Source organism: Apteryx mantelli, chromosome 3 (assembly GCF_036417845.1).
Source record: "Apteryx mantelli isolate bAptMan1 chromosome 3, bAptMan1.hap1, whole genome shotgun sequence".
Classification (NCBI taxonomy): domain Eukaryota; kingdom Metazoa; phylum Chordata; class Aves; order Apterygiformes; family Apterygidae; genus Apteryx; species Apteryx mantelli.
The window spans coordinates 99,100,746-99,172,834 of record NC_089980.1 but is presented as its reverse complement, the minus strand read 5'-3'; the positions used below and the strand labels follow the sequence as shown (position 1 = coordinate 99,172,834).

General features: G+C 43.4%; 1 protein-coding gene across 1 annotated transcript; it reads left to right on the top strand.

The window, feature by feature from the left end:
* The first annotated feature begins 27,171 nt into the window (after positions 1-27,171).
* On the top strand, positions 27,172-70,450 carry HTR1E (5-hydroxytryptamine receptor 1E). Its single transcript, XM_067294815.1, has 2 exons — positions 27,172-27,250; positions 68,596-70,450. The coding sequence occupies exon 2, from the start codon at positions 68,701-68,703 to the stop codon at positions 69,868-69,870; it is 1,170 nt and encodes a 389-aa protein (XP_067150916.1). The 5' UTR covers positions 27,172-27,250; positions 68,596-68,700; the 3' UTR covers positions 69,871-70,450.
* The last annotated feature ends 1,639 nt before the right edge of the window (positions 70,451-72,089 follow it).

The window sequence follows — 72,089 nt, the reverse complement described above, 5'->3', positions numbered from 1 at the left end:
TCATTCTTTTCAGGCCAGAATGTGGAGCATCCTCAAAGTCAGCTTCATGCATTGATATTTACATCAATCCCTCAAATTTAAGACATGCAAAGAAGAGGAACAAGTGAGGATACAACTGAATCTGCTTTGGAAGGGGGGAGCCAAGGAGTCTTTCAGTGAGAAAGGACACCCAGTGGAGGGTCTGCTACAGAGACCCGGCTTCCAGTGTGGGTTGAGCTCCCTCTCCAACCCAGCCTGAAGTCGCTGGGGGTACCTGTGGTGAGCAGAGGTGAAGGTATACGTGTGCAGACAACTTGCAAGGAACATGACTGTGAAAAAGTTGTGTGGACCGGGTGACCAACCAGCTCAAAATGAGCTCTCGGGACTAGGCAATGGGCAAAGACAAATGTGTGACCTTTGGATCTACAAATGGAAGACAAGGATGAAAAATCGGACTAGGTCCACAATGAAGTGTGTGTGTGATTAGTAGTTTGGAAAACGTCCTATAGTAAGACACTCCAGGAGTTCTCAGGTTATTAAATAGAGTTTAAGCAGTAACTTCTTTACAAGCTTATCTTACCTGCCCTGAGAAAGGACATTCAATAACAGACAGCTAATTTTAGCCTTATTAACAGATGAAAATATCACAGGCGCCAGTGTTTGGAAGGTAAACACATTTAGAAAAAAAAAATAAAAAAGCACAAATTTGCCACTAAGGGGAGTTAAACATTGTAACATTTTACCAACGGTGATGGCAGCTGCTCCATGACCAGAATTTTTAAAGAAAAAATTGTGTCTTTCTAAATGCTGCAAAATAATTCAAACAATGACTCATCTGGGATTGTCCTCCAGCCTGTGTTATGCAGCATGACAGACCAGATGATCAGCAATCCTTTTAGACCTTATACTCTATCACGTATGCATAATAAATGTATTATAAGACTTTCTGGTGGTGTATGGTGGATGCGTACTTACAGTGTGAACACAAAATGTGTGTGTGTTTTTAGTGGGTGGGATTTGAATCAGAAACAATCTGCCTCAAACTTCACAGAGCTCAGGAATCTTCTGAAAGCCCACACAGGAGCAAGCATGGAACATATGGGAAAAAAGCACGTGGCACCAGGGCCATGGCCTGACACAGATGCTGTTCAGCTGCTTCCTCAGGTGGAGCAGGGAGGACTGCTCTGGCGGGCAGGTCGTAGGGGCTGTTTTGCACAAACGTCATGTGATCAGCTTACTTAGCTGAATGGGTGCCAAGAAGCAATCAGGAATGACTGAGAAGTAAATCAGACTTTACTCTTTATCAGAGTATTCACATCCTTTGCTGTATTTCCCCTGATTTGTTAAATATTTCATATGCTATATGTTAAACAGGGATTTTAAGAACCTAGGATGCTACCATCGAGCTTCATAGAAATTGTACTTATCATGGGGAACACAAGCTATTGTAATCACCCTTCCTATTCTTGGAGGTTCATCCATTGTGAAAATGTTAAGAGTAGTCCGATTTTGTGCTGCATAATGTATTTGGGCTACCCCTTTCACTCAGATGCATTTGAAATCATTTCAGATCATCCTAAGTAAAACTTGCAATGAGCACTAAATACCGATCTTACTGATTTATGCTTTTATTGCTCTAAATAGTTATAACTTTAGAATACCAATCAATAGGTTAAGCACTCTCTTTGCTTAATTAATGTTTGCCACAGCCAGTAAGCTGAAGGTGTCTCAGTTAAAAAAAAAAAAAAAAAAGAAGAATATGCAGCCTGCAGTTCCAGGGAGCTAGTAAGGTATCTACACTTCCTTTACCTCCTGCCTTCATCTTCCATCAAATCCTCAGACAAATACAGTGAGTGTTTTACTCTCAGTCAGTCGGAGAAATACATAGTATTTGAATATTACTAAAAATCCTCTTCTGTATCACCTACAAGGAAGTGAATGCTTAGTCATAAACATGTACAGACCACACACAGTCATCCTCCAGTACAACACTTTGTCCTTCATCTTTCAGTAGCTCCATTTTGCCTGTCTGTGATGCTAGTCGGTGATGCCATGTCTAGTCACATACCTGCTTTAAAAATTGCGGCAACAGGCTTTAATTTGGGGGAGAAGGAGCTGAGAGATTTTGTCCCACAGCTAAAGTTAAACCCCAACTCCCCCTAACTTACTTGCCCCAAACACTGTGGCTTCAGCCCTGCAGACAACCAACAACAGTGTCTGAGCTTCACTGTTGGGAAACCCCAGGTCTCTCCATACCTGTGGTCCCAGTCCCAAAATCTGGCATCTCCAGCAGGTCTCTACAGGTTTTTATTTCTGTAATAATGCCAGTGAGGTGCCTAATGCATCATAAGATGCCTCAGAATTGCAGTAGCAATACCTGGACTTTTGGGCAGGTCTGAGTGAGTGAATTACTACATAGACACCAATTTTGGTATGTTGGAGGAGTTATTCACTTCCTGGCGTAGGCCAGCCCTGCCAACCAGGCTGCCCCAGCCCTGATAAAACAGCTCTGCGATCCTGCAGAGGGGGGTTTCTCATCAGGAAGAATTAACCTGTGCCAACCCATTTATGTAGACAAGGTGCATGCTGTCCACGTTGCAAGGGGCTAGGGCAGTGTCCCCTGTTCTAGCCCCTGAATGGGCAGGTTAATTGTGAGTTTACAGGTCTGTGATCTTCCAGGAGAATCTCAAACATGATTTTTAGAGTTATTGTTCTTTAAGGCTGCGAGGTTTTGGCATATGTTCAATTTCTCAATCAATGAAAGCTTTAATAGCGTCTCCATTAAAAGCGCAGCAGAATATACCTTGCCTACTCCTTTTGCTCCTCTGCTTCCCTTTATTTATTTTCATGGACAAATTCACAGCTTTTTCTATCTCTCGGGCACTATTCCTTGTGACCTTTAACTCTTCTTCCACCACATTTCCAGTCACCCAACAAATCCTGCTGCTTTCTTTTCTCATTTATTCTTGCTTAGTTCACAGAATCACAGAATCACAGAATCACTGAGGTTGGAAGGGACCTCTGGAGATCATCTAGTCCAACCCCCCTGCTCAAGCAGGGTCACCTAGAGCACATTGCACAGGATTGCATCCAGGCGCGTTTTGAATATCTCCAGAGAAGGAGACTCCACCACCTCTCGGGGCAACCTGTTCCAGTGCTCTGTCACCCTCACAGTGAAGAAGTTTTTCCTCACGTTCAGATGGAACTGTCTGTGTTTCAGTTTGTGCCCATTGCCTCGCGTCCTGTCGCTCGGCACCACTGAAAAGAGTCTGGTCCCATCCTCTCGACACCCTCCCTTCAGATACTTGTACACGTTGATAAGATCTCCTCTCAGCCTTCTCTTCTCCAAGTTGTCCCTTGAATGAATTCTTTGCAGTTGGCCCTTAAGGGAATATCTGATTTCTCACTTTCTTCCAGGAATGGAACAGGGAACTGAATAGTGTGGGAGGAAAGAGAAAGGCAGAGATGTTTCTTTTTGCAGTCAGGGAGGTCATTGTGACATTATGAGATTTGCCCATTGTTTTACACTCTTCTTGGACAGGCACTTCTTGCAAATAAATAAATCTTCACCAGCTGATGATTCTTCCTGCCCTCTACCTGGGTTTGTTTCAAGCAAGTACCATAGTGTCCTGATAAAAAAAAGAAAAGGTTATTGGTGGCTTTAACTACAGGGATCTTACACAGGATGGCAAATCCTATTTCAGTTTCCGCAGCTCTCTCTAACCTGGCCTCTGTGCCTGTCCCCTTTGCCTCCACGGTCTGTCCAAAGTCCTGTAGTTAGAGCTATATTTCTTTCCCACTACAACATTCCTCACCTCCATGGCTTTTTCCATTTTTTAATGCATCTTGATACCAAATTAATACCCAATACACCTCCTTACCCAGTTCCAGCATGTCCTATCTCTACTTAGCTCTCTGAGTGGAGAAATTATTACTCCCCAGAACAATGTCTGATCCTCCCAATTTACTGCTCTCACAAACTTTGAATTATTATTTTTACCCCGTGCCTGGGGCATTTCTTCACTCACCAGCACCACCTGTCTTGTTCCCAGCCCTTCTTCAGCTCAGTGCCCCTTGCCACAGTAGTAGACCCCATAGCGATCCTTTGCTTGACCAGTTATCCTATTTATTTATAATATTATTTATCATATTCAGATGACAATCTCTGCATTTGAAACCCATGGCACTCCACGGCTTGTTTTAAATAATAGACCTCATCTTTAGGTAGTCTACACTTTTCTGTAAATGCTCAGCACTACCTCTGGACCGGTCTCTTTACATCAGCTTCATTCTAACAGATTTCTTAAGGGGATTTCCTTTGAACAAATACTTAAAACATCGGGTTGTACCATGTGTGCTCCTGGAGCATTGCTCAGATAATTTACCTTCAGTAAAGTTGCTGGACTTCTGGAGACTGTATTTCTCAGCAGGTTACCAGGCTTTCTTTTCCCTTCATATTTCTGCTGAATTGTTATTATTGATTATGCTAACCCAAAAATGATGTAAAGAAATAACTCCTGGACTAATTCTTGTGCAACAAGATCTGTCTTGCTGTGAGAGCAGTTTATAACCCCTGCATCTCTCTCTGGTCTGCTGCAAAATGTGAGCGTTTCAAAGACCCTCTAATGAACACAATTTTTTTTTTAACTTCATACTAAACACTTTCCTTTTTTGCAGTTCTTGGTTTTTTTTCTGGCTCAGGCCTTTGTTCCTACGAGGGACTGTGAGTCTTCATCTACCACTAACTTCAATGGGTATGTTGTGAAAGTACACCAACACGTCCACAAACCTGGGAACAAGAGGTGGTATTTATCCCTGTACTTTTTATCAAGTCCAGACTCTATCTACAAAAACAACAACATCATGTCATGGGGAAAAAATTCAGCTTTCCTAGCGGCATTGCTGGTTAAAATCTTTGAGTAAAAGTTGCAGCTGTAAAGAGCTAGATAAGGACTTTTGAAAAAGTGATGGAAGCAAACTTCTGAAAGTCAAATTAAAAACTACATGAAATATTAATTTTTTAAGACTTTGGAGTCAGTACTGTTCACCAGGATATGTTTACTTTCAGAAAAAAATGGCCTATTAGTACCATAGTTAAAATAGAATTGTTTATTAGACTATATACAGCTCAGCAGAATAGCCAATAAGTTACAGAAATAAGTTCACCAGACTGAGGAAAATATTCAGACATAGCACAGTATTTCTCATATGACAGCACAGCATATACAGGAAGTAGGCAGGGCCTGACTGAAATGGATAGCTTGGTTTAAAAGTTTACTAAATGCAGGGGTAGAGCTAGTAAAAGATGATGTTTCTTGGGAAATAAATTATATTACGAGAAGGGAAAAAATAAAAAAACTCTTTATTACTTTAGTGCTTTAGACTGTCACATCGATTTACTCTGGTTTGGGGTTCTTCGGAGTGGTTTGAGCAACAGGGTTTGTGTGATATGAACAACAGCACGGGGTTGTTCTGCCAGTGCAAGCACCATGTTTCTGATGCGGTCAGTTGTGGAGAAGAATTAGAGATCAGGCTAAACTGTCAAGTCAGGCAAAGCAGAATGTAAGAGGGGCTATTCTGGGTCATTCCAAAGCGCTGTGCAGCCCAGTATCATCTCTGAGCATTGTCAAGAGTGGGTGCAAACACAGCAGGAGAGGGGTAAGCAACATAGTGATACCTGAGCCAAAATCTTCAACTTGGAGACTTTCTGAGATTGTGGCTTTGTGTCAGTGCATGGAATAAGGTAAAATTAAGAACACAAAGAATGAGAATGATTTTAATAAATAACCTCCCAATGAATGATCTGGATAAATGTAAAGGCACAATTAAATCTCTAATAAAATGTCAAAAAAAAATTAATGCTGTTCTGTACTAGTTAGTGATTCTTTTTCTATTCAAATCCATATAATCCCTATCTGTGCTGCACATACTACTAAGCTGGTATTGTGGTGATGGCTTGTGGCCCCATAAGGACTGAAGGTGCTGAACTTTGCACAAACACGACCAAAAGATAACCCTTTCTACCTATCAATCTCCACAATAGCTCTTTCACTGAAACAACAAACCATATAGCAGGAAATAAAGCATGTACCAGGATCGTTTGTGAAGGGAAACTGTCCAGTTTTCTGGGTGATGATTTGCTGGGAGGGCTTATCTGGCTCTATAGCAAGAATGACAAAGCTTCTTTGCTCAAGTCGCAGTCCAAAACTTTTTAATCCGGAGGGGCACCACTGACAGCCCACAACAACAACCTGCTGGCGGTGGCAGAGGCCGAACTTCAGCCGTTTCGTATTAAGCCTTGGTAAGTGTTGGGGCTGATTCCACTTCTCCTGAACACCATTATTAGCCAGACCTCTATCGCTGCTGAATAACTTGCTGAATCGCCATTTTGTACATTTAGAATACAAATTGCGAAGTGACTGGAGTATTTAATATGTGGTATATCCCCCTTCGCCCACCCCAGCGCAGTGCCTGGGTCGGGAGGGGAAGGCACCTTGCACTCAGTCGGGGCCGCAAGAGCCGGCCAGCGTGAAGGCAGGGAGGCTGGAGAGAGGCGAGCGTGGAGCGCGTTTCCCAGGAGTTGTGCAGTACATTGCTGTCAGTCACCGCTGTTTTGTCAGGAAGAGGTGCTCAATACTTCCCTGACATGCGTGGGCAGGGGAGGGGAAGATAAAGCTGAAAACTGGTATTGTGTAGGGAGCTTGTAGTGAGTTTAGAAAAGCATATTGCTGCCTTTGGTAAGAAACAGGGTTTTAGAAATTCTTTTGGGGTATACAATGCAGAGAAAGGATTGTGGGGTTTAATTGCAAGTTTTTCAGTCCACAGACAGACTTACCCGGGTTTAGTTCTGGGCCTGTGGAAACCAAATCTTCCCTTGAGCAAGATTAATCCAGATAATGCAGCTGCACCGAGGGCTCACCATCATTAACATCTACTTACTGCTGTGACTTTCTTCCAAGAAAGCATATGGCATCTTCTATATTCCACTGTTAAAATCTTAAGGGTTTATTTATTAATGATTTTAAGATGCTTTACTCCTTCCCAGCCTTTATGAAACAAAACTGTAATGCACAAAGGGGTTGGTTTTCTCCTGGAGTACCTAGAAATACCTGCTGCCACATGTCCCAGGTTGTAAGTGTTGCCCTACCTTCGCCTTGTATCAGTATTAGTGGCAGAGGAGGGATGGCATTTGCTGGCATGGGAATTCTACAAAAATATTACCAGAATATTAAACCTATAAGAAGAGCAAGGCAGCCTGTAAAGTCAGTGATGCTACAGAAAGTTATTTCTCCTCATTTATGTTGCTATGAAGACTGTCGTTTTCTGACTATTTTCTGAGGTTTATCCAGAAATATTGCACAAACCACTGAGTGAAGATGGGAATTTGTTTTCCCTGGAAAATCCCAATATTTCATATTCTGAGTTTTACACTAAGTCAGAACTGAACAGGGGAGAAGTCAAGATTTTTGCAAACAAAAGCACCAAAATGTGACCAGGGCTATTGCGGGGAGCCTTCTTGGCTACCATGGCACCTCCAGGGCCTTGGTCTCACTCTGCACCCATCACTCTGCACCCTGTCTTCAGCCAGCAAAGAAAAGGTGCCTCTGGAAGGTGATTTCTCTCATGCCAAGGTGGGTGTCCAAAACAGCAGGGAGAAATCACTGTTGTGGGGTTCGCACTTCACTCCACTGCCACTAGGGTGGTCTGGGAGTGACAAGGACAACCCTATATATTTAATATATATAATATAATACATAATATATATAATTACAAAATAACATACTCTGCTTAACCACAGTTCTAAAAGCACCTCATTGCTTTGCTGAATTACCTACACTCAGGATGTCTTGCCATTGTAGCTAGTGCCCTGCAAAGCACAAACATCTCAGTCCAGCTGGTTGATATTCATAACCACCTAACTTTATTCACTTTAACTCCCAAAGTGAAAGTAATTCACAGTTAGAGTAAATCTCCACCAATTTATTTATAGCAGAATAGCTCCTCTAAGTGCTTATAGAAGAAGTCCCTGATTACCAGTTTATATGAATATTTAAACTCCAGTTGAAGTAATTAATTCCCGGTCCACTATAGACAAAAATGAAATGGTAGCAGAGATTGGAAATGTACAGAATAATATTTTCATTAAAAACTGAATATGCCCATTTACAGATTTTAATTACAGAAACATCATTTACATTGCTATGGTTAAAGGCCTATTGGTATTTCTGGTATAAATAGACCGTAGTTTATCGTAACTTCTCAGTATGAATTTGCACTGAGACAGAACATGACAGGATGTATTAGCCTGTTTTTTAAATGTTTTTTAAAATGTTAATTTAATACATTTTCACTCTAAGTACAAAATTTAACTCAGCTCTGAGAGGAATTAAATGTCCCTACTGTAGAGTTGTATTGTATTAGAAAATCCTTTTAGCATTAACCAAATGAGTTTCCTTCCTTGAAAAAATTTTCTGAGATTTCAGTTTCTTCTTACTTTCTATATTAGGATGAGACCAAGACCCTGCTGAAGCTATTAACAACAATAATACCAACAGAAAAAAAAAGCCTTACCTTAAAGTAAGGTAAACTAATATCTGAGACTCAGCTTTTGACAGAGTCAGGCCAGAAACTTAACTAGGATCTTCTGTATCCTCAGTGAGTGGCTCACCAAGCAATTTGGGGCTCACTTCTCACAGCCACTCGTGCTGGAACTCTGAATAAGAGATAGGGGAAAGGAAGAGAGAACTAAAGGAAAAAATGATTGGGTAGCTTACAGGTTAAGATACTCACATGAGATACAGAAGAATTGATTTTGAGTTCCTGCATTACCCTTGAGGTCTCCTGAACGATCCTTCCAGGGTCTCACCTCTAGCTTTGTTGAGAAATTTCACCTGTAACTGAGAAATTGTCCAAACACCTCAGTATCCCCAACCAGCTCTAGTCACAGCTCCTCTCCGCTTCATGATATTTCTTTGTACGTATCATTAGGTGCTTACATACACTTTCTGGGGAAACATCTCTGTCCAGGTGACCTTCAAAAGAGGTAAAAAGCCCTATGGTGCTGTCACTTCTGTTCCTTTTCTTCCACCTGCACCAGTTATCTTGTCATCTATTTTAATTTGTACCAGCATTGATGACAGGCTATGACTATACATGAGTCCTTTTATGCCTGACCCTGTGGAAGAGTGACCCTGCCCTCAGAGTACTTATGAGCTCAGGCTAAATAGCTTCACTTACAAAAGAAAAATCTAGGTTTTGTACAAACACGTTGATGGGCGTCCCCTTCCTCACTGCACAAAAGTCACGGTTGCCAAGGTATAGGAAACTGGCCTTCTTGCAGGAAAGCTGCACGTGACCTGTCTCTGCATAGTTTTTTGCAGAAAGAAAGGAAGAGCTCACAGTATAGCTATCCCAGTGTAAAAACACTTCTGAGTTGAAGAAGGCAAAGTCCCAGCAGCAGCACAGAGAGGCTGAGGAAAGAAAGGCTGGTGAGGAAAATTATTTTTTCTTCCATTCACAGATATACTTGGCAAACAGGTTCTTTCAGATTTTCTTTTAAACAACACCTCGTTAGGCACTTTTCAAGCAGATTTATTAAAAAAAAAATTAGGAATTTTGACAAAAGCTCTCATTTCATCAGACAGCACAGAACAAATGAAAACATTTCATTCTGCTTTCCCTGTTTCCTCTCTTTACAGATAGCAATGAAGTGACTTCCCTGGGCTCACACGTGAAGCCTATTTCCAACCCAGGATCTGAAACAAGTTCCTGAGGTTTCATCTAGGGTTTTATCCAAATTCTTCCTTTTTCAGTCAAAGGGGATTTTAAAGCCAGGGTTCTGTTGGCACAAAACCCCAAAGACAAATAAAAATCCAACTGTTCTGCTGCATGCATCCTTACAGGCACAAGGAATATAGACCAAAGCTGATTCTGCATTTCTGAACTCTCAAGTTTACTATTATATTACACACTTATCTATTCAAAAAAGCCAATTAAGATTTTTTTTATTTCTATTCTTGCCCACTGCACGCAAAGATTAAGCACTGCCACTACAAGAGGAAACTTGAGTAGTGACTGGACAATATTCCAGCAGAAGAAAGCAGGCTATCACATGGCATGGCATCACTTCCAACAATATCAGTGCCTTCTAGAAACAGAAATAGCAAACACCTCTATTTACTAAGTGATAAACATATAAATTAAAGTTTGGGGTTTCCTCTCTAGCTGGCTGGAAGTTGTAAGTTATTTTTCTCAGTCCAGATATAACTGCAATACACAGCAAATGCAAAACAGCTTTTTCTTGTCTATATTGATTGGCAAATACACACCAATTCTTCATTATCCACACCCATGCTGTAATTTTTAATGGCCAATGGTAGGAACTTGTAGACGAGTGAGATATATCTTAGATTTCCCTAAGCCTACTGAGCGGGCTGCTCTAGGCATTGACTGATAGATCATTCTGGGACAACTTATCAATCATTAACAGCTTCAAGTATGCGAGGTTTTTTTGCCTGACAGTGCTCCCATCCTTGTCAGCCCAGGATGCTGCTCAGCTGCTGTGATCTTGTGGTGGCAATTGAATCAGCACAATTTTAGGGAGCTACCACCAGTTAGCTGAGGACCAACCATGCACATTCCCTACGTGCACCCCAAGAGGATGGTATCCAGAAAGATGTCTGGTTGGTTCTGCGTAACAGGATCATGAAACAGTGGCTGTGCTGAACCTCTAGCTTCCTTCCTACAGTTGCCTGAAGTATTAGATTTGATAACAGCACTTGTTGCCTTGCAGACAATCAACTGAGTGAATTGGAGCAAAATAGTACTGGAATTAGGATATTCATGCTACAGTAGGCAAAATCCTGTGGCTTGTCATACTTCTTGCAGGTATTAACCATGAAGGTCACCTTCTGGCCAAGTTCCTGATCACAAGGAGCTCATCTTGAACTTGGCAGAGCAGAGCTTGGTTGGCAGCACAGAGCTTAAAGGGCTGCACTGGCAACTGGTAGAGATTTGTAAGTAAAATGAAGGGTGAAATGTCAAAAAGCACGTTATTAAGTGGATCTGCCTTCTGGTCAGAGGAGGATGACAGAAGAAGAGATGGTCGTGAAGACACAGAAATAGGGAATCTTGTTCAAGTCCTATAAAAATGATGGCTATGGAGAAAGGAAATTGTAGTTGAGCCAGCAAGTAAAAGCAGCAAGCACCCAGAAGCTGAACAAAGTGCTGAAAACAAGTACAGGAAATTCAACTTGAACGTCATAGCATTATGAAGAAGAAAGCACAAATACTTTGCATGGGAGACAAATCCCTCCCATCCCCCCAGACGTGTGCCCCATCTATTTTGTTTGGGGAATGAAATCTAGCAGCATATTAATAGGAAAGATGTCTGCTTTGCTTATGACTGCGATTGTTGAATGATCTGAATACCAGGAGTACTCTTGTGGCATCACGTAAAGGCAAGCAGTGACTCTGCTTAAATATGAAGTAATAAATAAATAGGTAATAAATAAGTAATAGTAAATAAGTAAATAAAAAGTAATAAATAGGTAGATAGATAAATATCATACATACATTCTAACAAATCCTTTTTTTTCTGATTACCATGTAGGCATTTGTAAAATACTAGTTGGTATAGCTTTTAAAGCAGACTCTCCTTTTAGGCAGCTAACTGTGAATGCTATTAAGGATGTTTATACCTCTAGCTGCTTGTCTGTATAGGTACCCCAGTTAACACAGAAAGATTTGCAGCATTAACTGTAATGTGCAAATGAGCTAATTGTGGGTGAGTTTTTGAGGTCAATTAAAAAAATGAGCCAATTCCCAGAGACTCCCCTGTCGTCTGCACCTTTGCCTTTGCAATGCCACACGCCAGCCCCATGGGCATGAGGTTGAAGTGGGAGACAACCGCTCGCACCTCCAGATTGTCCTTCATCATCAGTGTTTTGAAAAGGCTCCTCACGTGTTGAATCTCTCCAGTGGCCATACTGCATGGCAGGGGGACATTTTCCACTCCCAGCTACACAGGGTGAGGGTAGCTGCTAACAGCGGCCAAGAGTGCCCTGGGGCTCTTCTGCTGGGTCTGTTTAATTTACTTGCCTTATGATATGTCCCTACGAGTTAACCATTTTAAGATCCTCTCCCAGGGTGCAGAGCCAGCCTCTGCAAATGTGTTTCTAATGATTCGTACTGCCCTCCTTCCTTTCTGCTTTCTGAGGACTGACTTGCTTCTGCAGGGAGACCAAGGTCCTCCCAGAAATGTATAAGTTTCTTTAGGATCTTAACCCACTGTTCATTATTCCTCAGAACTGTTTTACCTGTTGTTCATAAAGGCAATTATAACTAGACAAGAAACTCTTTTCTTTGTTAAAAAGATACCCTCTGTGTTGCCATGGATATGACGACCTGTTTCTACACTTCTTTTTCCCTGCTGCAGTATATAATCTATATTATGATCCTTACATTTATGATCTATATTAAATATCTTTTCCAAATGAATTACTGTTCCACTTGTATTTTGTGATCACAAAACTGTCCTACAGTACAATAACTCCATCCCATTCATCTTTAGACAGTCATTTCAACAGCATCATTGCTGAAATGGCAAGGAAAAGGAAAAAGCTGATGAGGCTGACTGGGTTTTTTTTGTCTATTTCTTGTTTCTTTGAGAGATGTTTTGTACTACAAGTGCAAAGCTGTAGCTGAAATGGATGCGGTGAAAATAATCAAACTTTAACCATGTTCCCACATCCAAGCTCAAAAGAACCAGAACAAGTGGTAATGCTAGAGAAAAATATCCACATTAATGCTACAACTTATTTATTCACTACTGTACTTCTTTACATGATGTGTGAAAGAAACATATTTTGGGAATAATGAAAAACATTCAGATAAGAAAATGTAGCCTTAAATACAAGAATTAATTGTGTATGAGAATTCATATCATAATCCATTGTATTTTCCCATCTTTTGCTAACTGTGATGGGCATGTACCTCCACACCTTCACAGATATCTCCTTCACCTGAAAATATCATCCTAAGAACACCTTTCTCACTCTGCTATTTGTTCTTGAGAGTCACCTTTTTCTAACTATAGCTCCTTTCAGGACCTGCAAAATGAAGCATATGTGGGTTGATCTGAAGGCCAAGTGTATTTGTGTTAGTGCTAGAATGGCCCAAGACAGTCAAAAAGTGACATTCACTTTCTTCTCTGTTCTGTGACAGTACTCCTTAAAATGTTCTGTTTTACTCATACTCAAGGATTTATTACATTTTAAGATGCACCTTTAAGATGCACCACAGCAACAAGCAACACAGCAAACACCTTTAAGAAACAATTTGCTTGCTGTTTTTCTCAAGGGTTAAGCTGAACTTCCTAGGCTGTTTCTATCCGGTGGAACAGGGAGAGAAGTTAAACATGTTTTTGTAAACTTCAAGTACCTATATCAGCAAAAAGGAAGATGAAGAAAGACGTATCTTATTTCAGAAATAATTTGCATTTTCATAGCCTGGCCACTACCATCTGTCCCTGTTATATTTGGATACCATGAGACACCCAACCAAGGAAACGTCATGTCTCCCAGGCGCCGGCGACAACATCCAGAGGAGACGCTTTGGGAAAGGGAGGGCTGGGCCTGGGGAGGTCATGCAGCTCTGCTCCAGTGCTCCCACTGCCCTCACTGGGGAGAGATGGGCACATCTCAGAGATAGTTCAGAGCTGAAGGAAGCCCTTTCCCTCCCCACTGTCAGCTCACAGAGCTGAGGTGTCCACCCCCAGCAATCCACGTACCAAGGCAAATGGCAGCAAACGGGCAGGTGGCTGGATGTGTCCTTCATCTGCTGACCTTCCCACCAGAAAAAGCCGTATCCAGGGCTTTTATGGGGCTTTCCATACAGGTATCATCAAAGAAAATTACACAAATAACACTGGGAATAGAGGGACTGAAGCTGCTCGGATCTGAGCTAACAAATTCTGAAAAAGAAGTGGATGAGATTAAATGAGGTAAAGACTGGGGATTTGGATTAGCCATCATGCAAAGCTAAGATATCTATAAGTGCCATTTCTATAACCAAAATCTGAACAAAGTGCAGAGAACTTTTTTTTTTTAGTTAAAAATGCTGCTGCAACTTGAAAGTAACTGGTTACTGTGCTTTATGCAGTGCTATTTGCAGCATCATTAAATCTCCCCTGAAACCTTACAATTGAAAACTGGATTTAGACAGGGCCCATTATGAGCCCAGGCTACTGTAAAAAATTGCCTGCTTTATTCATACAATGATGCCTAAAATGTTCAGACTTGGGTGCCTCAAATCAGGCATCCTTCTATTTACATTCCTAAATTAGAATGTGTTTGTTATTCATGGCTTGCTTACCTGCAACAGACAGACTGGGTTGTTCATATGACCTATCCCATCCCATCTCAGGGGAATTCGGTGTAATTAAATATTCCTCATTTCCTAGCACACCGAACCTTCTGTAATGTAATTTGTTCCAGAGGTTTTGGCACTGCTACTCAGCCATCTCAGCTGGCATCTAAGTATGAGAAAGGCGGTAGTGGGTGGGCAGTCAGTTTAAAAAGAAAAACTCCTAAATATTTATTCAGATTCAAATATTCAAATTGCTCTTTGTGTTTTTTATAAAAACTAAATATTGGAATCACTGTGCAGGGTTAGCAGAGGGTCAAGTTAAGAGTTTGCTGAGGAATTACCTCACTCTGCAAGCAAAGAGGCAAGTAAAGGAAAATGTAAAGTACTAAAAGCATTTAAAATATTTCAGAAATTAAGGAAGTTTACTTCTCTTGTGAATTTTGCCTTAGGATAGTGAGTCCACATAGCACACTTGGTGCATATGGCAAAATTTGACATGCTTAGACCCCCATTTGAAAGTAAAGAGTTTTTTTAGTGCACTGAAGAATTAGGAAGCTTTGAAATGCAATTACATATTTTGCTGAATGGGGGCCTACTCTAACTCCTGTGGTTTCTGGGGCTCTCCACTCCCCGATGGTCCCAGAGAGCACAGCTGAGCTATGGTGGTCACCAGGACATGTTTCTTGTATGCCAGCTCCTGCATCACACGTTGCTAAACCAATCTGTATAGCCAGCAGGAATGCACCTTGGGTGCCTTGGAGAAAGGGAGCGAAGGAGGCTTTGCAGCAATGGACAGTCCTACAACACCAGTTCTGGGATCTGCAAAAGTCCCACCTTCACCCTTTGTGCCCAGCTGAAATAAAACCCTTCCTGAGCTTTAATACATTCTCCCTGACCTGCAATGTTAGGCAGTGGGAGACATAAGCTGTTTGCAATGGCAATGCCTACTAGCAAGCCAGTATCACTCACAGGTTCATGGCCCTTCCCTGAGACACCTCTCTTCCTCACCTGGTCATGTCTCAGGACATGAGTCCTGTTTTCCAGAAGGAATCCCTCTGTGCTTCAGCTTACTTCTGATTACTTGCCCCTTCTGATTACTAGTGTTTGCCCCAGAGAAAGACTGTTCATCTTGCCCTCTCCCTTGCTGGACTAAGATGTCAATATCTTTGCTGCAACTGGTCTGTGGCCAAGGCTTTTCCTTCTTTTACCCCATCATAGGGCTTTCATGTTGATATTTTTTCCATTGCAAATTACCATATTAATCACTGTCACCAGTGAACTACCCCTATTTCTACACAGCACTTCCAAAATATTCTACTACTATCCACGTTTTAAGTATTGCAGCTCCAAAGAGAGAGATGCACTCTGAATTTATCCACTTACATTCAAATCACTCTCTCCTGACATTGTCCTTGTGGTATAGAAGGATAAGCTCTCAGGACCATTTTATCCCATTTATGATTGTACCTAGGATGGAGTTAGTTAGGAGCTTTTGATGCTGTGAGAGGGTGAGAGACTGACAGGCAATTTATGTGGTCTATAGATGCTGGACCCTAGCTGCCTAGGACGTGCAATCAGTGGGTCTGCGATGCTTGCCACAAACATGTAACATAGCACTTCCCGTGTGCCGTTCAGCCAGCTTCTCCTCAGGCCAGAGCTGAGCCAGCAACTGGCTGGATGGTTGTGTCCCCAGCGAGGGATGAGTTCTCCTGCCAGAGCAGGACAGGACAGCTTCATATGGAAAGGAAGAAATCACTCATTTGGGGAAAAATACATGTGCCCTTCGCTTCCAAAAGCTGGCAATAGCAACATACACATTAGAGCAACTTTGGGCTCTGACACAAAACTGAACACTCAGGGCAGTCCTCTCTCCTCCTGGTCAAGAAGGTGTTACTGGTAATGAGCTACTGGATGCCACCTATAGGCACTGGTAGGGGAAGAGTTTTACACGTCCTTCTTTGCAGCTGTACACCAGTGAAACAGAAGGTATGGTCCTATAAACACTGTGTAATTGAATCTTACTGTACATACTGTATCCTGCCAGCGGCATTACCTTTTCATTTGGCCACATGTCTTTCAGTACTTGCTGCCACGATTCCACATTAATGCCTCTGCCTGCTGCTGGAACGTGCACTCACATCAGCAGCTGCTTCCAGCAATAACACTGTTAAAAATAATGAAATGTCAGGTTGTGCTACTGTGCATCTAGGTCCATTATGGAAATGAGCTTCAAGACCATACCAACCTGATTCAGTCTTCCATTCAGTCTTCAGAGGGTTAAGAAGCAGATGAAGACATTTCTGTTTTTAACTAGCACCTCAGTTCACACCTGTGGCTCACCTTCGTTTGAACAGCACTTTTCCAGAAGAATGTACAGGGAAGCCTTTTAGTGAAAGTGGCACCGAACAAATCTATCTTGCGTTACTGACAGCCCTTCTGTCAGTTGACAGAACCTTTGTTATTTTTATCCACCAGAAGCATATGAATTAAAATGAAAAGAAAGGAACTTGGAGGCTCTAGAAGGAACTGACCAGCACAGAATTGCAGAACATTGGAATAAACAGGTCTAATAATATAGGGAAGGAAAAAGTAGCAGGCACTGTACAGTAAGCTTCAAATACTGCTAGCTACACTGACAGAGAGATTGATAATGTTCTCTCGTTACTAATTTCCACTAGACATAGAGGAAGGTCTTGGGGGAAAAGAAAGAAATGATGCAGAAGATACAGGAAATGTGGAGAGTCGGATAGCACATGCTAGTAGCTGGAATTTCTCATGCGACAAATGTGCTTGAATTCTCTCAATACAGTTTAGCCTGATTGCACATACAAGTTTATTTCTATTTATATTATTCCTCTCACTGGGAATTCTCCACCTGCTTCCTCTAAATAATCACAAGCCAAAGGAGATGAGCCTAAGGGAATATGTGCTAGACGAAGAAAATACTTGGTAATGATCAGGTGTGCAACGTCTTTAGAATTCCATGCAGAAATGTCCTACCTGTTTTGATTGACTTGAGCCTTCACTGGTGTTACAAAGGAAATAAACCTGCTTCTCCCCCTGTGAGCCCACAGCATCTGTCATCACATGGATGCCTGGGTCTCACATACATGTTGTACCAAACACCCACAACCATTCACAGAGCTGGACAATATGGTTTAGTAATGGCATATAAAAGTGTTTGGCATATAAATGGCATATATAATGGCACACAACATTTTTTACGAACTATCAGGGATTCCACAGGGAACCCTCTTCAGATGCTTCTGTAGCTCCAGGCATGGCCCTTTCCCTAGTGGGCATACCATCATACATTCGTTTCATCTTTCTGAGTGTATAAGGGCAATGTTAGAGTTAGCTTCACCCTGTATACATGCACTCTGTTTTCCCAAGCTAAAGCAGTAAGTGAAACAAAGTGGTCAAATAAGGGCCATGAGAAGGAAACAAAGCTGTCAACTTGTCAATGATTCAACTGAGCAACCATTGTCAACAGCTGGGATGCACCTGGTAGCTCATGCAGATAATTGTGTAACCATCAGAAGCAAATACCGTGTAAAGCAAATGTGTCATGTACACTTGAAAAACAAATGATCCATAAAAAACACCATTCCTAACTGTGGCATATCTGAGCTGTGCTCTGTCATGTCAGAAAATTCAAGCTTAGAGAGTGTCAGCTCTTCTGGCTGGGGCAGTGTGATCAGGAGCGATGACAGACCTGCAGCCCATCAGTGTCTTCTTGCCAGCAGCAATGAGATTACTTATCTGACTCACTGTATAACCACAGCTGTAAGTATTTCAAAGATGTAATTATTTAATTGCTTGCAGTCATTCTCCTAAAACATGTTTTCAAAAAGTCTTGATACCTACCTGGTCCACAAACTTCTCAGCATTCTTAGATCCTAACACATCTTCAATTGTTAGTGATAAACCTCTGCTATTTAGCAAACTTCTTATTGGGTATTTGCACCTTTATTATATTCTAGGTAATGAAAAATGCTACTAGGAAAGGACTGGAATAGAATGGGGATGTGTAACTGGAGATGCCCTCGACACAGCTTCCCCCGTGTGTGTGATCCAAAGCCCATTACACTGGGGACGTTTTCTTACTGACTTCAGTGGGCTTTGGGTACAGCTAAAAATCATGCTACAAAAGTGCCTGAAAAGACTTAAAATGAATCAAGGAGAGATGACTGAACAGAATTTAACACAGAAACAAAATTCTAGCCATTGAGTATCATCGTCATTTCATCTCCTTTTAAAGATGTATTGAGATATATTGCTATTAAGGTATGTTATCCCCATCTCTATTTTACACCCATTTCAGCATCACCACTTTACTTGACATTGGCGATGGGAGTATTTTCAAACAGCATCTCATGTCAGTGATGTATCCCTATTACAGTTAGACTAAAAAACTTACAACATACCCAAATAACATCTGAATTATATTTAATCCACAATAGCAGAGTGCACTGCATTGTAAACTTTACAGGCATCACAGGCGCACCCTGTGTAGGTGGGATAGATATAATTAAAGAACTGTTGCAAGATATAGCCAAAATAAGTCAATGTTTAGGGGAAGTTCTTGGAAAGAACAGTTACATTATGCTTTAATTCTGGAGGATTTTATAAACTATAGCTATTGCCTACAAACAACTTTACACATGCGTTGTTTTATGTACAAGAATAATCTCAATAAACTCAGTGATTTTTTCACCGCTTCAACCACATTTTTTGCTTTTTTATGTAATTTCTGTGTGTTCATATTTCAAATCATAATAGAAACAATCATTTGTTCAATGTCTCCACAATTGTTTTAATTATGCTCATAAAATATAGACTTTCAAGGCTTTAATATACTGTTTTTGCCTAATCCAGAATGCTTTTATCTGATTTCTAACAATATGAAAATAATTTAGAAGAATTTTTTTAGAGGTTTCTCATAATATCAGTAACTTATAGAAAAATAAAAGCAAAAATAAATCAGTCTGTCACTACTGTATGGACTGAAGTGTGTACTTTAATACACATCTGTTTTGGAAGAGAAATTCTGAGTATGCAGAGATATACTGACTGATATATTAGACTCTCCCAGTACACGCATAGTCATTGAATAAATCTGGTCTGAATCTGAATGAATTTTTAACAAGCCTGAAGTTTAAGAGGAATACATTTTCCAGCAACTTATAGTCATCCTAAGGCAAGGAGTTCGTAGGAGAGCTTCTGTTCAATTTACTTTATTGCCATAAAAAATGTGGGCTAAATTTATGCTTGTGTTTTCCTCCATTGATTATTTTAGCAAAACTTAATACAGTCTTGAAATTATAATTAAAGCAATTCAAGGAATTAATTTTATGTGCCAGCTAAAATAAAAGTATATAGTCCTCTGTCAGGAGTACTCTGTTTTGCTTCTTTGATCACATGATAATTAACACTAGGGTTTTTTATCAAGTCCACAAAAACTCCCGCCACAATCATAACGTGTATGCTGTTGAAATTCCAAACTATAAGTGCACTTCTGTGGAGTTTAGAAGTCCATTAACTCTATCTACATTTTATTTACATTTTTTTCAAAACATCTGTGCTTAGAAAACATGTATAACGGTCCATCGATCTCCCGTCACTTCTAGAAAGTCTTCCGCCTGCAATGGATGGCCACACCACAAGAGGCAGAAGCAGCCCACACTCCCCAGTGCCCTGGAGGGCCAAAGAGAAGGGGCTCCCCGTTTCCATGCAAACCCACTTGCCCCCAGACAGCAGCAGCACAAGTGCATGCTCAGTCATGCTCCTGGCTGCAGCATACTCAGAACACCATTTCCTCAAGGTTTAATAAGTATTGCAGACCTGCTCTATGCCATATCTTGAGCTCTGAAATAACATCTTTGTATATATATTTAAAAAATCTTATTAATCTTACTATTTAAAATATCCTATTATGCTCCATCTATATGCTGCTTTCAATGGCATGTAAAATTGCCTGTAAAAAAAGCCTGCCTGACTTTGAATATGCTTAGTCAACACACAGCAAGGTCACACAACACCTTCAACTGGCAGGACAGGCTTGGAGAAATCACATTGCCATAGGTGTCAGTCAGGGAGTTGAAGCTCGCCTGCTTTCGAGTACCATACAACCGTGCTGGCTGTAACTAGGTGAGAAGACTCTGACAGATGCTAGCCTGGGTGGAGCACTGGTTGGGATATGTCCTATTAAGGACTTTGCTGATGCATTAAGCAAAGCAGACCACGCAAGCCATGAGCAGTAAATGAACTGCACAAGAAGGCGCTGACAAGACTGGGAGGATGCTACAAGATAAATGATCCTGCAAAATAGCAGAGAGAGGATGAGAGAGTGAAGGTGACACACGCTGAGCATTTCCCTGTGCTGCTGACAGAGCTGGAACAAAAACATCCAGAGCAGGATACACATGTAAGCTAAAGCAGAATTGTTTTGACAACGACACAAATAAGTCACAAACAGGCTTTACCTTGGCTGAGCAGAGCCAGAAGGCGCTGTGCCTGTACCACGCCAATGCTTTGTCTGGAAGATAAGAGCGTGTTATGGCTGTGCCCTCGGGACGATACCCCTGGCCAGGCCTTTGCCGTGAACTGACACCGGGATTGCTCTGTGTGATGCATGACAGCACTGACAGCTCCGGGCAGCGCATCCACAGCTCCAAAGCATCTGAGATTGCCGCACCAACATCTGAACAAGCAAGGACCACAAACCAACCATACGTTGATGACCAAATCCCTTATCCTCGCTGAGGAATAAGATCCTGCCAAGTTTTGCATTTCAGCAGCTTTTATCAGGACAGCATTTTAAAAAATGGCAGCTAGGCTTTTGCCCGCAGAAGTACTGTCTATTTATATTTCAGGGTCCTAGAACAACTTCTGACCAGAGACCACCCATGGCAAATATAAGCCTGAGAGTATTTCTGAGAAGTTCAGACATAGGAATACACAGTATTTACACTGGTACTTTTGGTACCATTTATCAAGTCTTAACTGCAGAGTTTAATCCAAACAAAATGAGGATGCTGTTTTGTTAATTTGCTTATGAGGAGTAATTGCAGGGCAGTAGATTACTGGGCACTGACAGAACAATAGATCACTTTTTCACAGAAGATAAAAAAAGATTTTCTCCTTAGGAAGGTAACTATACCATATATCCGGAGCTGAGGCAAGGATGTGGCCTTGAGAGAATAACTATAATGAGTCCAAGTAGCCGTGCACCTCATACAGCATCTCATCATTTGCCTGTAGCCAGTACAAGGTGCTTCAGAGAGCTGCAAGAGCTCTTAAAGTGAATGTTTGAATCACTCTTCTTCTGCTGAAGAAGAACCTGTTTCACTGCAGGCAAGAGTGAATTTGGAGTCATCTTTTTTTGAGCACCTAGCCATGGTGTAGAGACAGCTGGGTGCAGTGTGTAGCGAAATGGTAACTCTGGAACCTGCTTGAAAAATATTTCTTTGCCCTTTCCTAGACTAACATCACCCTGCTGCACTGGGATTAACCTGATGGCTCATCACTGTTTTTATTTGCTAGAAAATTGCAAAGCAGCTCAGATTTACCCCTGGCTAGGATTTTATAGGATATCCATAAAAGTCCCAAGTGGTTCTCAATCTCTGCCAGGTCATGACTACCAAAATTACTTAAAAAGAGATGACATTCATTTCACCTCACTGTAGGTATCTAAAAGTTAATCATCTCAGTCTAAGCAAGCCATCCTGGGCTCCCTTCAGACTCAGTGGAAAGAAACAGGCACCTCCAAAACACAACTCACCTCATCTTCGCATAGGTATCTAAGATGGATGAGATGAGCTGCCTTCTGGAGGTGTCCACTTCTCTCCATTAACTATACAGAGAGCCTTCAGTGACTAGCTTACTCTCAGATGATTAACCCAAGATGTCAAAAGCTAAAGGCTGTTGAATCCTGCATGCAGTGCATTAGCATCTGAGCAGACAGCCCCATGGACAGAAGGAGGAGGATTACAGAGCCTGCTGCATCCAGCCACCCCAGCGGTTCCTCTACCTCCATAGAGACATACCTGAGGACATATCCAATGAATTCACAGGAAAGAAGCAGCAACTTGAATGCAAAGAGAGAATCAGGAAAGGAGAAGAACAATGCAATACAGAAAGAGAAGAAGAAATGTATGCAGATAACAGCCAGACAACAATTCCCTGCTGGATTTTTCCAGTCCAGAGCAGCATGGCTCAGTATGACAACTTATATCTGAATACTCCAGAACCTAAGTAAGGGACATTATGATAAACTCAGGAAAAGATGGTCTCACACTCCCTGTTCTCTGGCATCTGCCATTCTGCTGTGATGGAAGTGAAACTGACTGACTGAATGCATGTTGGGGTAAGTGTTTACCTGAATGCAAGTAAAAATCTCATCTGAAAGGCCTTTTCATAGCAAGACACATGTGACAGTATCTAAAGAGAGGTGACTCACCATGTTTTCCATTGTGCATCTACAAATTTGCCTAGGAAATGACAGACCAGGTCTGAGGAGCATTGCTGGGATACTGTAAGAGATGGTCCAGTTATGGTGGTATCTCCCTATCCATCACACCTTTGGGGGAGTGGAGAGTCCTTTTATCTTAATTTGGAGTTAGGCAGCTGAGGACTTAGGGGACTGAGACAGGGTCATACATGAAGCATGCAGCAAAGCAGAACCCACCTCTCTCAAGCACCAGCCTGGTGCCATAATTACCGACTAATCCTGTCTCTGTAGCCTGTCACAAGAATGGTTTTTGGCAGTCATTCATAGTCCTTTCATAGTCACATGAAATTAATTTAATTATTAAAAAATCCTAAAGAATAATGGTATTTAATTGACTTAATATGAAGCTTTCTGGGCTGTCATTCCACCCAGCTTCTGATCAACTTGTAGTCATTCAGCTGTGAGTGACTGATGTTTGTGCCTTTCATTAAGAGCCCATTGTCTCAGTTTAAATCCTTCCTTCCATACTTATATTTGCATAAAAATAATTTGCTTTTATTTTTCAAATCTATATTTTTATTGTCAGGCTCCCTGCCTGGAGGGCTCTCCGTGAGGATATGATTGATACAATTACCTCCTGCTCATGGAAGTTTGTTCTACCTGTAACTGCAGCACGTTTGAGGAGGAAGGGTGGGATGCAGAGTCGTTGCCTGGGACAGATGCCAGAACACAGCTATACAGCAAGATGTTTTATTCAGTTGTGCACATATCTGAATAAATACTACATCCCCCAAAAAGTCCTTGTTTGTATTACCACCATGCCAATGGCCCCACTGAAGATTACAGTCCATTTATGGCTGACATTGCATGAACATACAGCAACTTTCCTGTCTCCTCTAATCTCCAAACATAAGTAGGTGGTGTAAAAAACTCTAGAGGAAGTCCTGGACAGAAATTCTTTTCAGCACTAACAACCACAAAAAATGCCTGGGAGTCTCGTTCTTTTGTTGTTCAGAGTTTGAGGATTATATTAAAGACATCACTGCTGAGACCTAGAGACTTTAGCTGACCTTACACTGGGTTAGTTAGCCTATAAATGAAGGCTATTGTCAAATCACAGGCAATTACTGTGGAAATGATTCCAGGACATCAAATTTTAACAGGTCACAAAGGTATGTCCCCCAAACCATGAATGCTGACATAGAAGTTTCGGGGATACACCTGCCCTCACTGGGCCCATCTCCTGACAAGGTGTAGGGGAAGCACCACAATAAATAGCACAGATCAGCATTCAGTAATCTGCCTCCGGAGGAATAAATCAAAGAGCATCTGGGTGTATTTCCCTCTCCTCTTTTTGTTAAAAATGACATGTGAAATGTGCAGGAATCAGTTCTCTGATCCCAGTAGTTACCTACTGCAGACTTAGAGGATTTTGTCCTGGTGCATGTTTTTAATTGGTCTTTTTCTTTTTTGTGACCAGCCAGTTATTTTCAGCCCTATTTCTATGCTCTACTTCCCAAGACATACAAAGCTGTAAGCATAACTGGGGAAGGGTTCAGAAGAATAGCTGGATTTACCCTATCGCAGACTTCAGAGGTGGATATCGTCTGTCTGAGAAGTAAAAGCTCTGAAGCTGGCAAAAGCCATTCTGTGGCATATGAAGACCCAAGAAACTGTGTAGCAGCAGCTGTGGTTTCAGATCACAGGAAAGCAAGTAGAGAGCCTGTGTATCACCTTCCCAGCTGACAGCTGAGCCCTGGGGCTGGCTGCACAATGAAGAGATGGCCATGCCGGGACCATCCAGCACTGAGGCTAGACAACCCTGTACAGGAACTGCCAGGGCCCTGAGCACATCCAGGGAGGTGCCCGATGCCTGGGGCTGGGGCTGCCCTGGCTGCCCCTGGTGCCCTGCTCCCTCACGGGGCAGTGGAATGTGCCCTGATGGTGAGGCCCAGCCCTGCCACGATCGGGAACCCCTGCCCACATTGGCCCCTGGGTGCTACCAGTCTGCACGGTGCTGTGGCAGGAGCAGGCCCACGTCTTGGAGTCCCACATGCATCAAAGCCCCTGGCATTAGCAGGGCAGTCCCTAGAGCTGGGTCCTCCAGGTGAAGCTGATCCCTTTCTAGTGGTCCCAGTCTAGTGGGATGTCATAGGCTATTTCCCAAAATATGTGGATAGTGCCCTTTGACTGCGGGCACTCCCTTTTCAGTCCCTTTTGGAAACAGGCCAGGTATCCACAGCAGCTTCCCTGCAATATCCACCTGTTGGGGTTTCTCACCCCTTACTCGTATTTTAGGACCCTGGCAATGCAGCTTTGGCCACTCCAAAGCAACAAGTTCACATAGCCTGCCACATACAGACTCCCCAACTTCTGCCCCTTAAGGGCATGTGAGCACCCCAAAACTCATGCTCTTTTATAAGGCAGCCCCTTACTCTTTCGGATCCTCCCAGAATATCTTGCTCTCTGCAAGTTTCTCAAAACCATGTGGATGGAAGAAATAAGGCTGCTTTAGGGCCCTTACACTGCCCCTGTCTCTTCAGCTGTGGGACACATGCCAGCAAAGCATGTGAAGACAGGGGAAAATCAAGACAACGATAAATTTGATAAGCAACAAATTCCTGCCTTAAACTGGAAAGGGAGTGACCAGTGGTGCCTTGCATGACTGACTCTCTGGAGCTGCTCACCATATACACAGCCCCTCTGTCATTCAGGATCCAGTTCAACTCAATTTTTTGCTCACTCAGCAGGCCATGAAGCCTCCAGCTGTGTCTCCTCCAGGAGCAGCCTCCCTCTCCAATTGCATTTTTTCATACTCCAGGTACTGTTTCTCCTGCTCCTCTTCATTTGGGAGACTCTTTCCAGATGAAGTTTTCTCACTACACAGTGCTTCAGCATCTTCCTTCATACTTCATCCTGAGATCTCTTGGTCTTCAGAGCCTCCCTGTGCCCTGTTCCTTATAACAGCCTCCCTCTGGTTCCAGTTCAGGGCTAATAACCCCTCTCTGTCTCTGGCCATCATCATACAAGAACACCATTCTCTCTGCCCTCTCATGTCCAGCAGTGAGTTGACCTCACTACAATTCCTTCTACATTTTTATTTTCTGTGATTCATGCTTGTTATTTTTTTTCCTGGTCACCTGAAGGGATCCACTGTCACTCCCAGTTTAAGAGTAGTTAAGTTCCTTACCAAAACCTGCTTATTGAAAAAAACTCTTAATCTTACTCCACACGCACACTGGTACCACTGGTGGCCTGGCTTACCTATGCCCTCTGCGTGGGAGCATGTGGCAGCACTGCTCCTGCCTCAGAGCATCTCAGGAACACTGCAAAGCGGTTCATGCTCTTCCTGGGTTGTGCCAGCTTCTACATTTTAACCCTCCAGCTGCCTAACAGACATGTTGCACTAGAAAGGATGTAAGATCTCTTTCTTCTCTCTGTTCTTTCAGGAGCAACGTGGCAGGAGAGACAGGAATCGAGGCTCAGCAGAGGGATTTTTAAACGAGCAGCACTCCACATTAAAACATAAGCTTGCAAACCTATGGGAAATAATAAGCAAGTTTTTGCCCGTTTTGAAATCCCTAGCTAGAGACAACTTCCCTCAGAGAAAGCAGGGGTTCTTTTACCTCCACTTTTTGCACTCTGTTTTTCTTGCATCCCATGTATGCCCTTACTTAGAAAAGGAGAAATCTTTCAGGAGTCTCCTGTGCCATTTTTGTCCACCTCTGTTGAAGCGGGGATGTCCCCATCCTGTCAATTTTGGCAGAAAACATAAAGTCAAAGTCGTATTTGACAATGTAGGCATTGCTAGTAGAAGTCACATCGTTCCCTGAGGGAAAAAAAAGCTCTTTGTTTTGCTACCGCTGATGATACCTAAACTCTCTCCAGGGCACTTCCACTGGGTACGCGCCCCCCCGCGTAGGGCACAACGCGGCAGAGAGCGGCGCTCACACCCCCGCGGGCGGACGCAGCGCCCCGACCACAACATAAGCTCGCCGGGGCGCTGCGGCTCCGCGCGGAGCGCAGCCTCCGGCCCCGGGCGCTGCCCGCCGAGGGCTGCTCCCCCGGGGGCGGCGGCGGTGCCCCCCGCGGGCGCGGAGCGGAGCGGCGCGGAGGGGAGCGGCGCGGGGCGGGGCGGGGCGGCGCGGGGGCGGCGCCGGGCCCGGCGCGGAGCGGAGCGGGGCCGCCGGAGCGCGGCGCGGCGCGGCGCGGCGCAGCGGAGCCGCCTCCCCGCGGCTCCCCCCGCCCGGGCGGCGGGGCCGGGCCCGGCTCGCCCCGGAGCGGCGGTGCGAGGCGGCCGCCGCCGCCGCCGCCGCCGCCGCCGCCGCCGCCGCCGCCGCCGATAAATCCCGCCGCCGGCCGGGAGCGCGGCACTTGCCGCGGCCGCGCAGCGCGGAGGCGCCGCCCGCCCCCCCGGGGCAGCGACCCCCGCGGACGGTGCCGCGGAGCCAGGTGAGTCCCGGGGCCGCGGGGGGGCGGGTGGCCCCCCGGGGGGGCGGGCTGCGCGGAGACCCCCGTCCCGAGAGCGGCGGGCGGCGAGACCGTGCTGCGTTTTCCTCCGCCAGCTCCCGGGGGGCCCGCGGCGGGCTGCGGCGGCTCCCGGGGGGCGCCCGGGGCTCCCGGGGGGGGCACGGAGAGCGGGTGGGCAGCGCGTCCCGGCTGCGCGGCTTTCCCCGCGGTGCAGAGCACGTCCATGGTGCCCGTCCGCACGGGACGAGCTTTGAGCTGGACCCTGCCGAGCTGCCCAGGCATCTCCTCTCCGCGATTTGTTACGCTGTAAACTCGCCTCAAAAAAGGGAATCGCCCTTTCTTTTAATACATCGAAAGGGCAGGTCTCTTTGCACCGTGCTTTCCTATCGCTGGACTGGGGGCTGAGTGGATGAACGATGCACAGGGTGTGCAAACAGAGTTGCTGTCACTTTCCGTATTGTACAAGGCAGGTTGTACTCCTCACTTTTTAGGGCTGGAGCGCCAGGAGCATGCAATACAGCTGTGGGACTGTCCACCTACCTGTTAGTCCCCGCATCCCGAAATGCATGTCAGATGGAATAGCGCCTTTTCCTTGCTCACAGATGAAAAGGGAGTCCTTGAATGTATGTAAAGATGGTGGGGCAGAGAACAGGGCTAGTTCGTTTTATAGTGTATCACCAACTTCATGCTCAAAAATCATGACTTGGGTCTGCACCCTATCTAAATAATGACCTATTAAAAGCGTAGGGCATTTCTTCTGCATCTGTATATTTCCTGCTGGGCTGAGAGCCTTTTGAAACAGTTCTGAAATTTTCAGTTTTAAAAGAACAGCGCTTGAATTGGCATGCAGTCATATACAGCAAGAGCTCAGACTTTAAATTAAAAATACCCACCAAATATTACAACTCTGATGATGCACAGGTTGCACTGTTTTCCCGTAGAGAAAGCACTTTCCATAGAGAAAGATGACTTCTATCGAGCAAACTGCTTGCTTAATTTTAGTGTGTGTTTAGGTGCCGTTGACTTCAGTGGAATTACTCAGTGACTGAAGGCAGACATGTGCTTTTGTGCTTTCCCAAACCAGGACCTAAGTCCTGATCTGAAAAGCATTCATTTGCATAAATCACAATCATTCAAAAGTTTATGGCAGACCAAACTGGAGGAAACCAGCACTGAACAACATCATCAACCCCACTACAAAAGGACTAGGAAATCATCAATGCTGTGGATTTTTCCTGTGCTTTTTAGGTCTGTAAATATGGAGCAAGGTGGTCTTGATTCTGTCTTGAAATGAAGACCACCTCTCATTAGAGCTACTACCCCTCAATGATTGCTTGCTGGTTTTAAGCTACCTTCCCATTTCAGTTTTCTCCCAAACTTTACAGCACAGAGGGGTAGTTCTTCCATGATTTATCCAACTAAAAAAAATTAGAATCTCTTATTTGGTAAAATGACAATCTGTGATTAATTTGCAAGTACCGAATACATAAACAATTGTCAGGAACCAAAGCACTTTTCAGCAAATTAAGATGTCCAGAGACTGACATTTATTTCTTAATAGCCTGATTCTTCTGCAAGGAACTCTTTGATTGCTTTGAAAATTAGAGAAAATTGTACTTAACTGTTCCATGTTTTTTCCCAGCACATGCTGAAATCATCTGTGTTCTCAGTTACCTTTCCTTTCTGTTTAGGAAGCAGATAAACGTGCCTGTGTTTGTACTTAAGATCCCTGAGAAAAGTTACGAAGCGCTTTTGCTTGTACTGTTATTTTAACAACTTCAGGAACATGCAGGCAGTGACAGTGTTGCTTTAGTAGCTCTAAGTTTTTGCCTGTTGCTGCTGCTGATGTGTCTTGAAGCTTTGCTTTGTTCCCTGGTGAAAACCACCAGCTTCACCAAGTGGCCACCTAAAGACAGTGGATGTGTGCTTTGTATTTCGTGTTCGCTCTGATCCTGGTCTTTTTGCTGAAACTAGCTATCCAGATGCCACTTGCTGGCAGTCTCAGGGGTGTGTAGAAGGGAAGGAAGGGGAACCTGACAATTGCACCTCTTCTCACTGAAGGGTTTGAATTTAGCATAACCTCCCTGTAAGAGTGATATATTTAAAATGCCAAGATCTCTTCCAGGACATAAAAAGGGGTAGTGTTGTATATTAAAAAGGGGGGAAAAAAGATTTCAAAGCAAACAGTGGGAAAAGCCTTAAATCAGTTCAAAGACGTTTAAAGAGTCATTGATCAAGCACTGGGAAGACACCGTGATAAAGGAAAAGGTCACCGGGCCAAACTTATCTCGATGTAATTCCATTAAAACTGTCAAACTAATCCCTGGCATAACTTGACTGAAAATATTATTCTAGTGCTCTTTAATAAAGTGTCTGGTATATTAATAATGTTGACACCTATTTTCCACACACTCAAGTATGTAAATACCTCTGCTTATGAGCAGCCCTCATAGGTTCAATGGGTTTGACCTGTGTAAAGTTAACCACCTGCCCAGGGTTTTAATTCCACGAACAGTTACTGGATCATCCCCTCTGCGGCTTTTAAAATAGCTAATTTGGTGCTCTTGAGAGTCATGGCAATACCAAGTGCAGGGTCTGCAGAAGACACTGTGGCAGGAAGCTCTGCAAGTGCATGGATGGGTAGGGCTAGAATTTAAATATAATCTCAATGAATTGGAGACAAGATCTGTGAAAGTAGGTGCAGGAAGGCCAGGTACGAAGTATGACTCTGAGTGGGGAATAATAAACTGCACAAATATACGATGGGAAACAACTTGGTTGGTGGCACTTCTGCAGAAAAAAAAATTGCTGTTGAGAAAAGACACCTCCCAGGGCTGCACAAAGAGGCCTGCAGCCTGCGAGGCACGCGAAGGGGTTTGGTCCAACTGCTCGGTGTCAGCGAGGTCTCGGCAGGATCGCTCTGCCATTCAGGGCATGGTGTTTAGTGTGTGGGCTACGTGGGCAGGGTGCTGGGAAGGGCAATGCCGGGGTTTAAAAAACATGGTCTAAAAGGAGTCACTCAGGTTCTTTAACCTAGAGAATGGCCTGAAGCCAGACATGGTAATAGGCTTCAAATCTGTAAAAGGCTGCTCCAAAAGGAAGACGTTATCCATTCTCCGTGCTGCTGGAATGGGATCAAGACAAGGTGCGCCCAGGGCGCTGGAGGTGTCCGGGCACTGTGTCCTGCCAACGCAGCTGGAAAGATACGTCCCATGCAGAAAGTTTCTAAAGGTTCAGGCTCAGAAGGGGAAGGACACACCCTTAAAAGCGTCACACAGCGTTACAAGATATCCTGGGCTCATGTAGGATTTTTATGTAAAAAGAGGTTGCTGTTAAAAAGGGATAGTTTTCTCCAGTCCCGCAGACAGCAAAGTCAGATGAAGCTGAACTGTTTGGGTCTGTAAACTGTTTCGAAGCCTGAAAAGCATATTGATCAGCCCCAATGTCTAACACCTCTGCCCACAGGGAATTATTGTTTTAGTTACGGTTCCTTCACACCCAGAATGGGAGCAGAGAGCCAGGGAAAAGTAAGGCTGTCCTGTTAAAGACTAGGTTTAGTCATACACATGGCAGTCACAGAAACTGTGACAGTTGCCCAGGGCGTTCTGAGCTCTGGTTTGTGAGTTAGACTGAGAAAAGGATTTGAAAACAGGATCCCTTTCCCCACCTCTCGTCCTCTGTTGCATTTGTGACATGGACCCTTTCTTCCAGCCCAGCTTCTCGGGCTGCACGAAGTCTACCCACTGTGCCTGGGTCCATGCAAAAGCCCCTTCTTCCCTCACCTCCGCGGCACGGGTGCAGGTCTGCTCCCGGATGCTCCCATAGCTGGGTGCTCCCAAGCTGCTCCCCAAGAAGATGCAGTTCCCCATCTTCCTCTCCAAAGGGTCTGCAGGGCACGGGGGAGAACCTTTCCCTGCCCAGCCACACTCTCGGAAGAAGACGCAAAATCCCATCTCTGCATGGAGCAGACAAATTAAATGTTTACATCTGTTAGAGAAGCTCTTAGCAAAATTGCCTCTGAGGGTCATCCCTGTCCTCCCAGGGGTCAATCTGGGCTCCTAAAAAGAGAACTTTTTTGACCTAACCCTTGCTCAGTCTCTGCAGTACTCACAAAAAGAGACAGAGGTACAATACCACCAAATATATTTTAAAAACTAGGAAATACAAGTGCATCCCTAGTCTTCAGCACTGCTAGTCAGTCATTAACTTCTGGTTAAGCCCTCCTCTTTCATTCATACATTCAGTCTTGTTACCTCCTGACAGATAACAGGCTGCACTGAGACATCCAGCATATCCGTTGCAGAATTATCCTTTTTTGGCTCTAAGACTTTGCAGGTTTAAATGTCCTGAAGGGATATTGTGCTGATAGCTTCTAATTATGCTATTAGTTCAATTACCAGTTTATGCTGATTTGAGAGTCATATTGTGCTCTGCCCAGCAAAGATATCCTCTCCTGAATCCATGTCACAGATGAACTGGCAGGGTCTTTTTGGAGGAGATGAACTTGGGTTGGGCCACCTGCAACCTGCACCCTCTGACCCCTTTCTGTGCCTCCAGACACCCTCTTCAGGTCTTTGGTTTCTTGCAGTTACCAGTGCAGTGAAAGAATCTCACAGGTTTCCACTTCTGGGTACTGCACACTGACCAACCTCAGATCTGCCGTTGTTTCTCTCTTTGGGAACTAGATTTTGTTTTATAGTTATACAAAAGGCAATAGAAGAAAAAAATATTTATAAAGCAAACAACCCACACATTTATTTACTTTCAGCTAATTTTGTTCCTCCCCACAAGTGAAATTAGATAGGCTTTCCTATTAAGTTAAAAGATGGTTCTGATTTACATTTTTTCCAAGAAGACCAGACTATCTGCTACCCCAGATAGCAATTGCTACATGCCTCACTGTTTCTCTTCATTCACATTTTGAAATACCCAAGGATCAGTTAAAGCTAGCTTTCAATCAGCAGGAGCATCCAACTGGATCTATGTAGCAAATTATTCTCTTAAAACATGCTCCATGGGTTGGGTCCTACGGTTATTCTGTCTTTGCTCATTGAAATCTCTGATTAGTGTCTTTCCTGTAGGAGAGGAGTTTGAAGCCAAGCACATAAACTGAAAAATACTATTCAGAAAGAGATTTATGATCCTGTTTCATCAGGGGTGCTTATGTGGAATTATTGCCTTCCTGAAAGCACTGACTCAGAGCTCACATGAAAATTGCCAGTATAATTCCATTACTCCACGTTTCACAGAATTGCATGCTTTGTGCCCTGCTTCGAGTATTTTGCTGATGAAAGTCTGTCAGTTTTCTCCGAAGGAGAGCTTTGTAGGCAGCTGAACTGTAACTGCGTCCTCCTGAGCAGAAAAACATGCAGTGACTGCCAGTCAAATATGTAATACCTTGATTTTAAAATGGACAGCTTCTCATTAATATCACTGGGTTCTTTTAATAACGCTTTTGAGCAGCATAACTGAGCCTCATACATATGAAGTTTTGCATGAAGGGAAGTACTTGGGACTTAGTCAAGCCGTATCAGTACTGTGTTTAACCTTCAGATGCTTTGTCCACACCACAAAGCCAAAGGTGCCTGCCCGATGTCACCTGCCCCACGAGCGGGCAATGTTACTACATGTAACATGCTGCGAGTCAGGCATATGTATACAGCCAATAACTTAATTTCGATTTGTTTACTGAGGCACTTCCCCTCAATACGGCACTGAAATGATGAAACAAAATGCTTTTCAAACTGCTGATACAGGTTTGCTTCCCTAGTTAGCACTCAATTTGAAAATAAAGAGTGAGGTCTGAAATGAGTCACACAGAGATGCACATACTTTTTCTTTACTAGGTATTTTCTGACTGATTCTTCCAGGCGTCAGAGTCATGTGGCTGCTCTTACCAAAATGCAATGGTCCAACTGGGTGCGCTTGTGCACCCAGCGCTCTGTTTGACATGCCTTACTGTGATAGGTGTGATATACAGCTAATGCAGTTTTCCATGCAATTCACATCTTCCTGAGTTGTGAAAGTCAAGTATCTACCTTCTTCTTTTACCAAGACTAATGACTTTGTAGCTGTTACGTATCATAGGCTAGCACAGACTAGCCAAAAGGTCTCACAGTGCTGTAAATATTTGATAAAGCTGCTGATGGGGCTTTGTACAGGGTGAGTGTGAATTCCATGCTGTAAGAAACAACTAGAAGTCAAATTAGGTGTGCTTTATCTTCCTGTATTAAAAGCCTGGATCATCACTTTTTTTTTTCCTTGAACTGAAACAAAGGTCTGAAAACCCTGAATAGTTTGACATACTACATATTAGAGGCTGATATGAGAAACTCACTCTCCTGAAGGATTACAATTGCACTTTACTGTAATATGTATACAAGCCTTTCTTTGGGCTGCATGTCACAGTGCCTGCTTGCTGAATCTTAGGGGGTCTTTCAGGGATATTAAAACACACAGTGTTCCTCTGAAAAACAGCAGTCATTCTTGTCCATGTTCAAATTCCTCCCACGAGTCCTTGAAAAAACTAACCTGTTGGACATGGGGAGGGGGGAATATGGGGGTCTCATTGGCTGTTTGAGCCTGTTACTATTAATGTACCATGATCTCCTTTCATGGATGTTTTCCAATTGCATCAAGTAATGCATAGACAGAAAAGAAAAAGCCCCATCCTACAGATGAGAGATATGCAATCAAAAAAAGAAGAAATAGTAGGATTTCTTTTTCTAGTACAATAAATAGCACTTCTCTGAATTACAATCTGGGCCTGGAAGCTGGTGTTAAAAGATCTCCTGTGCTCTGCCAGGCTGAGCTTCAGGAGAGCCTAGGAGGTATTAAATGCTGTGTTGTGAAATCGGTGTTTTGGGGGGTAAGTATGGTTCTATGTGCTCCCACTTGTGGAGAAGATTGGAACCAGAATTTAAGGACATTTCTACACTTTTTTTTTTTTAATCATTATTAAAGAAGTGAAACAAGCCCTGGTTTTAATTTGTTGGTTGTGAAGGTCTGTGTCCTGAAGAGTTTGATGCAAGCACAGATCTTCTCTTCTTTCTGGTAGGCATAGAAGTGTCTGTAAGACAGGGAGAAATCTCCCGTTGACTGCAGTGGGTGCAAAATCTGTTCTGAAACCTTCTCATATTAAATGGAAATTGTCACTTTTTAACAACAAAGCAGAGTTCAACTGTCTGCTTAAAAAGATACAGTAGTTATTATATTGTAATAATATCAGTTTTCCACAACTGGCTCCACAACAGAGCTCTTTATAGGCTCTGGCTTATGAACTAACATGTATACTAAGCTACTAAAGGGAAATGCATGCTAAAAAAATAAAGCTTGATTATTTTTCCCAAGTATTTGATAATAGAAGAATTATTTCCAAACATTTTGTTAAAAAAAAGAAAAAGAGGAAAATATTTCAAGTATCTCGTATTGGGAGAAAAAATCAAATCATAAATAAAACCAGATCAGCCATACACAAGGGGTTTATACACAGCCTCCTTTGAAGCAATTTGAATATGTGGGTGGGCAAGAGATAGGTCTCCTGGGATTTATTGGTGGACATGTGTTCGAGTTTTTCAGGCTGAGACCATAACATCTTGCTGTCTAAAGCATCTCATAGGTGTTTGGAAACTTAAAACTGTACAGGTCTATTAGCTGTTCCTGTTAATAAGTGCTGGCAGAGAACCCTACCTAATGCTACTGACATGCAGTAAAATGAACAAGTGCAGAAACAAGGTGAGAAAGTCCTGGCCAAGCCCTAGGGACAGCCAAGCTCAGGAAGGGGGCTGAGGTTGAGGATAATGTTAACTTGCTGCTTTGCATTACCACTGAAGTTTAAATGTAGAGTATGGGCAAGCTTGGACACCAAGTCCGGGGGAGAAGTGAGGACTTGACCCATCATGCTAATACCTTTCATTTCTGATTGATACTTTCTCTTGAATTTTGAGTCCCTCACTTGCTCCCAGTCCTGGCAGTGTGCAGCGAAACCGGCAACCACCGTGAACCACTGAGATCCTGGGGAGGGAGGGATGTGCCATCACTGTTGTCACTGCTTGGCTTGGTGGCCCACTGGTGGTGCCTGGTTGTTGGCACTAAGAAGAGACATCTTTGCAATGGAAGTGTTCGTGGGCAGGGGCTTTAGAGAAATGCCATGAATGGCCTCCTGTGCACAAAAAAAAGGCTGAACTCACTTTCATCTACCTACACACACCTTAAAAACCAGCTTCATGAGATTGTACAGAATGTTTTGACATGTTCCTCTGATTTAAGGACATCAAATTCTGTTACTATAAGCTCTAGAGTGGCTGTTTTTGCTATTTCCCTCAGTTCCCAGCAGAAATTAAACACAGGAGCTGGGATGCCAACATTTGGGATTAATGAAATTGTTCAGGTATCGAAGCAATGACAAAATGAAAAGTTCTTCCTAACAGAAAAAGTAATTAGTCCTTTTCAGGTCTTCAGTCTGACACTAGTGTTAGCATCAATTATTCTCTGTTGGGAATATTACATCTCTTAATAAGGTTCATTGTAATATCATCCTTTCTCAGTAGTAATCTGAACAGAGGAGACCTCTTCAAATCATTGTCTTGCTGCCTTGAGATTTTTAACATTTCAGCCTCCCACTTATCAGCTGATACCTTGCACTCACTTCAGCACCTGAACAAATCCAGGAATCTCAAGTGTCTGGAAATCAACTCTCCCCCTGCTTTTTTTGGCAAGAATTTGAACAGAAAAGCAACGATGTTTCCAAACTAAAAAGTGTTGTAACATTTGAAGTTAAAATCCTCAGGGTGGAGAAAACATGTCAAAATAATCTGGCAAATCTTTGAGAATGGGTCTCAGGGAGAGAGGGGAGCTGCTGTGTGTTGATTTCAGCTTAATAAGGAAACAGTGTCAGCTCTGGGGCTCAGCTCCTACTCCCTCAGGTCAAAAAAGCTAAGCATGCCATCCTCCTGTATTTCCAAAGGTGTAAAATTGTCAAACTCCAAAGTGCTCAGGTGCAAAATACGTTGTATTTTTAAGAGCTGAGCTGCTGTCCTAGTGCACACTTCTTTGAGAGTTTATTAAAGCCTGGTGTAGTCAAGGCCATTTGGTTTTCTCAGGTCCAGATAGATCCTTACTTCCTCCATGCCACCATTCATAGTACAACCTCTCAACCAGTTGCCTTCAATGCAGTTTTCACACCAGTGCTTAATTTCTAACTCAGCCTCTCTGGTGCTCTCTCTTCTATTTCTCCATTTATAACTTTCTCTGATTTAACATCTAATGTTTGAAACTGTTGAAACAGGCTGAGGAGATTTAGATGCACAGCTGTGTGACTAAATCCCCTAGATAGTTTTGACAATCAGCCTTTATGCTTAGCTCCCAATTATTTTGAATAGAAGACCATTGAAAATAAACAGAAGAAATAAAATAAATTGCAAGTGACCTTTCCTGTGGCTCCAGATTAGGACATTCTATGAGTAAATAGTCTCTGAATGATGCTGTTCTGAATTAAATAAATCACTGGCTTCAGTGGGTATAATATGAGGCTGGCAATAAGAGCTATTTAAAATCCTGTCAAAATGTTGAAATCCTAATCGAGACTTCATCAGGACTAGTATAAGCTGTTGCCAGTACACCTGTCTGCAAAATCTGCCTCACAGACCAACAGACCCTGGCCCGTTTCTGCCTACCTGGACTTCTCATTCAGATGTCCAGGGCAGATTGCTGGCTCTTTGCTCAAGTGATACCTTGGAAGGTGATGTGGTAGAGTTAAATCACTATTGGGACACAGACATAAAGTGTAATGAGAGGATGGCTGTCCACTGCTTGGACAACATCCAGCTTCAGAATATGGGACATTCAGAAATGCTACAAAGTCAGGCATTTTTGAAGGACTCACAAAAACTGTTAGGTTCAGCAGGAAAGCTGTGCTGCCTTTGCAAAAGCAGAGGGCTACAGCAGAGACATTTGCTACAAGTTGCTAATATACAGCCAGCCCAGATGTCACAGGGCCTTAGCTGGAAATCAAAAGGCACATTTGGAGCCAGTTATGCTGAATACTTCTCTAACTTCATTATTTGAAGCATTTGTAATAACTGTGTTGTAACCCTTATCTTCATTTACATGGTTGGTTTTTTGCAAATTGTTAACAATTGCAGATCACCTTTGAGATGGAAGCATCCTAGCATTTGTTATAAAAGCTTTTCAGAGTAATTCATATCTTATTTACTCTGCCACTAGATCATTTCATGTGCTAATGCACCAGGAATGTCAAACTGTGCTGATAATAGCAGAGTTTTCATTCTACTCTTTTTTATTCCAGTGCAGATATATTTAAAGCAAGAAGTACCTTAGGGGTGCCTAATCACGTACACTAGATTAGCTGCCCCTTTGTCTCCTAAAGCAAACACACCCAGAACTGTAAGGTCTTTGGGAAAGAGCCATGTCTTGTATCTGTTTCTGCAGCACCTTGACCATTTGGGTCACAACCCCTTAGCCTTTGCCTCTGCACTCATTCTGGCCTTTGGCAAGAAGGTGTCTGAGGTGGTTTACCAGGAATGAAACCCATGTCTAATCTTCAGCATGTCAACAGCCCCAGCAACTGCCTCTGAAGGTATTCCCATATTTAATGCTAGGCCTGTACTTAAGACTTTCTGAATTTAGGTTCGTATTGCAGAAAGACTCCAGTTAAACAGACAGGAAGTCTTGGGAAAACTGGAATTTGGGACTTTGCAAGAGATTTTTCCAAAATTTGGGGAAAAATGGAAATCTTTCCACTAGCATCTAAGAGCTTTGGATCAGGCCTGTAAAAGACTATGCAGGGGTGAAAAGAAAAAGGACTTGTGTTTGCATGTCTGTGAACCTGTGACAATAAATATCCCATACAACACAGGTAAGAGTAGGTATCATACACAAGGGCATACTGACAACATCCAAGATGCACAGGAGGACAACCCTGGGATAGACCTATATCTTAAAAGTAAATTTTGTAGGAAGAAGCAATTTGCTAATCTTTCTCTAAAGAGCTACAAGGTGCTAGAAATAGTACATAGGATTTTGATTGTGATGCACCCAGAGGATGAAGTTCACCCATCCACTGAAGGCTTCAGTATGTCACAGACCAGGCACTCTCCTAAAGGGTGAATTTATCCCAGACTCCTCAACAAGCAATTATTTTAGCTTTCTTGCCATACAGGTAGAGTAAGTTAGGCATTGACCCATGCATGCTGAGAACCCCTGCAAAATTGATTGTTTTTAACTAAATACCCAAGAGTGGTTTCAAGTGCCTAATATAAGATCTTTTCAGATAAGGAACCTACAGTAACTTGGGCAAACCACTCATCACTACATCAGTGTCAGACATGGGCATATAACCCAACCCTGTATAATCCATCAGAGTTCATCTATCTCAACTAAAAATGACCTTACGCATGAATATATGAAACTCTAATGCCATCCCATTTTCTAGCTCCTCTGTTCCCATATATTAAATGTGTTCAGTAGAAGACTGGGAATATATAAGTAAAGGGAATCAGCTCTCTGCCCTTTTAGACTGACAAAAAAATTGTAGCAGATTACAACTAAAAAGTAGTCATAATTGTGAGTCACAAAAGACCCTAGGGTGAACTCAATTAGAGAAGGAGAATTAGTGGTATATTGTCTATGTATGTCTGAGTTGCAGGCAGACACTGAAGTGCAGACAACTTGAAGCATGAGAGGTTGCTGTTGTTGCTCAATTTTTTTTCAGACTACTCCAACATCCATGCAAAATAATTTCAACAGCTTCCAGTTCTGAGGAAATGTGTAGCTAAAATTTACTGTTATAAATATTTATTCAAGAGGAGGACAGGTAAATGCTCTGTGCTAATAGTTCCCAGAAGAGAGCTGAATTGTCAGTGTCACTGAATGCTGTACGCAGTGTCTGAAGTACTTTGGTTTTTGCATTGTTATCTATATGGCTTTTTTTTTTTTTTTACATTAGTCTCACAGTTGTAGTGGGATATCAGATACAGTTGTCTTACATCAGCTTCAATGGAACAATGGACTGGAATAACCAGTTAATAGCATAATACTACACAGGGATGTGGGGATGGAGACATGACAAGTCATAGTAAGATCAGTAGTATAGCAACATCATTAACTTTTTTTTTTAGTATCTGCACTAAATTTTCCACAGGAAAGAACATTAATAATCTTAACTTTGATTGAGAACTGCTGTTATCCACTCACAGCATGTGGGAGCACACAGGCACTTGGATAAATCACAGAAAAGAAAACCACTTAGCATGCTGCTTTCCTCAGTAACACCTTTTTCTGAAGGTACAAGGCTGACTGCTTTAGGCAGAGAGTGTGTGAAGAGGAAAGCAAGACTGGAACAGTCTGCTGAAGTGTACTCAAGGCCAACCCCTCTCATGGAAGACTAAGAGGTCACACTTGACTTGGAAGGTATTCTGATATGTTTAAAAAAAATATGTAATTAAATAATTCAGTGAATGAAAGCCATCAGAATTCTAATATAGTGTTAATGGGATCTTTCACAAATTGCAAAGATCAGCTGTAGGAATGACATAACTACAGCCATTAGCAAGCTCATCCAAAAGTAATTGTCCATTAAAGGTGAGTGCCTGCACATCCACATCACCACAACACAGGGGAGCCTGAGAAGCAGCACAGACATTCCTGCCTGCAACCACTGCAAAAGGCATGTGGCACATGTGAATAATTTCCTGAACTGCCTCTTTTTCCTACTGCAGACTATCAGTCCAAGTGTGTGTTTGCCACACCTCAATGGATGAAGTGGCTAGTAGTGAGTCCACCAGAATGAGTGTGCTGCCAACCTCCTGGTAGCAATCACAGCAGGAGATCATCTTCTCCTTAAACAAATCTGCTTCAGCACATCACTAGGTGAGAAGCAAATCACACTGAATTGAAACATGGAGTACCTCTCACACACACATTGAGAGGATGAGTTGCTGAACAGTCTCCACAAAACTGCTATACCATTTTGGATTATATTTGTATTTCCTACCGAGTGCACAGGCAATGCCAACATGACAAAAGGAAACAAGGAATAAGGGCATGCAATAGCTGCTTCTCCACTGCTCATCAGCGTCTCTAGGCCTCACATCCCTGAGATAGCCTTGAGGCAAGAAAATCTAAGAAAAATGTGGTGGGAAGAAGACCATGCCACTCTCCTCATTCAAGGCTGCTAACGTGGTTGGGATAGCCTCCAGTGTAAATTTGCCATTCCTACTAACTCCTACTGGATGTATCTTCTATACCAAGGCCTATGAAAAGGACCTCACAAAACCTGAACCAGCGATTTGGCCCTTCATCTGCTTTGTATAGAATCCAGCAATAAACTATTCTGATATGAAGGTCTAATGGAGTTAATAGAGCATATAAAACTGTCTACTGTGTTTCAGCGTATTTAATTTGCTGCAGCAACCTACAGCTGTTTGTTAGAGCTGTTTCCACCTCTCTTTTACAACCCACTTGTGCTCTGAGAGATGCTTTCCCATGCCACGAGGCCCTGTGTAGCTACTCTAAATCCAACAGAGTGATTCAATGCTATGAAAACATTAAGCTGCTCTTTGTTTTCCAGTACAGTACAGAGTAAGCAGCTCCCTCACTGGAGCCAGGAGAGGCAGGAGGGACCCTGTGGCCTGGCCGTCCCCACAAAGAGCAGGGAAGCAATGCCTGCAGCTGTGGCTCCTCTGGAGCATGAACTTCGGGACTTGTCAGGCTGCACCACAAGTTGGTGCCTCCCTCCAGTGCTTTCTCCAAACATATCCTCCTGTCACATTTTGTGGATTGTTAGGAATATGATTCACTAGCCCAGCAGCCTACTGTGCTGCATGTGCCCCGTGAAAATGTGTAGCATAAGAGCAGTGATTCATGAGTCCCCCCTCCAGCCCACGGCTCTGCGCATGTCCCCAGGAAAATGAGAGTTCTCTTTTCGCAGAGGTGGAGGATCACACCATCCATGCCTCCCAGTCTTTGATCAGATGAACAGGGCATCATGTGCCCCCGCATGTGGGAAGTGGTTGTGGCAAAATGGGGTTTTGGGTGAAGGGAACAGACCTGCCTTTTCCTGATTGGTACAAAGCATGCTGCAGAACCTTTGGTAGCTGCTTTCTCACTTAAATTAGTTGATGACTGTAATTAACATATGAAATATTTTAAACCACTTTAGCTTGCATAAGTTGTGTCTTACAATTATTGCCAGGAGAGCATGTCCTGTAGCCAGCCTTAGATGACAGGCATAATTAGAAACTGTTTGCTGCCCCCTCTGCAACCTCGTCATGAAAGGGGACAGAGATAATACAGAAATGTGCAAAGAAGGGTTGACAATAGTAAATGGGGAGGAGTTAGTGGAAAGACCACAAACTGAGTGAAGCTGCCTCATCTCTGCGTTGTGTGTTCCTTGCAAGGGGTTTGGCTTTGGCTCTGGGCCAAGGATTTAGCCCTTCATTGCAGCTGCCACTGTGAGCTTCCCTGCATTCATGGCATTTGCAGGCTGTACTCTTGGCCATATCGCAGCTGTGCGAAACGCAGTGTCAGGCACTGCAGGATGGACACAGCTCAGGGCCAGCATAGCCATGGAGGCAGCAGCTAGAGATGTCTGCAGTGCCCCATGCTCTAGAACAAGATGGTTTTTGCTGCAGTAAGATTGCACGTTAACTATAATGATAAGTGTATTTGCTCACTTCCATATTTGGCCATTGGTGACACACACAACACACATGATTCCTTCTGGTACTATTAGGAATTGCATAAAAAGTGTCAACTGATATATTATAGAGCTTAAGCTGGATTTTATTTAAACATGCGTAAGAAACTCGGGGTGGGAGGGGAAGGAATGAAGACTTTATCTGCTTTCTGGAGTCTGATCATGAGTCAACTGTCAATGACTGTTATACTAGTTTGGGGGAAAATTATGTATTGGTGGGTTTATGGAGCTACTGCACCATGAAAACAAGATAGTTCTTCAAATTATTTTTTTGTAGTAATGGTCAGAATAAAGCATTCTCATGAGACATCTTACAAGGAACTAGGTACAATCTGGCAGTCAATAGGTGTGAATATATGGAACCAACATGTTTGAGGACATCTAGAAGTTTAATTAATCTCTATTGAGTATTGATAGAGGAAACATGCTTTGTCTGTCATAATTGTAGATATATGTTTGCTTGTGTTCCACTGATCTTTGGTAAAAAAAGATTGACAAAAGCGATAGCACCAGAATATAACAAAAAGATTTCTTTTGTAAGTCAAAGTTTCACACAGCTCTCGCTTGTAATGTCCCAGCACAGTGATATCCACAAGCAGCATTTTAAGGCTGTATTTCATAAATGCAGTCCACTTCTACACAGAGCAGAGAAATGGATATATGATTTCTGTGGTAGAAAAACAAATGGAGGGGAAAGAAAAGCAATGCCAAAATGATACTGAAGATATCTCCTCTGGTATGCTTCTATTATAAATATTTTACTGTGTGCTTCAGTACTGGGTTTTGGTGATGGAGGTGGAGGTTCTGACATATTGATACATATCAGGTAGGTAAGCTGAAGAGATTGTTTTATTTGCACTTTTTCCACTCTGAGTGATTCCTTAACTTTTCAGCGCTGCATTGCACAAAGCACTAGTTCTCTTAAGGGGCAAGAGTCAAGACCAGATTAGGAACACTGTTGATATGAACGAGATCTGATCTCTCAGCTCACAGTTCTCACCCTCTTCAGCTACTCAAACTTAGCCTGTGTGCTGAAAATTCCCATGTTTCAGCCTCAAAGTGACTCTTTGCAAGTCTGAGCAAAAACATCAGCTCCTTTAGTTTTGCAATCAGGGAAAATGTTTTATTTCTCCCATTTGGTGCAAGTGCTACAGTGCTGCACTTGCATAGCTCATAAGTGACTGAAGGCACCAACTTCAGGCTGCTGGGCTCTATTGTCCCTAGAGCAGAAACAAGTTAAGCTGAAAGAAAACAGGTCATTCAGTTCAAAGTGCTTTATAGCTATGGGCACTTGTTTGCCTGCTCACATTGATTTTTTCTGCATGTGTTCTCAGAGGTTCTTGCCATAGGGCAGTCCAGGAGGGCTAAGCATGTGTGGATCCAGATGCCTCATTTCAGGATGCATCAAGTTATTTCTACGTAAGGTGTCTGGTTGGAGAGCAGGCACAAACACACCATTCATTGCAGGAGATGCAATATAAGATCCAAGAAATTTAGAACAAATGAGCCTGACTATAAAGATAGTGAGGATGATGAACTGCAAGTGCTGGCTTTTTATGGTTTCGGTGGTGTCTCTTTCCACATGACTGATGTGCGATGCTCATCTTTTTCCTTAGTGTGGGGTGGTGTTCACCAACCATTTGTCTGTCAGGCAGACCAAGCCTTCTCAGAGTATATAAAGAGAGCGCAGCCAGCAGAGGCAGCCAACAGATGCAGCAGTTTGTGCAGCAGTTCACACAGAAGGGTGCAAAGAAGGTGCCTTCGTCTCCCGTCATAGTAATGTACACTTCCTCAGATATGGTTATGACACGCCACAGAGCACATTCCCCAGTAGCCGTTGGAGTCGCTGCGTCTGCCATGTTGGAGGCTTCCACCCAGACAGATCTTCTGATGGAGGATGCACCTCTGCAGGTCTCAGGCTGCAGGGAGTGCTTGGGGCCTCTCCATGAGGCTGGGACTGACAGTCATCTTTTCTGCAGTAGGTGTGCTGTTGTTGATGAGTTGTGTCACCAGGTCAAGGAGTTACAGGAAGAAGTAAGCAGGCTGTGTAGCATCCGAGAAGATGAGCATGAGATAAGATATTCTCAGAGACCCTACAGCTTCAAGGGTCCCCAGAGCAGTGGAGATGCAGGCAGGCTCTGTGCCATGTGGAACAGTAAGTCATAACTCTGTAGAAGACGAAGGCTGGAAACTGGTCATTTTTCATATGAGGAGAAAGGCTCTTGCTCCTCCTGAAGACTTGCAGTTGATGAACAGATACAGTGCCCTCCAAGCTGAGGAGGAGCTGGGCATGGCTTCAAGGGAAGCAACTGGGCTGACAAACCCTGTGCTGTGCAGAAACACCCAGAAGAAGCAGTGAGTGATTGTTGTGGGTGACTTCCTGCTGCAGGGGACAGAGGCACCCATCTGCTGACCTGATCTCTTGTCTACAGAGGTTTGCTGCCTGCCGGGGGCTCAGATCTGAGATGTCACGGAAAGACTGCCGAAGCTTATACACCTTTCTGCCTATTACCCTCTATTGGTCTTCCACATAGGCACCAATGATACTGCCAAGGGCAACTTGGAAAGTATCAGACGGGATTACAGAGCTCTGGGGACTGTGGTCATTTGTGATGTGGGGGCCCAGGTCATTTTCTCCTCAATTCTGACAGTGAGGGGGAGGTACAGGAGGAGGAATAGACGGATACTCCAAGTAACTGGCTGTACAGCAGCAACAGGGTTTTGGTTCCTATGACCATGGGAACTGTTTGAAGATCGACAACTGATTGGGAGAGATGGGATCCATCTCACTAAACAGGGCACACACATCTTTGCCAACAGGCTGGCCAGCCTGGTAAGAAGGGCTTTAAACTAGGAAAGATGGGTGAAGGGGAGAGTTATAGAGACCATGCAGTCAGTATAACAGGGCTCAAGTGGGGATACCTCAAGCAATTGCATGCAGCTAAGCTGGTACCTACAAGACAAAACTATGGGGAAACCTCTTGCACCCCTTCTGGGAAATCAGCATGCTCAGATACCTCTCTGAAGTGCCAGAAGTGCCTATACACAAATGCACTTAGCATGGGGAATAAACAGGAGGAATTAGAGATCTGTGTGCAGTCGCAGGACTATGATCTCACTGTAGTTATGGAGACATGGTGGGATAGCTCACGTGACTGGAATGCTGTCATGGATGGCTACATGCTCCTTAGGAGGACATCCCAGGAACATGAGGAGGGGGAGTCGCCATTTATATGAAAAAGCAACTGGAACATATGGAGCTCTGCCTAGGGGTAGATGATGAGCAGGTTGAGAGCTTATGAGTAAGGATTAAGGGACAGACTAACTGGGTGATACTGTTGTGGGTGTTTGCTACAGGCCATCTGATCAGGAAGAGGAAGCAGATGAGGCCTTCTATAGACAGGTGGAAGTAGCCTCACGATCCCAGGCCCTGGTTCTCATGGGGGACTTCAACCACCCCGATATCTGCTGGAGGAACAACACAGCTAGGCACAAACAGTCCCGGAGGTTCCTGGAGAGCACTGATGATCACTTTTTGACACAGGTGGTGGAGGAGCCAACGAGGAGAGGTGTGCTGCTGGACCTTGTACTAACAAACAAAGAAGGATTGGTTGAAGATGTGAAGGTTGGGGGCAGCCTTGGCTGCAGTGACCATGAGATGGTGCAGTTCAGGATCCCATGAGGAGAAAGGGGGATCACAACCTTGAACTTCAGAAGAGCAAACTTTGGCCTCTTCAGGGACCTTCTTGGAAGAATCCCATGGGTTAGGGCCCTAGAAGGAAGGGGGGGTCCAAGAGAGCTGGTTAATATTCAAACATCACCTCCTCCAAGTTCAAGAACGGTACATCCCAATGAGCAAGAAGTCAAGAAAAGGGGGCAGAAGAATTTCAAAGATGAACAAGGAGCTCCTGGCAAAACTCTTAACAGAAGAAGGAAGTATACAGAAGGTGGAAAGGGGGACAGGCCATTTGGGAGGAATATAGTGACATTGTCTGAGTATGCAGGAGGTCATGGTCCATTTGGAGTTAAATCTGGCAAGGGATGTCAAGGACAGCAAGAAGGGCTTCTTCAAATACATCAGTAGCAAGAGGAAGACTAGGGAAAATGTGGGCCCATTGCTGAATGGGACAGGGGCCCTGGTGACAAAAGATACAGAAGAAGCTGAGGCACTGGATGACTTCTTTGCCTCAGTCTTTACTGGTAAGACTGGCCCTCAGGAATTCTGGGACCTGGAGACCAGGTAGAATGTCTGGAGAAAGGAAGATTTCCCTTGGTGGAGGAGGATCAGGTTAGGGAACACTTAAGCAAGCTGGACATACACAAGTCCATGGGTCCTGGTGGGATGCACACAGAAGAGCTGAAGAAGCTGGCAGATATCATAACAATCTTTGAAAGGTCATGGTGATCAGGAGAGGAGCCTGAAGCCTGGAAGAAAGCCAATGTCACTCCAGTCTTCAAAAAGGGCAAGAAGGAGGACCCAGGGAACTACAGGCCAGTCAGCCTCATCTCCATCCCTGGAAACGTGATGGAGCAGCTCATCCTGGAGGCCATCTCCAAGAAAGTGGAGGAAAAAAAGGTGATCAGGAGTAGTCAGCATGGCTTCACCAAGGGGAAATCGTGCTTAACCAATCTGATAGCCTTCTATGATGGAATGACTGGCTGGGTAGATGAGGGGAGAGCAGTGGATGTTGTCTACCTTGACTTCAGCAAGGCTTCTGACACTGTCTCCCATAACATCCTCATAGACAAGCTCAGGAAGTGTGGGCTAGATGAGTGGACAGTGAGGTGGATTGAGAACTGGCTGAATGGCAGAGCTCCAAGGGTTGTGATCAGTGGCACAGAGTCTAGTTGGAGGCCTGTAGCTAGCGGTGTGCCCCAGGGGTCAGTACTGGGTCCAGTCTTGTTCAGCTTCTTCATCAATGACCTGGATGAAGGGACAGAGTGCACTCTCAGCAAGTTTGCTGATGGTACAAAACTGGGAGGAGTGGCCGATACACCAGAAGGCTGTGCTGCCATTCAGAGAGACCTGGACAGGCTGGAGAGGTGGGTGGAGAGGAACCTCATGAAGTTCAACAAAGAGAAGTGCAAAGTCCTGCCCCTGGAGAGGAATAACTCCAGGCACCAGGACAGGCTGACCTGCTGGAAAGCAGCTCTGTGGAGAATGACCTAGGAGTCCTGGCAGACAGTCAGTTGACCATGAGGCAGCAATGTGCCCTTGTGGCCAACAAGGCCAATGGTATCCTGGGGTGCATTAGGCAGAGCATTGCCAGTAGGTCAAGGGAGGCGATCCTCCCCCTCTACTCAGCCCTGGTGAGGCCACATCTGGAGTGCTGTGTCCTGTTCTGAGCTCCCCAATACAAGAAAGACATGGAGCTACAGGAGCGTGTGCAGTGAAGGGCTACTAAAATGCTGAAGGGACTGGAGCATCTCTCTTATGAGGAAAGGCTGAGAGAGCTGGGCCTGTTTAGCCTAGAGAAGAGAAGACTGAGAGGGGATTTTATCAGTGTATAAAAATATCTAAAGGGAGGGTGTCAAGAGGATGGGGCCAGACTCTTCTCAGTGGTGCCCAGCAACAGGACACGAGGCAATGGGCACAAACTGAAACACAGGAGGTTCCATCTGAACATGAAATGCTTCTTTCCTGTGAGGGTGACGGAGCACTGGAACAGGTTGCCCAGAGAGGCTGTGGAGTCTCCATCCTTGGAGATATTCAAAAGCCATCTGGACAGGGTCCTGAGCAACCTGCTCTTGCTGAGTCTGCTTGAGCGAGGGAGTTGGACTAGATGATTTCCAGAGGTTCCTTCCAGCCTCAACCATTCTGTGATTCTGTGACACAAAGAAACTGGAATTCATCTCATCACTCATTAGCCATCTGAAAATTAAGAGTCCAGTTTAAAATGCTTGTCCATGCTCCTTCAAGCAGTAGAGAAAGACAGACCTCTCAAGCAGGTGCCTCAGCTAATGCTCAAATGGGGTCTAAGGCAGGAAGTGTAAATTGCCCTCCGGAGGTATCTCTGTCTTTTTGACTATAGAAGGAGCTCAGGTGGCAAGTTTAGACTAGAAAACAGAGCTAGCTAAAGGTTGGTGGGAGGATTCCCATCAAATAGTCGTGATAAGGACTATTCTACGTGCCTGTCAGTAAAGCTTGCTCCATCTTCAGTCCAGTGGCTTTAATGTTCAGAGCAAAAATGCACACTGCATACTTGACGACACAGCTCTCACTGCCAAACTTCCTGGAGGAATGTGATTGTGAAGTGCAGGTAGAGCACTGGATGCAGAAAACCTGGCCTTCCATCCCAGCTCTTGCAGGAGCTCTCTGTGTGACTGGAGAATACCCTTCCTCTCTCTGCCTTTCAGCTTTTCCATCTATAAAAAGAGAACATTGGTACTGTTTTACCCAGCCAGGATCCTCAGAGCAGTCATTCACCTCAGTGATGTAATGAGTGCTGAGGAATGCTTCTGCTCTGTGCTGGGCACCAGAAGACATCTTGCTCTACTTCCTCCCAATCTGAATATGCAGCTTAGTGGAATTTAGTCTTTGGACATCCTAGAAAATTATATGAGAGTGGTGGATACTACAAGACTCACCTATTACCTTAACCTGAAGATGTAGTTGCCCAGACAGACAGAATGGCTTTTTCTTTGCCAGTTAACAGAAATTACACTTAGCACAAGCCAGGAGAAGGTACCAGTGAAATAAATACTTTATCTGAAGAGCCCAAATGCAGGCTGCTTCCTTATAACAGTGACCGAGGTGAGTGAACAGATATGAGAGAAAACTACCTTTTAGCTACCTAGCCCTAGATTTTCTACAGAGGTTTCTCTCACTCTGCATTAGCCGTCTGATTATTAGTTTAGGAAATAAACCGATGCATATATTCTGGAAATCTAGTTCTACAGCTGTAGTTAAGCTGTCATCAAGGATGATTTCTGTTTGGGGAGAGATTCGTCTGTTTATATCTTAAACTTTTCCTTCGGATCTATTCCAATTCAGTGATTTCTGAATTCTGCATTCCTCATGATGATTAGTACCAAGTCAGCTCAGAAATAAACTCATCTAACAGTGACACAAATCACAGCAGCTCCTTCCCTTACCTAAGGTTCTGCTCTGTTGCACTGGTATAACTTCCAAGGTGCTCCACTAAGTCAATGAGGAATACATATCTTGTGCAAGTTTTGACAGTGCAAAATTTGCTCAGATTGGTAGGATTTTAGTATTGTCTCCCAGAAGCTAACTCTCCCTCCATTTAATGCCACTCAGATCAGTATGTTGCTTTGGAGATAGAAAAAGAAAGAAGGTTGCTTTGCATTGCCTGCTGATTGATGTCCCCATTTCACAGGACAGGAGGGGTGTCAGGCCTGACAGCCTCTCTGGAAAGGATTAGCACTGCTGTCTGGATAAATGCTGCCTATGGTCTGGTGTTGTAAGCAATGCTGTAATGGGCATCTGCTGCAAAGCAAGAGCTAGCAAGGCTTCACATGTGAGACAAGGAAGCCTCAGATGCCCAGTGAGGATTGCTCAGCCCTTGCTGGGTGCAGCGGGGTCACTCAATATTCGTTCCTTTGTTTTTGTCATCTCAGAGGCAGGTGAGTCAGCACAATCATGGCATTTGTGATTAGAAATCAAAAATCCTCAGACTTTCAACAAGTGTTTCAGGAATAGTATAACAATCATACAGTTTCATGATATGTTGAAGTTGTATATGCATGCGCACATACATGCACACTTTTAGTTCCTGTACGAGTTTGAGAATATATGCTGTTTGAACTTCATAGAACTGACAAATTTTACAACATTTCCTTTTGTTATATTTAGCTCTGATCCTGTAGTAAGTTCAACACAAGTGAGTACCTGTAGCTTCCAGAAGCAGACATCTGATAAAGAGAAAGTGACACATGCTTTTCCTCTTCTACCACTTCATTATCTCCTTCTTTTTTGAGGCAGAGGAAGTCAAGACTTTGCTTGTGCTGATGATTGAAGTACTCAAGTTTATTCCAGAAATTAATATTGTTCTTAATAAGAAAAATGTATTTGAAATGCTCACAGTAGGTGTGAAACGTATCATGCCTTTAAAATTAGTGTTCTGCCACTGAGACAGGAATGGTGGGGGGAGGGGGGGAGTGCTCTGTTTAATTTGGGGGGTTTTGTGACCCTTCACTTGTTAGCACAATATCAATAGCCTTCATTTGCTATGGCTATTAGCTGCTGCAGCAAAACCCAACCAAGGGCAGGACAAATGCTTGCATTAGCATTTCTGTTTAATAAAGGGGTTTGACATGCTAGTAGTTGTGGGATGTCATTAGTGCAACCCACAGTTTTCTGTGTTCAGCATAACTAATCTACTACAAAGAGGGAAAATGGAAATACGGTGTATATATAGTTGAAAAACATATGACTTTCAGTGGTATTCCACTAATGAATCTCACAGCCAAATACTGTCCTTTCTCTCTCTCTCTCTCTCTCACATACACACAGACTCCTGCTATCATAACATACATTACTTAAGGCAGAGTTTGGTTCATCATATTTTATTACAGCTGTTAAGAGACAGATCAATCCTTACAATATATGGATGAACTTCCATAATTACTCTATATTTATGTTTTGTTTGTGGTGTAATTATATTGTGCTAATGGTTTTTGACAGCTAATTACCACTAATTCAAATAATGACGTCTGAAAAACTTGATATTCAATTGGTTTCATAATGATATATTCTACTTACCTCTTATTTACACCGTATTTGCTCCAGACATGCAGTTACATTGCCAGTTATGTCAGCTTAGATGCAATTAAAAATCTTCAAAGGCAAAAATATGGTTTAATTGTCCTGGATAATAGAAAAAATTAAACATCTTAGTTTGGTGGTAGGTATAATAAGGGCCTCAGAGGAAAGGTATGCCTTCATATGAAAGCTATAGCCAAAACTAGCTGCTAGTAAGGCCCCAAAGAATGTAAAACTGCAGTGTCACAACAGTCACTGTATTATATGGGTAACCAAATAGTTATCCATATGTGCTGCCAGTTCAGCTATTTTCTGACACTGATCTGCTAGTTCCCGTGGCTCTCACTACAAAGAGCAAAGTCTCAGAAATAAAAGCAGTCATTCTCTTCTTCATTTGATTTTTCAGGAACTATTCACCAGGTTTAGTTTGAGATTTTTGTTTTTAACTAAGAGCGTTACTGGGGACAATATTATGAATGCTTTCCCCTTCTGCCAGACTTCAACTCCGTGAATGTACTGCCTCTGATGCAATGTCCCAGAGAAGAGACCCAGGCCCCCGCTGCCCCATGTTTGGAAAATAAGATGAAAACATGCCACCTCCCAAAGGCTGAAGCAGTTGTGTGGATGCTTGCTGCAGCACTGCGCTGCACCATGTACCTCTCTGCCCATGCCCTGCTGATCCCTCTGGGGTGCAGAATGGCTCACAGTGCCTCCCTGCAGATGGCACCAGCAGACGGCACACGTGCACAGGATGGGATTTGTGCAAGAAATGCTTTCTTGAACAAAAAGGGATTTTGCCCTTGAGCATTTCCATTAGGGTGCAGGGCACTGCATGGAATTTCCCATGCTTGCAGCAAGCACACTGGCCAGACGGAAATCCCACGCTCGTAGTCCCCTGCAGCAGTCTCATGCCGCTGGCCTGATGGTTTCACCACCATGAGACATTATTCAGCATGAGTAAGGAACCACAATACCTTCTGCTACTATAAAACTATTTTTTTCAATCATACAATATTTTCCTTTCAAATCAGGTCTAGATACATTGTGTGAGTCATCTGCATTATTTTATCATCTAGAAATTGGACATATATCCATTAGGGCTTAATCTGAAATCTTTTGGCCACAGTGGAAACATTCCTATCGGTTTCAAAGGGTTTTGGATCAAGCTTCAAGGTGTTTAATACACTAGTAAGTTTTAGTCTGTTGAATTTGTTCATTTAGGCTTTTATGAATTACAGAACAGTTGTGTACAGATCCAAGTCATGTGGAGATTAAGTAAATCCCATTGACATCAGTCTCCTGACACAGAATAGCAGCAAGAAACAAATATTGACTTTAAAAACAATGCATGTACAGTGACATTTAGCTTGTATAAAGTGATAGTCTCCATGTAAAAACAAATACCACCATTTCCCCAGAGCTGGATAAATGATATTCATAGGTAAATATTTGTGTGTCTTTGACAAGTCTCTAAGCAGCAAGATGAGAAATTGAAATGGAAAATGTATTCATGGATGAAGATTCAATGTAGATTTTTCTTACAGTTTTCCTCAAAGCATTTAGGAGACCTCAAAAAGCAGATGCTTCCTTTTCTGGTTAGTGCTTTAAACGCAAAGTAACGAAACCATAACACACCATGACATAATAGGCTCCTGCCACTAATTTCTTGACCCTGCCACTCGTGCTGTGCTATGCTGCAAGGCTCCTAGCCTGAAAGCACTCCTCAAAAAGCATACCTGAAGTATCTGAGTAATTTAGGAGCCTCATGTCCATTTTCAGAAAGGATTTGTGCACCCAGAAGCCAATATTTCTTTGTCTTTTAGGGATTCTATGGGCAAGGGTTTTTTTCAGTGGAAGTTAAGTGACCTAAGTATCTTTAATAATGTAACAATGTCTGTATAATGGGTGTTTTCCTCTGTATGAGGAACGATTATACAGACTAGGACTCATCAGGTAGGAAAGAGAAAAGGGAGGGTCTGACTGCTGACAGCAAAGTTTGTTAAAACCACAGACCCAGGTCATCTCAGGTGACCCAGAGAAGGTGGCTAGGAAATAAATGTTCACCATAGCAAACTACTGTTCCTACTGTTTAAGTTCTTTTTAAGAAAAGCCATAAAACAATGAAGATAAAGTAGGATTTCAGCCGTGTGCCTGGAGATGAGCACAGTTCATTGGCAGGTAACACTGTGGATGAATTCCTAGTGCTGCCTCCACATTAGGGGCTGCAGGACAAGTCAGTTCCTTTGTCCCAGGTTGCCCTCTTATTAACACTTTTGGGAGGACAGGCAGTTTAGAAGTGAGGAATCATGCAATACTCCCCACCGGGCCTGTGTGCAGGATAGCAAGTGTTGCGTTTGCAAACTGCTTTGGGATCTTCAACTCAAGTAGAGTAAAAATAAGAATTGCCAGCTGCGGAGAACACCCAACCGTAGTCCATTCAGCGACTTCTTCTAGTCACATTAGAGATAGTCCTCTTATTCTTTGGGGGGATTTTTAAGATGTTGCAGTGAGGTGGCTTAGAAATTGGCAGATGAAATCGATTTCTTTCTAATGAGAGACTGTAAAAAAAAATACTTCCTCTACATAAGATTTTTCTCTAGCAAAATTGGTTTTATTTATAACCATTTCACAAGTTCTACATGACTTTTGTTCCAAAAGGGCTACAGGAGGAGAGTCACAACTAGGCAGTTTTGTTTCTAGCCACAAAACAAACAAAACACTGTTTTAGTCCATAGGTTACTGACTTTCAAAATAACTTGTGTTATTTTAAAAGTTATTATTCCTCATGCTCTATGGAGAGTTCTTCCATTCTCCACATAACTGAAACCTCCAGAGAAGTTAAGAATTACAAAGAAGAGTAAATTATTGAACAAAATAGGTTTTGAATAATATATTTTCTTTCTGTAAGCCCATTTGAAAATGGGAAACAAAGGGGAAACAAAGGGAAAATAAAGATTTCCTATTCAGAGAAACTATGCTGTGACCAAGGGGACACTAAAATATTTTGTCCCTGGATCTATTTTTTGAAGCAAGAGATATTTTTTTAGAAGATAATGGAGCAAACCCAGCTCCTCCCCAAGTCCTCCAGCACCTTATTGGGCCATCCTCTATTTTCTTAACACACCAAGATGGACGCTGTCTATGCAACTCCCCGCTTAGAAAGAAGGATCTCTTCTGCGCTGAACTCCCAGTCCCACTACTGCAGAGCACCTATTCTTAGAATTGCCAGAAATTGTTTGGAGGCAATTACTTTGCAATGACACCTCACCAGCCACCTCCAGTCCCTGGGCCACCGACCAGTCAAGCATCCCGAGCGTTGTCCTCTAAGTAGGTCTATAAATCCAAGCAATGGCATGCTCCTCTTCTCTCTCTTCCCTGTCCTCCCCCTTTATGAATTACACGGAGGGATTTCAGAACTTAGCCGCCAACGTCTAATATGGTATCTTATTATCTGAGCTGTCCTCCCACCTGTATTTTATCTGATTGCAGCTCTTAGTCATACAGTCAACGAATAAATAGTCTGAATGGGATTTTCAACAGTAGGAGGAAAGATTATGGAGGGCTCCGTGGACCCGCCAATACTCAGCATGTGTGCTCTTTTGTTGTGTGCGTGTGCAGATGTGTTTCTAAACCATTCAGTAAAACAAAAGGGAAGTACAGAGCAAAATAACAAGGCCAAAAACAGCAGTAGGTACTGCAGCAGCACAAAACCTATGGCAAATGTCTTCCCTTAAAGTGACTGGCTGTTCCACAGCAAGAGATTTGGTCCGTCCCCACATCTTTAAGGTTTGTACATTTTCCTGAAGCAAATTTCTTATTTGTTATCTTTAACTAGTCAAAACAGGTATCAGTGTCATGGTCAATCTTATAAAAACAACGTAGGTTAAAAAAAATAGAAAACTTAAAAAATTAGTTAAAATCATGAGGAGGGAATGTTGGTAACACGGCATCTTTTAAAGACACACACACAAAGACAGGCAAAACAGAAAATTCAGAGAAAAGGTCTTTTTTAGTGGTGAACAACATTTAGGAATGTGAAGTTCAAGTAAGACAGCAGTCTTAACTATGTTTTCTAAAAAAAACCCAACCTCTCTGCATGAAGGTAGCTGCTATCCGTGAAGATTGCAAGTCAGCAACCTGTGCAGGCTGTATTTTTCTTTCCCAAATGAGAGGTTAAGTGTGTGGGTTACATGTCTGCTGGCTCTAGCTATCTACTAAATTAGGAAAGCAGCAGGGATCAAAAGCCCCTTCTCTGCACAGAGACAAGATCCCTTGACAAGCATGATGCCGAAGCAGCTAAATGCTGCTGTGGGGCAACCGAGACAAGCTTGCATGCTTCTGTTAGCACAGATGTCCTAGGTATCTGTGAAGAGCTAGTCAGCTAGCTTTAATCAAGTTACCTCCATGACAAGGCTGCCTAGCCTCAGAGACAGGGAGCTCCAGTCGGAGAATTACCCTGCTCTCTGGACCGGGCGAATTAACCCCTTCAGCCCTCCATGCTAACATAGCATGACGTTTCTACAACCCAAGCTAGATCGTTTCAATGTTTAGTTAAATGCCGTCTGCAAAATAGGTGGACTACTTTTTTTTTCCTGCACTGCGAGACACAGATTTATCATGGATGGCAGTTTGTAGCTCACTTTCTGTAAATGAGGCATACACCCAAGCATCATGCAAACTGAGTCAAAGCCACCCAGCTGAGAGCCTTTCTCTGCCTGGCTATGTCAGGGCTGCCTCTCGCCGTTTATGCTGACTTCTGCTTCCTCAGCCCTGCTCACCACGCTGAGTTACAATTGCAAGCCTTCATAAGCCACCTCTGGAGAAAGCGGAGGTATGGGGAGAAGGTCCTCCTGCCACAACTTCGTTGGAAAGGCAGCGCTTACACATTTTGACAGAGTAGGGTTGTACGGCTGATTACCATATATTCTGTCTGAGAGGTTGTGATATCCAGCCACCCATGTCTCCTGGCTCCAGGGTATGGAAAAATACAGCCTCCAGTGTTTGTAGGCTAAATGCTTCAGGCATTAAGCTACTGCATGAAAAAGGGAAAGTGAAATGAGCTACATGGAATGAGCTGAACCTTAAAGGAGCATTTTGTGTGATGTGAAACAAAAGGGACTTTTAAAATGTTCAGTGTTAAAGGTCTAGACTGTTATGAGAAGCAATGATAAGTTTTAAAGTTATTTTTAGCTTGATAATCTTTTTAAAGCAAATTATTACAAATGAGCCACCTACTCAAGTTGTTTATTGGAAATCTAGGCATTTTACCATCTCAGAAAATTGTATTCATGTCTAACTAAAGATGGAATGAAATCTGCATTGAATCCTAGTTTATACCAGATTGCAGCTCAACACCATCTGACAAACTTACACTACCTAAGATTTACTAATTCTTTTATTAAAAGCAGGTAAAAATGAGTAATCATCTGTGAATGATATTTATACCACTGCTTGTGGGAGGAAGCATGGTTTGAAGATCATCACTAATTATTGTTTCTTATTTGCATGTGCCAATATCTAACCCAGAAAAGCTTACCTCTGAAGTGTAGTCCTGAAAGTGTTTCTTTAAAAATAGCTTTGCAGATCTCCCTGCATATAGTCTTTCACTAACTCCAGTTTAGATTGATTCAGGCCCAGGTTTGTACTAATTCTGCAAAATGGTGCATTTTTCAAATGATTTAGTTGCACCAATGAAAAAATCATCCTGGAGATTCTGGAATCAGTTTAAAACTGGTATACGTCAATTAAGCTTAAGTAGGTTCCTTACCAGGTAAAAATAAATCAATAAGCCCACCCTAATGTGTTTGACCAGCACTGTGCAGTTTCATATAACCCGAATTTCAGGGTAGAGTATGATTGTTTTCAAATATAATCATCCTGAGTGTTGCTAATATGACATAAGCATTTATGAAGTAGATGAAAACAGTTTCTTAAAAAATGACATACATGTAGCAAACAGCATCATTGTATAATTTTTGTTAGAGAAGGCTGTAACCAGGAGTTTCAGCAACAAAAAAAAATGAAATTTTCCCATTCTAACTAACAACAAACTGCTTTGCTTGCCTAGTCACAGTGACTTACCAGTTAGTGAGAGACATTATCACAAGGCCTAAGCCAAGGTGTTAATTATCTCCTTGACTAGACAGTATTGTCAAGGTATTTAAGGCTAACAAACATTGGAGTCCTCTTTGAGGTTCCTTTTTCTCGCTGAACCACAGTTAAATACATACACAGATTTCTTGGGTTTTATTAGTGGGTTGAAACTACCCACCGTGTGCACCGAAAAAGCAGGCCTGTTGCTTTAGCGCAGAGGCTGGGCTGCATTTGCAAGAGGTGAACGCCCAGACCTTCTCCCTCTTGGGACCCGCGCTAGCTGGGGTCACGTGGCCACAACTTGTTGCTTCCACTGCCAGGCCTCCACGAGGAGAGACTTGTTCCCTGATGCAAATAGGTGCAGAAAAAGACAACGATGGTTTAAAAAGTGTTGTGTGCCAGAAGAGCAGAGTTTAACAGCCTTGTGCGTGTGCTCCGAAGTTAGTGCCTGGCTAGCTTTTGAGCACATGCAGAGCAGGCAACTGGGGCGTATCATGGGAGAGGAGTCTGAGACCTGGCCTCAGCAGGAGCCAGAGCCTCTCCTGCCCCCCCTGAGAAAAGATATTGAGGGGCAGCTGACAGCACCACGTTTTTCTGAGAGGCAGCATCGCCCCAATCACAGCGGTTTTCTCCCAGCCTACTGGAATCACTGACTGTGAAGGAAATCGTCTAAGCTGGCACTGTCCACTGGAAAGTGAGGTTAAGCAATCCTGACAAGTGGGGAAAGATCCATTTTCACATACTGAGATCATTAAAATTTCACCTTAATGCTAGGGTTCATCATAAGCTCTTCAGGAAAAGATCTTGGAGAGCAAAGAAACACATGTGGGACGGTAGCTCTGTGGAACAGATACAACACTGTTAATGCACTGCTTTGGACCTTGCAGTTTTGGAAACACTGTGGACAGTGTTTAAGTTTCAATAAACATTAAGTAGAATCATTAAAGTAAGCACACAAACACACAAAAATGACCTGCATGAATGCACTCATTAGATGAATACCAAATACTTCTTTTCACTCTTTCACAGACAGAAGGAAGCTGTAAGTGCCTCAATATTATTAGGAGGTGGTGGGTGGCTGCCAATGCCATAGGCACCAACATGGTGATATCGGGGTGTGCGATCCACCTGTCCTGGGTGTTCCTGGGCTGGCCAGGGGATGCACCCTGACCCCCCAGGGATCCCGGCCGCAGAGGCAGGTTTGACTCATGTGGTCTATCAGAAAAACAGTTTTAGTTTATTGCCCTGGCTGTGGGGGAGTGATGCGCTGCCTGATGGGTACCCCCGGGTGGCAGTGCTGCATGATTTGCACACCTTCTTATCCCTTTTCCTATTTCTGGGCCCTCCTTTTCACTGCCCTCAGACCTCCCTTTCTCCACCCCAGTCTCCTCCCAAATAGACAACCCTGCCCCAGTTACTTCCAGTTACTGCCCCAGTTTTGGTACATCAGTACCCAAATTTAGTATTTCTGATACTATTACCTAGGCAATCTTAGCCTTATATGCAATTACTAATATGGTCACCTAGGTACTGGGGGTCTTGCAAGGTTGTTCGCCCCAAAAGGTCTCCAGCACTCCCCACCAATTATCTGTGAAGTTTGACTGTTTCTCACTTGACTCTTCCTTAACCACCTGCAATACCCAGCCATCCCTCGGGGCGCTGTCTGTAACTTCTGTCAGGTTCTTACACTGGTCTCATCTGTCTTATCCAGTACGTCCGGCAATTTCTCACATTGTGCCTAGCAGTTTCCCGTGTGCTGTTTAGCCAGCTTATCCTCAGGCCAGGGCTGAGCCAGCAGCCTGGTGGCTTCCTTGCAGCCCTAATAATCTTTGTTACACAAACACACCGGAGAACAGGCTACGGGCTGTTATATCTTTGATTATAATGTACTGGGCTTCAGTTATTTACGTACAGGGTGAGTATATGTATTAGTGTTAGTCAGATATCCCCAGATCTAAATGCACAAATAGATAGCCAGTGCAGCTGCTGGATGTGCCTCCAAGATACTCGCTTAGGTCTGAATTCTTCTGACTTGCCTTTTCATCATGCTGCTCTAGTCACCAGTGTGCGCAGGGAAAATTTAACTTGAAGGTCAAACTCATACCTCAGTTTATACAAACTTCATAGTAATTTCATTCTGAACCTCATTCAGTCTGCATAGGAAAAGATTGCATCCCTAATCTTGAGGCCCCCTAATCCAGCTATGAGTCTCTCAAAGACAGGTTCTTCCAAAATTTCTAGCACAAAAATAGCCATTTCATTTATTATCCTATCTCAATTTGCTCTGTTGTAAGGTAACCCCAACCCACCTTCTGATAGTTTGCCTTCACTTTGCCTACAACACAGATAGCATCAAAATCTCATGCTGTGAGTGTGAATATGAGCTGCCTGGTAACAACAAGATTTTATTTTGCTGACAGTCCTGCCACAACCTGATATGATTCTGATCATCTCCGTTACCTCAGCTTCTGGGTACTGCTTTTCCTGGTATGGCATGTTATGAACAGCATTAAATGCCTATATAAATTGTAGCCAATTAAAACTGCTGCCACATGAACCTCTGCTGCACTGAGATCCACAGAAGACCAAAGGATTCCAGAATACAACATAATACACTTGGAAATCTATAATCTTCAATTTAACTCAGCTCTCTCAGTTGGCTACCAAGGAACCATGAAGCCCCAAAATATGTTTTGATTTTACAAGAGCAGGATGATCTAAAAAGTTATAACAAAAATAATATCAAAATGAATTTAGAGTGAAAGGCCTGAATTTCAGTGCACTGTTTCTGAGCTTGAGAGAACCAACCAATGACTTTGAGCATAACAAGGAAGAATATTGGAAGTTTTAGTATTTTTTCATAGTTTGAAATATCAGCATTATCACAAATGTGCTAAGTAATATTTTCCATAAGCTAACCACCTGTTTCACAAAGCCCACCATGGTTTCCTGCCCTTCACAGCTACAACTATGAAAATGTTGAAAGGGAAAAGTACTCAGACCAATTCAGGTTTTAGCAAATTCAAATTGATTTATTGCTGCTAAGGCCACAAAGATGTATAATTTGCACAGTGCCTTAATTGCTTAAAGGAAATTTAAAACCATGGACATAAAGGAACTGCCCCCACAACATGCACACAGTGTAGACTGGCCTCATTCTCTCCAAGTGATGTTATTCCATTTCTTATGAAATACTGGAAAGTTCACTAGCTGGGGATCTGGAATCAGACCCTCCACCAGAAATTCAGAGTACTCTGCCGCATGATGGTCCTCTGCTGAGAAGGTGGAGATAAATCCTGGCAGGAGCAGACATGAACATTGCTATCTCACAGCATAAAGCTGTCCAGCTGTATTTAAGGAACATTTAATCATCCCTTTCCCCCTTCGTTCCTCCCAGACAGTACACAATGCCATTACCGATAAAGAGCTAATAGGAAATGTGATTGATTCCCGTTCAGAGGAACTCAAATGAGTTTCTCCCATCAAACTGGTAAAATTAGTCCCAATGTGAGATGACTGACAGCCCAGAAGGATACAGCTGCAAAACATAAACATGTCAGTGCTTTTAGTGAGAATACTTTAAATAATATAACTATGTTATTAATGTCTCCTCCAAGAGGTGACTTGGATAAAACCACAATCAATTACTATAGTGGTAGTAATACTATATATAGTGATAGCACACGTGATACTGAAAACCAGCTGTTATTAACTAAAGTTAGTCCAGTTCTCTGTGTTAAAATACTTTGTTTTTCTGCTAAACCCTTTGTAGGTAGTCTCTCTACATATGTATGTCATAAATGATCTAACACTCATACTGTAAATTCTCCAAGACAGTAGTTCCGCAAGACCAAAACAGTTAAATCCTGCCCCATGTTAATAAGCAGGGCTGATCATTGACACCTTCTAGTAAAATCATTTCCCATCATAAAACCCATTTCTCATCTGGGCCAAAGTATTTCATATTGGGTGCCTTATAGTTCAAAAGCAGAGAGATGAAAGCCAGACAAGCAAGGACAGTGAGAAATAGAGTGGAACACAGACATGAGGATGGCTGGACATTAGCCCTGGCCAAGCTATGGGAGGTGGAGGCTGAGACTGCAAGAGAAAGTCAAGTAGTCGCAGCTCGCTGTGGCATAGCAAGAGGTGAGCTGGGAGGTAGTGAGGGATAAGGGACTGCATCTGCTCTTGGACGTAGGAATTGTGATTAGTTCGTACAGAAACAAGGATGCCTCAGAAAGTGTGGGGCAGAAAGGGGAAACAGCCAGAAGAGTTAAAACACCCAGAGAACAGTCCCACCTGGGAGTGTGGAGGGAAACACTATATCCCTGAGTTTATGCTCTTGCTTTCTGCTGTCATCTGTGAATCCAGCTGCAGGGTACTGCTGGTCTATCTTGAAGACAAGAGGTTGCCAGTTCCCCCCCATTGCACCACTACCTCAAGTAATGCTGACCTGGAAAACAACTCCAAACCCTCTGACCCAGCTGAAAACCTGTCTGAGAATCGATACAATCCCGTGTCCCACCATGGAATATTTAGGGGAGGGAATCCTTTTTAGGAATGTTGGAGGTTTTGCACAAAGCACATGGGAAGGCTATTGTTAAGATGGTAAAGCCAAGCACTCCAAAGTGAGGATTTCCCAGGTAAAAGGTTCTGCAGTCCTTATCTCTTCTATTTTCTGTAATGCAGATGTTAGATGCCCTCCTCTCTCATGGAGGCAGAGTGCATCCTGCTTATGTGTGAACTAGATAGGAGCAGCTGATGAGGACTGCAAAGGATGAGCTGCTGGAGAGCTTGGGAAGCTGGGGCATGAGGAAGCTGCTGGAGAAGTCAAGGGTCAGTGAAACTTCGCCTGCCAGTCCCTATGCTATGGCCCTCACTTTCATAATAGCTGCCTTGCCACACTGGGCCCATTTTGCCTTGGGGGCAATTTCACAGAATCACTGAAGTTGGAAGGGACCTCTGGAGATCATCTAGTCCAACCCCCCTGCTCAAGCAGGGTCACCTAGAGCACATTGCACAGGATTGCGTCCAGGCGTGTTTCGAATATCTCCAGAGAAGGAGACTCCACAAACTTTCTGGGCAACCTGTTCCAGTGCTCTGTCACCCTCACAGTGAAGAAGTTTTTCCTCACGTTCAGATGGAACTGTCTGTGTTTCAGTTTGTGCCCGTTGCCTCGTGTCCTGTCGCTGGGCACCACTGAAAAGAGTCTGGCTCCATCCTCTCAACACCCTCCCTTCAGATACTTGTACACATTGATAAGATCCCCTCTCAGTCTTCTCTTCTCCAAGCTAAACAGGCCCAGCTCTCTCAGTCTTTCCTCATAAGAGAGATGCTCCAGTCCCTTCATCATCTTTGTAGCCCTTCGCTGGACTTGCTCCAGTAGTGCCACATCCCTCTTGTACTGGGGAGCCCAGAACTGGACGCAGTACTCCAGATGTGGCCTCCCCAGGGCTGAGTAGAGGGGGAGAATCACCTCCCTCGACCTGCTGGCAACACCCTTCCTGATGCACCCCAGGAGACCATTGGCCTTCTTGGCCACAAGGGCACATTGCTGCCTCATGGTCAACTTGGTGTCCACCAGCACTCCCAGGTCCTTCTCCGCAGAGCTGCTTTCCAGCAGGTCAACCCCCAACCTGTACTGCTGCATGGGGTTATTCCTCCCCAGGTGCAGGACCCTGCACTTGCCTTTGTTGAACTTCATGAGGTTCCTCTCCGCCCACCTCTCCAGCCTGTCCAGGTCTCTCTGAATGGCAGCACAGCCTTCTGGTGTATCGGCCACTCCTCCCAGTTTTGTACCATCAGCAAACTTGCTGAGAGTGCACTCTGTCCCTTCATCCAGGTCATTGATGAAGAAGCTGAACAAGACTGGACCCAGTACTGACCCCTGGGGCACACCGCTAGCTACAGGCCTCCAACTAGACTCTGTGCCACTGATCACAACCCTCGGAGCTCTGCCATTCAGCCAGTTCTCAATCCACCTCACTGTCCACTCATCTAGCCCACACTTCCTGAGCCTGTCTATGAGGATGCTATGGGAGACAGTGTCAAAAGCCTTGCTGAAGTCAAGGTAGACAACATCCACTGCTCTCCCCTCATCTACCCAGCCAGTCATTCCATCATAGAAGGCTATCAGATTGGTTAGGCATGATTTCCCCTTGGTGAAGCCATGCTGACTACTCCTGATCACCTTTTTTTCCTCCACTTTCTTGGAGATGGCCTCCAGGATGAGCTGCTCCATCACGTTTCCAGGGATGGAGATGAGGCTGACTGGCCTGTAGTTCCCCGGCTCCTCCTTCTTGCCCTTTTTGAAGACTGGGGTGACACTGGCTTTCTTCCAGTCTTCAGGCACCTCTCCTGTTCTCCATGACCTTTCAAAGATGATGGAGAGTGGCTTAGCAATAACGTCCGCCAGCTCCCTCAGCACTCGTGGGTGCATCCCATCGGGGCCCATGGATTTGTGGGTGTCAAGTTTGCTTAAATGATCTCTAACCTGATCCTCCTCAACCAAGGGAAAGTCTTCCTTTCTCCAGACTTTCTCTCTTGTCTCCAGGGTCTGGGGTTCCTGAGGGCTGGCCTGAGCAGTAAAGACTGAAGCAGAGAAGGCATTCAGTAACTCTGCCTTCTCTGCATCCTTTGTCACCAGGGCACCCACCCCATTCAGCAAAGGGCCCACATTTTCCCTAGTCTTCCTCTTGCTACTGATGTATTTGAAGAAGCCCTTCTTGTTGTCCTTGACATCTCTTGCCAGATTTAATTCCAAATGGGCCTTAGCCTTCCTGTCACATCCCTGCATACTCTGACAACGTTCCTATATTCCTCCCAAGTGGCCTGTCCCCCTTTCCACTTTCTGTATACTTCCTTCTTCTGGTTGAGTTTTGCCAGGAGCTCCTTGCTCATCCATGCAGGTCCCCTGCCCCCTTTGCTTGACTTCTTACTCACAGGGGTGCACCGATCTTGAGCTTGGAGGAAGTGATGTTTGAATATTAACCAGCTCTCTTGGACCCCTCTTTATTCTAGGGCCCTGACCCGTGGGATTCCTCCAAGTAGGTCCCTGAAGAGGCCAAAGTTTGCTCTCCTGAAGTCCAGGGTTGTGATCCTGCTTTTTTGCCCCGCTTCCTCCTCACGGGATCCTGAACTCACTATCTCATGGTCACTGCAGCCAAGGCTGCCCCCAACCTTCACATCTTCAACCAGTCCTTCTTTGTTTGTTAGTACAAGGTCCAGCAGCACACCTCTCCTCGTTGGCTCCTCCACCACCTGTGTCAAAAAGTGATCATCAGTGCTCTCCAGGAACCTCCGGGACTGTTTGTGCCTAGCTGTGTTGTCTTTCCAGCAGATATCGGGGTGGTTGAAGTCCCCCATGAGAACCAGGGCCTGGGATTGTGAGGCTACTTCCAGCTGTCTGTAGAAGGCCTCATCAACTTCCTCTTCCTGATCAGGTGGCCTGTAGTAAACACCCACAACAGTGTCACCCATGCTAGCCTGCCCTTTAATCCTTATCCATAAGCTCTCGACTCGCTCTTCATCCACCCCTAGGCACAGCTCGATATATTCCAGTTGCTCTCTCACATAAAGAGCAACTCCACCACCTCACTTTCCTGGCCTGTCTTTCCTAAAAAGCACGTAGCTATCCATGACGGCACTCCAGCATGCGAGCTATCCCACCATGTCTCTGTAATTGCAATGAGATCATGGCCCTGCCATTCACATAGACTGCACACAGATCTCTAATTCTTCCTGTTTGTTCCCCATGCTGCGTGCATTGGTGTACAAGCATTTCAGGGAGGTAACTGAGCATGCAGGTTTCCCAGGAGGGGTGCAAGAGGATCCTGCATAGTCATGTCCCGTACACACTTCCTCGGCTGCATGCACCTGCTGGAGGCATCCCGATTTGAGCCGCATTTTGCTGACTACCCTGGCACTATAACTCTCCCCTTCCCCCATCTTTCCTAGTTTAAAGCCCTCCTTACCAGGTTGGCCAACCTGTTGGCAAAGACGCACATGCTCTTCTTAGTGAGGTGGATCCCATCTCTCCCCATCAGTTGTTGATCTTCAAACAGGGTAGCATGGTCGTAGAAACCAAAACCCTGTTGCCAACACCAGCGGCGCAGCCAGTCGTTAACTTGGAAAGTCCGTCTCCTCCTCCTCTCATCCATCCCCCTCACTGGCAGGATTGAGGAGAAGATGACCTGGGCTCCCAGACCCTTGACCACCATCCCCAGAGCTCTGAAATCCTGCTTGATGGTCTCCAGTTTGCCCTTGGTGTCACTGACGCCCACGTGGAAGAGCAGCAGTGGGTAATAGTCCCAAGCGTGGACAAGCCTTGGCAGTCTTTCCATGACATCTCTCACACGAGCCCCTGGCAGGCCACAAACCTCTCTAGACATGAGGTCAGGTCAGCAGATAGATGCCTCCATCCCCTGCAGCAGGAATTTCTCAGATTTGCATCTGATTTGAGCAGGAGCCGTGTCCATACCGTAAGAAGCACTACATAAGGCTGAGCCTGTCGAAAAGTCAGTTTCTAGACACCACAGACCCCACACAGGAAATTAGTGGAGACTTTTCTGACTTAATCTCTGCATCTGTGGTCCCCATCTGTGAAACATGGGCAACAGTCCCCTAGGGACACTGTGAAAAGAAACTCCTTGAGCACTGGGAGATGATAACCACAAGTTCTTGAGAAAGGGAACAGAGCTGTGGTCAGAGCAGGCTGTGACTAGTGTGAAGCACTGAAGGGAGGGGGCCGAATTTGATCAAAAGCAGGAGAAAAGAAATACTGAAAAGCTGCTCAACTTGCATATGAGTGGGGCAGAGGGCCTGTGGTAAAATACAATGTCCACAATTAGTGTTACTAATTAATGTTATAATGCTATTATGTATCACAGTAATGTGTGTAAGGGATGAGAACAGGCACTGATTTAAGCTGTAGAGAAAACCTTCAGCCTGACATTTCCAGACCTTCAAGAATTTAAATATACTTCCTCAATAATGTTGGTTTAATACAGCTCTTGCATGTGGTATTTATTTATATTGACTGAATAGCTAAGGACTCATTTCCTATAACGAGCATGGGAATTAAAACAAAATAACTCCTCACTGATAGATTTTGACGTGAAGCAATGGGAACGCCACTGACCCAGGCTGCCTGCTCTGAGGTACCTACAGGGCAATGTTCTGCAGGGAGGATGCATTGTTTATCTTTTCACCCTGTCTTCAATTATTGCAGTGGTTTCCCAGGGAAAAAATTCAGTCCTGGTGAGCAGTGAGCAGACTTAACCAACTTCCCCTGTGTGATCAGCAGTATCCCTTGTTTTGACAAAAACCTTTGGATTTGAGCCTGTTAAAGTGTGATGGGTTTTATTTAAAGACAAGTTTGTTAAGGGGAGAAAGGATGTATTTTTCAGAGTATGCTTGTGGTGCTGAGAGAGGACAGAGATCCAAAAGGATTTCCCTGGGACTATATCACTGTGAAGGGCCACTTGAGGAGAACCACAGCCATTCAGTTCCTGTTGGGTTAAACATGCACATAGACAGTGCTCAGCAGGGCATATGATGGGGACCGTGCAGAATGGCTCCCTCTCTGAGAGAACCACCAGGAGCCCTAAAACTTCCAGGCTCCCAGGGAAGTGAAGACAAGCAGAAAAAAATGCTTCTTGTATCCAGAAGCACCAGGAGCTCTCTTGTACATGGGCCAGATCAACAGGCGGTTGTAGACGATGTGTGGGTTCCCTGGCATCTTCTAGTCCCTTTGAGTTTGCCTGTGCACCAGGCTGGGTAATTGTGCTGAAGAAAGCATACAAATTGCAATTGTATCTGGGCCATGCCCCAAAAGTGCAGAGAGGTAGAGAAAGCCTCTTTGCTTTATCCCTCTCCTCTGATAAAAAGTCAGACATAATCAGGGTGCAAACTAATGAAGCTGAGATCTGACTTGACAGAGAAGACTCCCATGAACATTTGTGAAGAAGGTTTTACCTGAAGTTTTGGCTTTAGGCTTTAACCACCAACTCAGCATTTTCAGTACAGTCACAACCTCAAGGCTGATACTGAATTTCCATCTGGTTTGTCCACTCCATTTTTAATGAGCAGGCCAGACATTTTCTCCAAAGCTATTCATACTTTAAAGCAATTTATGAAGAGCAGAATATAGTTCAGGGGGTTCCTTTTGCTTTTACTATGAGGAGAATTTAAAACTCCTCATATTTTGACAACTTACAGTCTACGATGATACGGATCTGCTTTCCTAGGGCCTATCTGCAAAGAACAGTTTTTTTATGAAGTTTCTATTTTTGATTGCTCCTCATCCAGCTCATTCAGAAGAAGGCACTCTAATTTCTGAATAAGACCATATGTACACAGAGCTAAGCAGCTGACTAGCTTCAGATTCATAATTCCTCATTCAAATTCTTAGTTCCTCATCAGCTTGCATGTGCAACCTCTCTCTCAGAACCTAATCTAAATCCTACTGATGTCAGTGAGGACAGGTTCTACCTCTCCAATTTAGCCTTCTAAAAATCAGGCATGTGTTCTAAATGCAATTATGAAGGAGCCACTTGTAGTCAAAATAGAGAAAGATCAGCATTTCCAGGAAGTGATTCATACCATCTGCCTTAAAGACTTGTCTTAAGCGGGGACAAATGTATTTCTGGCAGTGACTATCTCATTCCATTGCCTGTTGAGGGCACCTACACAGCTAGCCCAGAGGTTTCCTTTCTCTTAGACAAGTGAAGCCAAGGGAAGGGATCTTTCTGTTTATTTTAATGGCAAAAGGTCCAGGCTTTCTGTTTGCTGAGATAAATTACAAATGAGAAAGCAAGGCTTCAAAGGGTACCTCTAGTTGCATCCCACAGATTGCTAACTCAGTCAGCATTTGGATGTATGGAAAAGACATATCAACTTTCTCAAAATAAACTCGTGAAACAAGATTAAACCTTCTTCTTTTTTTTTTTTAAGTGTTGTTTGTACTTTGCATCATAGTGGCCTGACTGACAGGGAGCACAATTTGATAGAAATCTCAAAGAAAAGGCGAATGCTTTTTGTCTGTCTCTTCCAAAGACACACTCAGTGGGATATGTGAAATGTCAGAAATAATTAGACAAAACTATATAAGCTCCTAGCAACACTAATGTGCTGTGTAAAAGTGAGTATTTGCTACAAAGCTTTAAACATTTGTTTGAAGGCTGCATGTTAAAGGTAACCTGAGTATTTTTTTAAATACTGTTTCCAAGATATTGATTAAGACAGACCTGGATATGAAAAAGCAGTATGGAAAATTATGAAATGCTGCCATGCCTTTGCTGAAATAGGATGCTCTATTTCTTTTTTCCAAAGATGATATATGGAAGTAATCGATCCTTCTTATATAGCAATTACAATGAAAAAGCAGATTTCCTTAGCTCATCATCTGCTGGAGCTTATTTAACAAAGCAGAAGAAGGACTAGCTCCCAGTACCAATAATCAAATAATCAATAAACATAGAAATGTTTGTTGAAAGTGACTTTTGGAGGTCCTTTAGTCCAACTTTCCACTTCAAGTGAGATCTCCAAAGTCAAAGAAAATATACGAGTTTATACCAGAGGGAAATCTGGCCCAAAGTCTTTTTTAGAGGCAAAAAAATAGAAACAGAAACTATGAATGCAAAGAAAAGGGGAAGTAAAGGAGGAGAGGAGAAGAGAAGAAGGAAAAATAGGCCAAGATTTTTATTTGAGGTGGTAGTATTAGAAGTGTAGGATTTCTGCCAAAAAGTGGGATTTTTTTGTAGGTTTGCTAACAGATGTGTTTTTATCTTCTAGGAAAACAATGATCAGGAGAAAACCTGAAAGCTTTGAGCTGCTCTGGTGAATACGAGGATATAAAAAATTTTGCATCTGAAGCACCTCTGTCCCTTTTTCAAATGGATGAGTTCTGAGCGTGGAACTATTAACTACCTAAAGCAGCAACTTCTTCTTTCACTGTGCAACTTGGAGGGGAAAATGAATTTCACAAATTGCACCACTGAAGCCAATGCGGCTGCAAAGCCAAAAACAGTAACTGAAAAGATGCTTGTTACCCTGACCTTGGCCACAATCACAACCCTGACTATGCTGCTGAATTCTGCTGTGATCGCAGCAATCTGCACAACCAAGAAGCTCCACCAGCCAGCAAATTATTTAATATGTTCACTAGCTGTGACAGATTTGCTTGTTGCTGTTCTTGTCATGCCCTTGAGTATCACTTACATAATGATAGATAAATGGACTTTGGGATACTTCATCTGTGAGATCTGGCTCAGTGTCGACATGACCTGTTGCACATGTTCAATTCTTCATCTTTGTGTCATTGCTCTGGATAGGTACTGGGCAATCACAGACGCTATCGAATATGCCAGAAAAAGAACGGCAAAAAGAGCTGGGCTGATGATAGTCACTGTGTGGACTATCTCCATTTTCATATCAATGCCCCCTTTGTTTTGGAGAAATCACCACACTGTCACTGTTCCCAGTGAGTGTCACATTCAACATGATCATGTCATCTACACTATTTATTCCACATTCGGGGCATTTTATATACCCTTGACTTTGATTCTGATCTTGTACTACAGAATTTACCATGCTGCAAAGAGCCTTTACCAAAAACGGGGTTCAAGCCGCCACCTTAGCAACAGGAGCACTGACAGCCAAAACTCTTTTGCCAGCTGCAAGCTCACACAGACATTCTGTGTCTCAGACTTCTCCACGTCCGATCCAACCATGGAGTTTGATAAAATCAATGCATCTGTGAGGATCCCTCCTTTCCAAAATGACCTGGACCTGGCTGGTGACCGGCAGCAGATTTCTACGACACGGGAACGAAAGGCTGCTCGCATTCTGGGACTGATTTTAGGTGCTTTCATTTTGTCTTGGTTGCCATTTTTCATTAAGGAGTTGCTTGTGGGCCTTCATATTTGCACTGTCTCTCCAGAAGTAGCTGACTTCCTGACCTGGCTTGGATATGTCAACTCCCTTATCAACCCTTTGCTGTACACTAGCTTTAATGAAGATTTCAAGCTGGCCTTTAAAAAGCTCATCAGGTGTCGAGAACATACTTAAAAGTACTAGGAGATGATGGTGACATGACTCCTGGCCTTAAGAATGAGTAAAATAATTTGACTCTGTCACCATTTTGCTTGATAAAGGAGATTTTTGTGCTTGCTCATTTGCTTGACTTCTCTTTAGCCTGTAATTCATTCTGCTGTTTTTTACCTCTGGTGTTTTTCATGGTAAAGAGTTTGGAAAAAATTTTGTTCTACAAAGGCACGGATTTTTTAGCAAGAAAAAAAAAAAGAAACTATTAGGTATTCTTGTTTAAGGCATTTTGTCTAATCAATGATTCAAAAAAGAAAACAGTATCCACAATTTGTTTATACGTCTTTCATTTAAGAATCAAATGTCTAATTTAACACGCACTGTAGTAATATAAAGGTTTATAAACTGAATCCCATAAATACTTATTCAAAAATTAATAAGCATTTCATGGTCACAACAGTTAAACAGTAAATCTTTACTGTGGCATTTTGAGAAAATTGTAACAGTCATTTAACACCATTTCCAGCTTAGGTCATGGCAGAATAAACTATTCTGTTCTTTCTATACCTGCAGAAATTTAGAGTAAATGTACCATCATAACAGAAAGCAGAGTTCACTTTTTTCCTTTTAAAAATGGATCCCATTTTGTACTCCATGGTATTTGTTTAAGTGGCTGATTGTGTGTAAGATTCCTGAGAGACATCTGTACAGTTTGTTTGGTATCTGAGAAAACAAAGCTAGCAAGTGTCACATGTGTAAGACCAGCTGCACCGCTGACTGGTTACGTTTTTAATATCACTAAACATATCTCTTCAGGTCTCAGGCCTTGTGCCTTAGTCGGCTGTCCAGTGGAATTATTCAGTTTTTCCACCCTTCAGCTGAACCTTGCACTGCAGAACCCCCTGGATCAACCAGTCTCACCCCACAGGCTTACCTGGACATCTTCTCTGCAGGCCAGCGATATACAGTGCTCAGAACAATCTTCTAAAAAATTATTTTTTGTTTGAACAGCAGCAAAAAAAAATAGGGGAAAGGAATGTTTTAGATGATAGCATTCTACATGTCTGCCTTGCCTTAATGCTACAATTCCCAGTGGCACCCTTGTTAGCTTAACCTATGATCGTGCACCTCTAGCAAGATTTCTTAGATCTTGTTCTGGGATTCCTCCAAAGAGTTACTTCCCTTGTCTTGAGAGAGAGAGACAGAGATAGTCATTATTATCCTGCCTTCTGTGCACATGGAAGTAAAAGTGTCCTGGTTCAAACATTTTGGAAATCAGTCAGGCAAGAGGCAAAAATCAAAGCTAAGAATATGGTATTTTCCATTAGTAACTCCTAAGCACTGTTTAAATATTGACTACTTATCTTGAGCCATTATTTTCCTTCCTGTCCATTTCCCTGAACAAATTCTTGTTAAATTATACTGATATACCATACAGAAAATATCACATACATCAACCTGATGTGTAATAGTGAATTATAGTATGGCAGCTTCCAATCCATCAAAACAAATATTAAAGGTAGCAGAAGTGTTGTAGCAGTGCTGGAAACCAGCTCTGAAAAATGCTTTGAAAATTTTTGACATGACAATCATTTTTCTTATCAGGAGTCAAGGAAGTGTAAGTAATGCACGAGTAATAAACTCCAGATGGAGTTGAGAAATTACATCTTTATTTCTACAAGAAAGCATTCGGCTGGAAAGATGCAGTACTGCAAGCAGAGTGTAAATCAAGTCTGAATGTGACAGAAGTGTGACCTACAGCTTACCCACATGCAGTGGGATTCTGCTTTTAAGGACTACCAGTTTTCTATGCTTGAATTTAGGAGATTTATCACCAGTTGTCCTTCTGAAGTTATTGTCACAGCTGCCTTCCCCAACTGCCTTTAGGTTCCATGCTAGCTAATAATAACATCTACAAAGAGGGGAAAAAACAAATCTTAACCCCTGAAAATGTCTTCTAGTGGGGAAGCTGGGAGATCCATTACAGTTTTCCCTTTTTGCAGCTCGTTGGAGTGGAAACTATCCATGGAAACTGGGGAGGAGTGCCCTGACCATACCTATCTATAAAACTTCCAAAGCAACTTCCCAGAGTACCTATGCTACTAGGAGGAAAAAAAAAAAAGAAAAAAAAAGAATGAAAAAAGACAAGCAATTAAAAGAATAGGAAGTATTCATAAGGACTATTGCAGAACAACTTTATTTTTTCTTTCAGCAAGCTCAATAGAACTGACTAATAAAGGACA

Excerpts from the sequence above, each read along its gene's own strand:
- HTR1E (XM_067294815.1), top strand. The coding sequence starts at position 68,701 with ATGAGTTCTGAGCGTGGAACTATTAACTACCTAAAGCAGCAACTTCTT.